This window comes from Vipera berus, assembly GCF_964194415.1.
Source record: "Vipera berus genome assembly, chromosome: Z".
Taxonomy (NCBI): Eukaryota; Metazoa; Chordata; class Lepidosauria; order Squamata; family Viperidae; genus Vipera; species Vipera berus.
In genome coordinates this window covers 66,849,638-66,921,726 of record NC_138205.1, presented here as the reverse complement: position 1 = coordinate 66,921,726, position 72,089 = coordinate 66,849,638, and positions in this window count along the sequence as shown.

Here is a 72,089-nt window from a genome sequence, read left to right as displayed (position 1 = left end):
ACCTGAACCCCGCAGCTGCTCCACTACCTTGGACTTCAGCCAGAAAGACACTGAGGGGGAATTGGTTGCTGAGGCAGCAGTCACTGATTTGAAAGCTCCCATCCCCCACCAGCCCACAACTGCCATTCAGGATGGGAAACAACACCATTGGTGGTGAAGGTACTGGTCCATCCAAAGAATCCCACTACTAGATGGAAAATTCAGGAGGGAGTCACAGCACTTGGGGTTCTTCCTAACCCAAGTCCTGAGCTACATGGAAGAGTATGGACGAGATATCCCCAGTGACCAAGCCCTGATCCTTATTGTGCAATCCGCTCTGGATGGGGCGGCCGCAGACTGGATGGTGAATCTACATGACTCCAATACCCCAGAGCTTCACAACTTCAACCACTTCATGTCCTCTCTAAGAAGGTGATTTAAGGACCCCCTGGCTGACCAGAAAGCCTGCGAGAGAATCAAAACAGTGAGGCAGGGCAGATGCCCAGTGGCCGAATACACAAAAGAATTCCAGGCCATGGCCAACAAGTTGAACTGGCTGGAAGACAACCTCCTTAGCCATTTCAAAGACGGGCTAAACTATGATCTCTATGATGCTTGCCTGCCTCGAGAGGAACCAAGCCAACTCAATGAATGGTACATCCTAGCAGAGGAAGCAGAGATCGATCTACTGAAGAGGCATCACTGAGGAAAACCATGGGGCCGCTTGCCTCCTGAGCTGATGCACAAGCCAGCGAAACCACTGGCAATAGCCAAGAAGTCAACGGGCTGTTTCAAATGTGGAAGAGAGGGGCATCATGCCTTAGAGTGCTGCTTGAAAGTCCCTCCACACAACCCAGACCGATCACCAGCCAGGAAGTTAGGGAAGTCCCCAGCCAAGCCACGAGGGCCCACCATGAGGACAACATGCATGGGCAGCAAACTCCAGCCTACACCACAGGGGTGATGCATACCTTGGATGACAACTCAGAAGGTGAACCCCTGGTAAGTGGACCCATTACTCCTGTCCTCAAGACAGTGACTATATTAGCCCCCTCCATGCCCAAAGCTGTCAAAATAAAAGCCTTAATAATCTCCACTGCCTTATTAGCCTGATGCTAGTGGGAAACCTGGGCATCCCAGAGAGGAGGCTGAGACAACCAATCTCATTCGGTCAGTTAGATGGGACCACAGTAGGGGGGGTAACCATCTATCCTCGCTACTTTATCAATCCATCTATCTCTGGGGGACCACGAAGAAGACATAATATTTGTAGTGACCCCAGGCATGGAATGCCCAATGATCCTGGGGTAGCAGTGGCTAAAGAAATGTAACCTCTGGTTAAATTGGAGGATGGCAGAGCTCAATTTCCCAGAGGGGGATTGTGCAAACTTAACACCCCAAAGGTCCCCCCAACCCAAGGAGATGAGAAAGCATCAGTGGGACAAGAGAAGGAGTCATCAGAAATACCAGAAGAATACCGGGACCTTGCTGAAGTCTTCAGCGAGGAACAGGAGGATAAGCTCCCTCCTCACCAACCCAGGAACTGTGCTATAGAAATCAAACCTGGGGCAAAACTCCCAAAGCCCAGACTGTACTCCATGAGCCCTAAAAAGATGGAGGAGATGGAAAGATTCATAAATAAAAACCTAGAAAGGCAATTTATCAAAACTGCCAAACCCAAAGTGGCTGCCCCGGTCCTCTTTAGAGAGAGGAAGGATGGCACTTTGTGTTTGTGCGTGATTACCGCACCCTGAATGCAATCAGTGAAAGTAACCTTTACCCTGTACCCCTCATGAAGGGCATGTTATCCCACCTCACAAAAGGAAGATTTTTACCAAACTAGACCTAAGAGAAGCATACTACCACGTTAGGATCAAGGAAGGGGACAAATGGAAAACCATATTTAATTGTCCAATGGGATGCTACCAATTCAAAGTTTTGCCATTTGGACTACAAGGGCCCCCCGCAGTATTTATGCAATTAATCAATGAAGTGCTAAGAGAGCACCTATTTAAGGGGGTCCTGATTTATTTAGATGACATCCTTATCTTCACTGAGTCCAAAGAGGAGCATGTTGACCTAATCAGAGCGGTTTTTAAAAACTGTGAGTTGCCCACATATATGCCAAGTTATCGAAATGTGCATTCCACCAGGAAAGAATAGACTACCTGGGTTATCGCATATCCCCACAGGGCATCGAAATGGACCCTGAGAAGTTCAGGGAAGTACTAGAATGGGCACCACCCTGTACAATAAAGCAATTACAAAGTTTCCTGGGTTTTGCAAATTTCTACCACCAGTTCATCCTTTCATTCAGCCAAATAGCCCTGCCCCTCACGAACCTCTTAAAAATGAAGAGGGGGGCTCAGTGAAACCCACCAAGCCACTGAATTGGACAATGGAATTCCAAGTGGCATTTGTGAGGTTAAAGAGATTTTTTCTGCCCAACCCATACTGAGGCACCCAGACCTTTTGTAATACAGGTGGACACAAGCAATGTGACAGTGGGGGATGTATTATTACAGGAAAACAACAATGGGGCACTGGAACCATGTGTGTATACATTCAGGAAACTCACTGAGACAGAACAACTCTGGGCTGTGTGGGAGAAGGAAGCATATGCTGTCAGGTGGTCATTAGTTACATGGCGTCATTTCCTTGAAGGGAATAAAATACCCTTCCAGGTCTGGACAGACCACAAAAACTTGGGATCACTAAAAACAGTCAGAAAACCCACTCCTAAGCAAGCCTGCTGGTCCCAGCACTTTCACAAATTCAATTTCATGCTCAAACCCTTGTTGGGGGGGAAAAGAACTTCCTGGCAGATGCACTGTCTTGCATGCCCCAATATAACAGCATGCGAGTCACTGATTCTAAACCACTCATGCCTGAACCACAACTGGCTGTGCCAGTAACCACTGGGGCCCAAGACAAAATAAAACTGCAGCTGAATAGCCAAACTGGAATTGAATTCCAGAACACTTTAGAAACAGATGAATGGTTCCAGAAAAATAGTGTCCTGTTCCAGCCTACGACCAGCCCTGTTTGTGTGTCAGGGACAACCCCTTTTTCCTTTTTACAGTCAATAGGCTGGAAAAACCCAACCCAAATTGACTTCTGGGTGGCAAGGCTCCGTTGACAGCAGCCATATCGGCTGTCAGCCCCATTGTTTCTGTAGAGCCGCCAAAACCAGCGACGATCAGCTGTTTGGTGGCTCAGAAGCCCGCTCCTCAGGAGAAGAGGAGGGGGTGAGCGCTCAGGCAGGGGTAGAGCTCTCCCAGACAGCCAGAGTTGAAACTCTGGTGGTTGAAGGATTGAGACCCCCCGCAGCCTGAGTTTGCTCCAGACTTCGGGACGAAGAAGGAAAGAAGGAAAGAGCTTGCTTTTTTGGCAGAAGAATTAAGAAGACGGGATATCCAGTTCAGATGGGAGATCCCAGTAGGTATGGTGGTGATGCATGTAGGCACGAGATATCGTCTTCTCACAGTGTTACAGGCACGTGATTTTTATGCCAACATTTTGAAGGCAGTCCCCATACCACTTCTGGAATCCAAAAGGAAGAATGGTGAAGGAGAGCGTCAACCACAAAGTGAGAATACACAAGGTGCTGAAGGAGTTACGCAGCTGAAAGATGGAGAATTCCAGAAAGTTACAGGAGTGGATCAGATTTCAGTACCAATGGAGGAGGTCAAAGACCAAAGAATGACATGTGCTGCAGCTAGACGAATGAGACAAGAGCAAGAACAGCAGAGAGTTGTGATGGCATCTCAAAAACCTACTTACAGTGAAGCAGTGGGAGGAGCGAGGCCAAAGAGAGTGCAGGTGATTTTGGAAGAGGCGCTCCAAAAGCTTCAGGTCGCAAAAGATGGTGACAAAGCTTCTAACCTGGAATGTTAATGGTCTAAATTCACCACATAAGAGAAAGAAAGTATTTCAATATCTAAAGCAATTTAAAAACGATATTATTTGCTTACAGGAAACACATACTCGAGCGGCTGATCAAAAGTACTTGGTAAACTTTAGGTTGGGCACACAGTTTGTTGCTTCTGCGCCTGATAAGAAAAATGGAGTTGTTATTTATGTTAAGAATACTTTAACAGCGAGTTTAATTGAAGCAGACAAACAAGGAAGATATGTTATAATTGAATTATTAATAGAAGGCAAGAAAACGCTTTTGGTTGGACTATACGCTCCTAATCAACAGCAAGGAGATTTTTACAATTTACTACACAGCAAGATTATTCAATGGGATTATAAATCTTGTATTTTTATGGGAGATTGGAATGGCGTTTTGGATGTACAAATGGACAAGGGAGGCCTTTTTAAAAGCACTCCAAGTCATGCTGAACTGCCTAAATCTTTTTTTGAGATGAAGGATGACTTGGAATTGAGAGATGTTTGGAGAGAAAGGAACTTGCAAAGGAACTCCAGGATCAATTTTGTATTAATTACTAATGATTTTTTTCCTAGGATTAAGAAGATCAAGATTTGTCCAAGAAGTATATCTGATCATAGTCCAGTATGGTTGGAGATAGAAAAAGATAATGGAGATAGACGGTCTTGGCATTTAAATGAAAATTTGTTTAGATACCAGGAAAATGTGGAAGAGTGTAAAAAAACAGATGAAAGAATTTTTTAAAATTAATATGCATAAAGGTACTTCTATTGAGATGGTTTGGGATGCAAGTAAAGCTTATATGAGAAGTGTATTAATATATTTGAATAATAAACATAGACGAAAACTGGAATTTAAGAGGAAAGAATTAGAGGATGAAATTAAGGAAAAAGAAAAGGCTTTAATTCTGAATCCATTTGATGGGAAGATCAAAGAGGTAATTACTTTATTAAGGGGTCAGTTTGATACGTTAATGGCAGATCAAGTGGCAACTAACTTACGGTATGCTAGACATAACACTTTTTGTAATGCTAATAAACCAGGTAGATGGTTAGCCTACTTGTTAAGGAAGAAGCAAAGAGCTTGTAATATAGATAGAATAGAATATAAGGGTAAAGTAGTGTATCAGCAGAATCTTATTAAAAAGACTTTTGTTGATTTTTATTCTAAGTTGTATGCTAGAGATAAGATTAGAGATGTAGATATAGATGAATATTTGATTAAAGCCAATATTCCTGTTCTTACGCAAGAACAAAAGGAAGGGATGAACCAATTGATAACTGATGAAGAAATTTTTCTAGCAATTAAACAATTAAAAGTGGGAAAAGCGCCGGGAACTGACAGTTTGACCGCCGTTTACTATAAAAATTTACAGTTAGAAATGGTGGAACCTTTAAGGGAACTGTTTAAGACAATTCAATTGGGAGGAGGGGTACCTCCATCGTGGAAAACTGCTTTTATTTCCTTGATCCCAAAGGAAGATCAGGATGCCACCCAAGCCAAAAACTATAGACCAATATAGCTTTTAAATACTGATTATAAGATATTTGCAAAAATCTTAGCTAACAGATTAATGAAGGTAATTCAACAAGTGATTCATAGTGATCAAACTGGATTTATAAGTGGTAGACAAATGAACAATAATGTGAGACACATTGTAGATCTATTGGAATTTTTGGAAAGAAATAATCAGATCCCCGCAGCGCTGATCTTTTTGGATGCTGAAAAAGCCTTTGATCAATTGGATTGGCAATTTTTGATGAAAGTATTAGAGAAAATGGAATTTGGGGAAAAAATTTTTACAACCCATTAGGGCAATATATCAAAAGCAAACAGCCCATATAATAGTAAATAACAGTTTGACAGAACCATGTAATATTGAAAAGGGTACAAGGCAGGGGTGTCTGCTGTCACCTTTATTATTTGTTTTAACATTGGAAATATTACTGATTAAATTACGAGATTCGAATAAAATCAGGGAAATCCAAATAAGAGATCAGGATTATAGATTGAGGGCGTTTGCGGACGACCTGGTTATTACAGTAACTCAGCCGGATTATTCAGTTGTAGAATTGATGGAGATAATAATGTTATATGGGAAAGTTTCTGGATTTAAGATAAACATACAAAAAACTAAAATATTGTCTAAGAATATGACTGTATCACAAAAGGCTGTTTTAGAAGAGCTAAAGGGATTTGAAATAGTTAAAAAGATTAAATATTTGGGGATATATCTGTCAGCTTCAAATGTGAAGTTATATAAAAATAATTATGAAATGTTATGGGGAAAAATACAAAAAGAATTAGATAGTTGGAAAAAACTACAATTATCTTTATTGGGAAGAATAGCAGCAGTGAAAATGAATGTTTTGCCAAAATTTTTATTTTTATTTCAAATGATACCTATACTTAAAAAGGATTTAAATTTGGAGGAATGGCAAAAAGGAATTAGTAAATTTGTTTGGGCAGGGAAAAAGCCACGAGTTAAATTTAAGATAATGAAAGATACGCGTGAAAGAGGCAGTCTTAAAATGCCTAATTTTAAATTATATTATGAGGCTGCTGCTTTGTCATCGATAAGTGACTGGTTTAATTTAACACAAGGGAGATTATTAAATCTTGAGGGTCATGATTGCAACTACAAGCAAGATGGAAAGAGGACCAGAAAGTTGGTTTCTCGATGGTTGATGAAAATTTGGTAAAACAAATTAGAGATCAAGGTCAAGCACATATAAAAAGGATATATAATGCATTGATAGAAATTGATTCAGAAATGGAACTTGTTAAAGATTGTATGATAAAGTGGGCCCAGAATTTTCAAGAAGTTATAACAATGGACACTTGGGAAAAGATTTGGGTTAGAAATGTAAAATTTACACAGGCCCAAAATTTAAGAGAGAATTTTTATAAAATGTTTTATAGGTGGCACTTAGACCCTAAAAAATTAGCAAGTATGTATCCGAACTGCCAGCCCAAACGTTGGAGGTGTGGTTGTGAGGATGCAACATATTTTCATATATGGTGTACTTGTGAAAAGGTTAAAGCTTTTTGGATTAAAATTTGGTGGAATGTGCAAAAGATATTTAAGAAAAGGATAAGGTTTTCTCTGCAATTGTTTTTATTGGGTATTATTACAGATACTACTGTCATAGATACAAAGTTGATGTTGAATTTAATTACGGCAGCGAGACTTTTAGTAGCACAATATTGGAAGAAGGAAGAACTGCCGACTATAGAAGAGTGGACTTTGAAAGTTTCTAACTTGGTGGAAATGGCAAAGATTTCAGCATATTTGAAAGATCAATCGCAACATAGATACATTGTGGAATGGAGAAGATGGATTGAATATATTCAGAATAAATATGGGACTAAAAAGTATCATTTAGCATTTGAATAAGTAGCGGATTTTTATGATGTATAATTAGTTAGTAATTATTTTATTAATATTTTGACTATGCAGAGTTAAAGTGTGATAGAATTTAATGTTTTATTATTGTTGTTAGCATATTTTAGATTATGCTTGTTTGTATTATTATACCCTGTATTCAGCTCTGGGAAGCCGGGGAGGGGGGAGGGGAGTATAGGGGGGGTTGGGGATAGGGGAGGGGGAGAAGGGGTTTTTTTTGTATTCAAAAATGTATTGTAAAACTTTTCAATAAAAAAAAGAAAGAAAAACCCAACCCAAATTTATTTTAAAAAAGCAAAAAAGCAACAGAATATTTATAATAATAATAATAAGTTGGAAGGGACCTTGGAGGTCATCTAGTTCAACACCCTGCTCAGGCAGGAAACCCTGTACCATTTCAGGCAAATGTCTGTCCAGTCTCTTCTTAAAAACTTCCCATGTTGGAGCATTCACCATTTCTGGAGGCAGGTTGTTCCATTTGTTAATTGTTCTAACTGTCAGGAAGTTTCTCCTTAGTTCTAGGTTGCTTTTCTCCTTGACTAGTTTCCATCCATTGCTTCTTGTCCTGCTTTCAGGTGCTTTGGAGAATAGCTTGACTCCCTCTTCTTTGTGGCAGCCCCTGAGATATTGGAACACTGCTATCATGTCACCCCTCACCCTTCTCTTCGTTAAACTAGACATACCCAATTCCAGCAACCGTTTCCTATATGTTTTAGCCTCCAGGCCCCCAATCATTTTTGTTGCTCTTCTCTGTACCCTTTCTAGAGTCTCAACATTTTTTTTACATCGTGGTGACCAAAACTGGGTGCAGTATTCCAGGTGTGGCCTTACCAAAGCATTGTAGTGGTATTAGTACTTCACTTGATCTTGATTTTATCCCTCTGTTAATGCAGCCTAGCACTGTGTTGGCTTTTTTGGCAGCTGCAGCACACTGCTGGCTCATATTGAAGTGTAGAAAGAGAAAAGAAAAGAAGAGAGAGATGAAAAAGAGGAGGAAAAGAAGAAGAGAAAAAAAGACAAAAGCAATGAAATACAAAAAATAACATACTATTTAAAATATGTATCTCTCCTAACTTAATATATATTTATTCCCTGGACTTCCAGGTGGCTCTTCAGTGGTGTGGACAGTCAGGATCGACTGCCAGCCCCCCGATCTCATTAAAGCCACAGGGCAGTGATGATCAGCTGTTCTGCGGCTTGAAAACCTTTCCCCTCAGGCAAAGAGGGGAAGGGGAGCGTTCTGGGTAGGGGTAGAGCTTCCCTAGAGCCCTAGAATATTTATTCTGGGGCTTGAAGGGTGAGAGCTCCACCGAAGCCCAGAAATACTCCAGAGACATGGAGATTGCCCTGAGGATAAGAGGTTTGAAAGAGGATTCAAAGGAAAATTTGAAGGGGATTTTAGCAGAAGCTCTGGAACTGATTTTGGGGTGTCAAGCTGAAGATATTATGGTGGATATACATAAAATATTTCATGTCAACTCCTGGATTGCCAGGCAAAGAAAATTACCAAGAGATGTGGTAGTTTATTTCACAAAGAGATCAATTAGAAATGTGATTGTTCAAGCTTTTTACAATAACAGATTTAAAGTGGCTGGTCAAGAGGTTTTGATTCTGAAAGAAATTCCTCCAAGAATTTTAAGGAAAAGGAAAGAGTTTGCTTTTTTGGCAGATGAATTAAAGAAGAGGCAGCTCCAGTTTAGATGGGAGATACCAAATGGATTGGTGGTGAACTACATAGGTACAAGATATCATCTTAATACAGTTTTGAAGACGTGAGATTTTTATTGCAATGTACTGAAAGCAGGTTCTCCGCCATCTCCGGAATTTAAAAGAAGGAAGGAAGAAGGAGCGAGACAGGCACAAATGAAAAATATACAGGGAGATGCAGAAATTATTTCATTGATTGCAAAAGAAGCTCAGCAAACTTTGGAAACTGCGCAGCCCCAGGGATTGTTAGAAGAATCTAAGACTCAAAGAGTGACATGGGCTGCAGCTAGACGAAAGCAACAAGAAAATATTTCAGTATTTGAAACAATTTTAAAATGATGTTACATGTTTGCAAGAGATGCATATTCATGTATCTGATCAAAAATATTTGATAAATTCTAGATTGGGTACTCAGTTTATTGCATCTGCTTCAGAAAAGAAGAATGGAGTAGTTATTTATGTGAAGAAGGATTTATCAGCTAATTTAATTGAAGCAGATAACCAAGGAAGATATATTATAATTGAACTTTTAATAGAAGGGCAGAAAATACTTTTAATTGGACTATATGCACCTAAACAACAGCAAGGAGAATTTCATAAATTTTTACATAATAAAATAATTCAATGGGATTATAAATCATGTATTTTGATGGGAGACTGGAATGGAGTGCTGGATACACAGAAAGATAAAAAAGGACCTTTCAAAAGCACACCCAATCATGCTAGATTGCCTAAATCTTTTTTTGATATGAAAGATGATTTGGAATTGAGAGATGTCTGGAGAGAACGAAACGTGGATGAAAAGGATTTTACTTTTTTTTCTGATAGACATCAATCCTTTTCCAGGATTGATTTTATATTGACTACTAATGATTTTTTTCCAGGGTTAAGAAGATAAAGATATGTCCAAGAACTTTATCAGACCATAGCCCAGTATGGATGGAGATGGACAAGGAAAAGGGAGATAGGAGGTCTTGTAGGTTAAATGAAAATTTGTTTACATATGAAGAAAATGTGGAAGAATGTAAAAAATATCTGAAATAATTTTTTATAACAAATATGCATAAAAGTACTTCTATTGAAATGCTTTGGGATGCAAGTAAAGCTTATATGAGAGGAGTGTTAATATATTTGAATAATAAATATAGATGTAAATTGGAATATAAGTGCAAAGAGCTAGAGGAGGAAATAAAGATGAAAGAGAAGGCTTTTATTCTGAACCCATCTAATAAGAGGGTGAAAGAAGCAATTAATCTGTTAAGAGGGCAGTTTAATATGTTGATGGCAGACCAAGTGGCAACTAATTTATGGTATGCTAAACATAATACTTTTTGCAATGCGAATAAGCCAAGTAGGTGGTTAGCTTATCTGTTAAGGAAAAAACAAAAGTTACATAATATAGATAAGATCTATATCTAGTCCTTGAGTTACATCCCTAACGTATAATTGAGAATAAAATTCAACAAAAGCCTTTTTAATAAAATTTTGCTGAAACACCTCTTTACCCTTATATTCTAAGGGTAAAGAGGTGTTTCAGCAAAATTTTATTAAAAAGGCTTTTGTTGAATTTTATTCTCAATTATATGTTAGGGATGTAACTCAAGGACTAGATATAGATAGATATTTACAAGGTGTGAATATCCGTGTACTTACACAAGAGCAAAGGGAAGGAATGAATCAATTGATAACTGTTGAAGAAATTATTTTAGCAATTAAACAATTAAAAGTGGGTAAGGCACTTGGAACAGATGGTCTGACAGCCATTTATTATAAAAACGTACAAATAGAAATGGTAGAACCTCTAAAAGAATTATTTAGAACAATTCAGTCTGGAGGAAAAGTTCCTCCTTCATGGAAAACAGCTTTTATAACGTTAATTCCAAAGGAAGATCAAGATCTTACTCAAACTAAAAATTACAGACCAATATAGCTTTTAAATACTGATTATAAGATATTTGCTAAAATCTTAGCAAATAGATTAATGAAGGTTATGCAGCAAAAGATTCATAGTGATCAAACTGGATTTATAAGTGGTAGACAAATGAAAAATAATGTGAGAGATATTGTAAATTTATTAGAATTTTTGGAAAAAAATAATCAAGTCCCCGCAGCGCTGATTTTTTTGGATGCTGAAAAGGCTTTTTATCAATTGAATTGGCAATTTTTATTTAAAGCATTGGAAAAGATGGAGTTTGGGGATAGGTTTTTACAATCTATTAGGACAATATATCAGAAACAAACAGCTCAAATAATAATTAATGGTAGATTAACAGAGGCTTGTAAAATTGAAAAGGGTACAAGACAGAGATGTCCGTTGTCACCTTTGTTGTTTGTTTTAACATTGGAAATATTATTGATCAAGATATGTGATTCAAATAAGATAAAGGGAATTAAAATAAAAGATAAAGATTATAGATTAAGGGCGTTTGCGGATGACTTGGTTATTACATTAACTCAACCGACTTTGTCGGTTGTAGACTTGATGGAGATAATTTTGCAATATGGAAAAGTTTCTGGATTTAAGATAAATAGGGAAAAAACTAAAAATATCACTACAGAACAAAAGGTTGTTCTAGAAAAGTTAACGGGATTTGAAATTGTTAAAAAGATTAAATATTTAGGGGTATATATTTCAGTTTCAAATGTGAAATTATATAAAATAATTATGAATTGTTATGGTTAAAAGTACAAAAAGAGTTAGATAGTTGGAGAAAATTACAATTGTCTTTATTGGGAAGAATTGCAGCAGTGAAAATGAATATCTTACCAAAATTTTTATTTTTGTTTCAAATGATACCTATACTTAAAAAAGATTCAAATTTGGAAGAATGGCAGAAATTTTTTTTCTCTGGCCAGTGTCTTTCTTTCAATGTATTTTGCTGCCTCATTCATTTCTCTGTAAAGTATTTTTTCTCATGTTTTTTCTTATCTTCAAAGTTGCTTGGGTGCATTAAAATATACATTATTTGTTCTCCCACTTGATTTTTTATTTTATATGATTCCATGTTTAAGTGTCTATCCTCAGAGTTATGTTCGGTCATCTCTGCTGTATTTTTTTTAATCCCATTTATATCCCGCCCTTCTCTGAAGACTCAGGGTGGCTTACAATCTAAAGCACAAATCAATGTGCTTAGCAATAGCCTTCATTCTATGTATATGTCTGCTTATTAGGGCTTTCGTCCCCCCCCCCAAGCGGCATTATTACAAAGTCAGCTTATTGCCCCCAACAATCTGGGTCCTTATTTTACCTACCTCAGAACGATGGAAGACTGAGGCAACCTTGAGCCTGGTGGGACTCAAACCTGCACTAATTGCAGGTAGCTGGTGTTACTTAAGGAGGCATTAGCCCACTGCTCCACCAAGGCTTTTCCTGAAAAATTTCTTGGAGTGAAATTAAATTGGAGATAAGTTGATTCATACTTTCAAAGTTGTTCTGTACTTCTTAGTAGTTTAAAATCATTGTCCTTTGACATAATTGCCGCTTATCATATATTTCCTCTTGTGAAGTATTCATTGTCTTAGGTTTGTTAGTCTCACTGTGTTTATTGAGAACTTTGAAGGTCAGAGACAAAAATTTGTCCTCTAATAATCCTCACCCACCAGTAGATGTCAGTGTTTGTTCATTTTTCAGACCTTTCTAGTCTTTTTTCTCTCTAAAGGGTAAGTTTCGCCGCTTCCAATAGCCAAAAGGTGGGGGTGGAAACCCCCTCCTCCTTTTTAAGGAGATCTCTTATTTTTGGAACTTTCTTCTTCAGGAAAATAGTTAGGATGGAGAAAATCAATATTCTTACCCAGATTCAAACGTACTGTTTAAAATCAGCTTAAGGTAGAGCTTGTGACTTCCGTTGTTTGCAGTTATGGCTAGACAGAGGAATTAGCTAGCCTCTTCTATTGTTGGTTTCTGGAAGACTTCTCCTGGACCTTTCAGGGAGACCGCCATCTCTCCTAAGTCCCTGGGCTTTTCTTCCTTCATTCCACCTCTCTGAGGTGGATTCTGGCCCCTTTAGGGTCCCCAATCAGAAAGAAATTCAGCTGAAAGTTTTGGCATTCCGAATCTTCCGACTGCTTCACTGTAAACAGGAACAGGAAGTCTTTATTTCATTTCATTTCTATTTCATTCCACCTCCTCTGGGTTTTGCCTTGTTTCCAAGGGGTAGGGGAGGTGGGTCTGTATCCTGTTTCCTGCTGATCTCTCTCTCTGAACTCTATCTTTTAAACTGTCAGTTAAGATCAAAGGAGAATAAGGAATATAATTTCAGTGCCTGGTTTATGTCCACGCTCCCAGAGAAAGGTGTGAAGAAGCCACTCACCCTCGCTGTGCAAACTGGAGATGGGGCAATGTTATCTCCCCAGTTCCCACAACGGACTTAACACTTGGGGATTGGTTATCCCACATCAGGCGGTTGATCCATGGGGTGGGGTCCTGGTTGGGGAAACTATAATCTACTGCATTGTGTGGGAAATCTCAGATCCTGTCTATTATGCCTGCTATCTCCTGTTCTTAATAAAAGTTCCTGCTTGGAAGAAATTGTTTCCAAGAGTTCTGCTTTCTTAAGATGTGGCCTGAAGTAGGTCCTGACAATACCCCCACACCATAGAATGCTTCTGATATATTCTCACACCCCTTACAAAACTTCAAAATAATGAATTATGCATATACACTATAATTTTGAAACTTCTGAAACCAAGTTTTTGCACCCACTGGAATAACATCTCGCAACCCTGGTTGGGGACCCCTGATATATAATCTATAATGGGAAAGGGATCATCAGAGAATTCTCTATCTGAACTGTAAGGGTTGATGCCAGGACTCTCCTGCTGCTGTTTTTTCACTCTTTTTCCTTGGAAATTACTAAAGGTAGGACAAGAAAGAGTGCAGCTGGTCTCATGAATCATCCTCCCACTTTTAATGCCTTGCTCTGAGAAAAGTAGAGAATGATATTGAGGAGGCCCTTACAGCTCTTACAATTGTTGTTCTCACTAATGATTCAATGATTCAATCTGAAAATCCTCAGACTAAAGCATTGTGAAGGCAACAGTTCCCAAGCCATGGAAGATCCTCAATGTCTCACTCTAAGAACTCCTCAAAATGAAGAATTGAAACTGACAACTTGTATACATAACAGTGGAGAAAAGCAACATGAAAAGCCAACACCATTCCTCTGGGCCTTCTGAAATGTCCACTCTGACTCTTAAAGAGATTATTTGTGGCAGTGGATATTAAAGAGAAAGAATTGCAAGAGAATACTTTCTACAATCTTTTACTTAGTTTATAATCTAGATCAGAGTTTCTCAACCTTGGAAATTTTAGAGATATGTGAATGAACTCCCAGAATTTTTTCCAACCAGCATGCTGCCTGGGGAATTCTAGGAATTAAAGTCCACACACTTTAAAGTAGCTAAGATTGAGACATACTGATTTAAATTTTTAATCAAATTAGTGATCACCCCAAACACAATGTCTTGGATGGGTGGTCCTCAACCTTTCTGACTCTGTGGACTGGCAGCAGCAATGGTGATGGGAGAGGGATGCTTTAGTGCATGCCCCCACTGCTTGCACAAATGGAGCTTTGCACGCTTGAGTGTTCAGCTACTGCTTGCATGGCCTGGGTCGCAATGGACTGCAGCCCAGTACTGAGCTGTGGACTGGGGCTTAGTGACCCCCGGGTAATGGGATGATGATAGGATGGAGAAAAACAGTTTTCTCTGGCAGCCAAAGAAACTATATTTCTCTATTTTCATTGATTGAGGAAAGGGGGGGGAAGGGGAAATTGGGCAAGTCTCACAGAGATTGTAGATATTTGTTTAGATTATGAGACAATGTTGGCATAGTAAACTCTGGCGGGATGCTACCAAAATGATATGTAAAGCTGAGTGTCTTAAGTTCTCAGAGCAGAGAAATACAGATGTTGCATTACATTGTGTGTCCCTGTATGGGATTTACATATGAAAAATGAAGAATGAAAGTCATTTAAACCCTTGTAGGTAGGCACATTACATAATATAATATCTGAATCTCTCTGCTCTGAGAACTTTAGGGAAGGTAGTATCTAAAGATTCCTCCCTGCAGTCATGAGCACCAGGAATTAGGTAGTTCTTAAAGCTAATGGATTGTATGCAGTTATTTAAAATGTGAAGGTGAGTTCAATTCCTGGTAGGGGGCTTGAATTATGTAAAATAACACTTGGTTACCCAAATCTGAGGAGTCCCAGTAAGGATGAAGCTAGTCATGTGGTACCTCTTGCTGGAACTGCCCTGCCTGAATGAAGCATATTGCTTTGTTTTCCCACCCTAGACATATAGCATTGTGAGGCTTTTACTCTTTCCCTTTATCTTTTAAAACAACTTTAAGTTGCAATGTAGAAATACTGCTGTGTTGTTTTTTTCCAGGAAGCCGAATGACCAATTCTTCCTTGCTGCAAAGCTTCCATGTACTTAGTGAGGAATGTAAGAATGAAAGAACAACCTGTTCCCTACTGCTTTGATTGTTAGAAAACTGAGTTATGATGGAATTATAAAAGAGAGTGGGAGTAGGATCTGCAAAAAAAATTAAAAGAGAGGGGAAAATCAAAATATTCATCCATGCAAATACTTAAAAAAGTAAAAGGAAGCACAGGGATTAGCAAGGAAGAAATCACCTTTTTAAAGGAAAACCATGACACTGATCACACATGAACCAGCTATTGTGGCTTGCGTTCCTTGTATGGATGGAATGGGCAAGAACTGGAAGAAAGTTTAATAAGATTTTGCAGTGGCCCCTGTTCAAATGGAGTACAAGGCTGACTGTTTTATTAACTCATTGCTTTCTGGATTGGAATGTCTGAAATTAGGGTAAGAAACAGATGGAAGCAGCATGTGAGAAGCATGTGAGAAGTGGCTTAGGATGTTGAAAACAGACTTTCGGTGAAAAGATGGCCAACTGACAACACATCCAGGAAAGGATCCCTGATGAGTTTTTCCCTGGATTGTAGGTTTTTCAACTACCAACAGAAGGAATGAGGATTACTTTAGTTAAGGCATGTCAATCTCGCGACATCATGTGACGTCACAAGATGTATCGGGACTATTTTTCCATTGCTGGCAATGGGGTGAGCGAGGCTTCCAGTTGATGTGTCCAGCCCACGGGCCAGCAGTTTGACATCCCTGCTTTAGTTTATATGACTCTTCTGGGTTAGGGGAAGACCTAGACTACCCTAAAAGATCCTCTGATAAAACAACAGGTCTGCAAGTAGCTTCAGGAGCTGTGCTTTGAAGCAGCCTGCATGTCAGCAGCTTGGGGGGTGGGGGCAGGGCTGCAATCAGTTCATTGTTGAAGAAGCAACCATTTTGGAATTTATTTTTCAAATAGACAGTAAGTTCTGCTTTTCATATTGCTAAGCACATTGGTTTGTGCTTAAATTGTAAGCCGCCCTGAGTCTTCGGAGAAGGGCGGGATATAAATGGGATTAAAATAAAAATAAAAAATACATTTCTTAATCAACTATTAATCATTATTAAACTAAAAGAGGCTCCTTTTTGAAGATCTGCGACATTTGGGGTATTTCTTCATCGATAAACAACAAGGAAGAAGGCTGCTGAAGGCAAGCTAAAAATAAGGATGTGTGAAGTATCTTTTTTAAAAAAAAGTTAATGGAGAAATATAAGAGCAGAAAGTTGTGGTTATAGTTTATTATTTTTAGTAATGTGTAGCTTGGTCTGTTTTACTGTGGATGACTAATACTTTCCAATTTTAACAATTCCTGATTGGCCAGCAATTCTTAAGTGACTTACAAAAAAGCTACTTTTTGACTAAAGAAATATGTGTAGAGTTACCAAATCATCAAGGCAATTTTACAAATAGCTGACAATGCAGCGTCTGACACCAATTTTTATTATGTTGGTTTAAATATAAACCTCTCAACACAGTTGAAAGCAGAGCTCCAAAAAACTCTGCAGCTTTTAAAAGTTTGGGACTTTTTCCTCATGGACATTACAAGACTGAGAAATCCTTGAGGAAAAAGAAAAGCTTTTAACTATATGGCAAACATTCACAAAAAGAAAGATTTTATTCCATGAAGACAAGCTTGACTTAATGAGTCAATTGGAATTTGGATGGATTTTTATTGGTCTGATATTTCCTTTATATTTAATGCTTAAATAATTCCTAAACTTTGTAAAATATTATTGAAAGTGTATTTGAAAGTATCTAAGCTAAGAGAAAGTTAAAGAAAAAGATGTATTAATTTAAAGAAAAAAATAGAGTTTTAAAATGTATGCATACAAGAAGAAAAAATATGAGGGTAATTTGGAGGGAGTGATCTAAATTTAATGAGTTAATTGGAGTTAGTTGGAATTTTATTGGTCTGAAAGTGAACTTTAAAGTATGTACAGTATGTTAAGAGGAAGTTTTAAAAGATGTATTAAAATGTTTTGATTTTAGAAATGCTTTTAAAGAAAAGTGTAGTGTTTTAAAATGGATACAAAATATTTTTTTCCTTTTAAGCTTAAAGAATCTGAAAGAATACAGTGAATTTTGTTAATATAACTGATAATAGTTTATAAAGATTATTAAGTGCAAATAGAAATACACACTATTTCCACACAAGGAAGATAAAAGCAGAAAAGGTTAAATTGAATGTTTTATACAAAGAGGAAAATATATTTATGTTTTTAATTTAGATATCACTTCTGGATTTTGTGCTTGTGATGAAAAAATGAAACTTTGACTTTGGTTTTGCTGATTAGATAGATTAGTTAGTATATAACTAGCCATTTCTATAACAATGTTTAAAAGTAAAAAGTTGAGGCTGTAATGTTATTTTTTACTCTGCTAAAAAGAGTCAGAAATCAATGCTTTTTTCTTCTTCTCTTATACCTCACATTTTCTTTCTCCCTTTCTTTTTCCTTCCCTTAATTTCCTTTTTTTCTTTTATTTATCAATCTATAAAATACAAAGTCATATAAAAAGGATGTTGAAAAACAGAGTTGAATTCCTAGTATAAGATTATACTGTTTTAAAAAAACTACATTAGAAAAATATATTTAAGGCTTTTGCTGACCAGATTATAGAAACTGAAAGTTGAAAGAGTGAATGTTACAGAAAGTCATGTTAGATTTATATGCCAAACAGAGCTCTGATGAGCAAAAATTTTAATGAGAAGATAAAACATATTGGCTGAATACTGAGGTCAGTGGTAGCAAACCCAGCATATCACTTAATACATGCAATCACAGGCAAGATCCTCCATATATGGAAGTGAAATTGAAATTACATTACCTGATTCAACTCAAGAAGCAGCAGAAAATCTATTAAATTTGATGCCCTTTAAAAGGCTTTTTTATTCTATTTGCTGCTTCAGAGCAGATCCCTGCTTTGATTCATGCATTTACTTTAATAGGGTGATTTGATCCAAGCATTCTTGAATCAAAAGACTCTTTTGAAGCTTTGTACAGGCTTAACAATAAGTCTTGTTTATACAAAAGGAAAAGGGTTGGATTACATGGTTGTTGTTGTGTAGTGGGTCCGACGCAAGGAAGAGACGCCAGCCGGAGTACGAGTTCAGCTCTTTATTGTGTGTGGGGGGGTTCGTACTGAAGAACAAGGGCTACCTGGCCTCCTTATATACCTGGCCAGGTAGGCAGCTAGCCAATGGGGTTGGCCCTAGGTTTCCCGCCGAAACTGGGTTTCCCACCAACACCATCCAGACCAACGCCCCCTGGTGGCTGCTGCTATGCAGAGGCTGTACCTGGATACATAACAGTTGTGATGATTTGCAACTGAATATAATTTTAAATGAATAACTTCTATTTTAATTGTGATATGTCAGGCGTGAGGAAACCCAACCTAAAGCAGACACTCCCAAATAACAGACATTTATGCTAACATGGGAACCAAATTTTGCCATCATCCCAGATGCTACACTAACATTATTATAGACTCCAACAAGTACATACAAAAATTAGAGACCATATGATGTTTCTCTAATATGATATCTGTCATCAGCTGTCAGAAAAACAAGGCAAACCTTGTGCAAATATACTAGTGGACAAAAATTGGGCATAAGATATGAAAAGGGCAGCATGCTAATCTCCCAGCACATTTTGTAGTAGATCTCAAAACAACTCTTCCATGAGTAAGTGGCTGCTGACCACTCATAAATCAAATTGTTGCAGGCAAACAAAATGTTTTTTTTAAAAGCATCACAATTGTTAATTGATAATATACTGCTAATCTGTCTGCTGTATAACCTGCACCTGCATGATAAAATGTCTTTCTGTTCTCCTCTTCCAAATTTAAATCCCATTTCAGTCTAGCCACTCTATGCATCTAATGAGCTGCCACTCATATAAACTTATGCCCTTAATAAAATGTGTTTGCCAGAAAAGGTGTTACCAGATACCTGATGAGAAAAGCAGTTTTACTGCAGCCTCTTAGCAATCCTCTTTTATTGGTTATGGAACCATGTGCAAAACTGGAATCAAAATAAAGGAAAGTTTTTCAAGTTACCCAGAATTCTAATTTTGTGGTTTAGAAACTGAGTTTGATTATGATTATTCCTATTTAATCCTTACTCATAACAAAGTAACTTTATAATGGATGCAGAATCTGAATTGTTTGAATGTTTGTTTGTTTTCTGATATATGGAAAGATGAATTAGCTTCCAGCTTCAATATTAGTTGCTTTAATTGTTCTCATTATGTGGTCAGTTAAATTAATGAAGTCCCCCCAATGAAAATCAACAGTCCAACTGAAGCAGAACCCCTCTCCTCCCCCGCAATATATTAGGCACAAACATGTGTGACTCAGTCAGTGGGAGAAGCAATCAAATAGTTTGGAATATTCTATTTTGAAGACTATTGAGTAATAAATGCTTTATATACTCTTGTTTGCTCTTCAGCTTCTTATGTGCTTTCATATTTGTTCAGAATCACATTCTTCAAATGTTTCAATTTTTTAAATGTTAAGAAGAAAAATACCCAGTAAATGCACAAATACATGGTATGGAAAAATTAATTCAGGACTTGCCATATAGTTTAATGCTGGTTACCTATGACAAATATTCTTTCTAGATAATTTGGATTTACTCACTTAATTTTTTTTTGCTATGCAAGCATCCTTTTTGCTTTAGTCCAAAGAGAGGATCACTTCTAAACAAAGGCATGGAAAATATCAGACTGAATAATTATCCCCCTAGACCCCATATTTAAAATCCTATAAATATTATAAATATTATGCTTTTGGGAACTTAAATTTCATGATAAAAGAAAAAAAAATCATTTCAAGTCAAGCTTATTTTCTGGTGAATTCATGGCTATATCATTTTTGCCAATGCTTCCTTTTGGAATGTTGTTTTGATTTTCCACTCTAATTTCCAGTTCTGGGATTTCTTCATAGTTTTCTAGTATAAACAAATTAACTGTATAAAAATGTTCTAAACAGGAAGAACAACTAAGGCAATTGTACGTACAATAAAGTCCAACTATAGAAAAAGAGAGCTGATTGCTAATGTAGCAGTTCCTGGGGCAAAGGACATTTAAAGATTTTGAAAAACAGAATCAATTTTTAGCCTGATGCTTTAACCACTGTTTTATTTGTGTGCGTGTGTGTGTGTGTGTGTGTGTGTGTGTGTTTGTGTGTGTGTGTGTGTAATAAGTATATTTGGACTTCCTTCCTTCCTTATATTTTATTTTAAGAAGTTGATTCATACACAAAAAAATAAGATTAGTTTGTTAAGTTTGGAGTAATAGTTAAAAATTAATCATTTCCATTCAAGAGATTCATTCAGTATCCTAAAACAGTCTTTGCATTCTTTAATATAATTCCAAATATTGCTACCTGAATGAAACTTGGAAAATTGCCAGTGTCTCCTGTCAAACTGTAAAATGGATGAGGTCCTTCAAATTGATAAGAGTAAGCTAAATGAATAACTACAACTTTATATCTTTAAAGGAGAAGAAATTAAATATCCTTACTGAAGGTTGCTAGATATTATATAAAAATTGAATGATAGTAAAAATATTGATTACATGGGGATACTCCTCAGGGAACTAGGTTGCTTTATGACTGGTTCTCGCATGAAAGAACCATTTTTATTATTCTAGGCTGCCTCCTTATAATACGTGAAATAGCCCTTAGACAAATGTTCATCTTTTAAAATACAGTAATAATTTCACAGTTACTGTTCAGTCCACTGATCTATCTTTTTTTCTTAATTTGAAAGGTTACAGGTGTAAAGAAACTTAGATTTTTCCAAAGGACTTGAGTCAAGTCCACACAAAGTAATTAAGAGCTCTTTTTTCTTCTAACATGGATTTGGATTTAGTTCTTAGTTCGCAAAAAAAAAAAATTCAAATCCTAAAATGGTATACTTTCTCCAGGCTTTAAAAACATGATTAGTAACTCAAATTATTATTTTTTTTCTTTTCTTCCTCTTCATCTATATACTATTAAAACTTTCTTACTGTAATATTTAATTGGGAGAAAAGGTAAATCATAAGGCAAAACATTTTCAACCAAACTATTTCAAATGGGTTAACTTAAAGTTCGCATCCAAAATCTGAGACTCATTACTCATTATATCATAAAACATTTCCTTTAATCGACTCCTGATGGTTGATTGTGCTATACAGTTCAATTTGGGCTACTTTCAAGGCTTGCACCTTTCTAATTAACTCCTCAAATTTTAACAAATGTTCAGGTACATTAGAAGGTCTGCTGAAGGTGCTAATAAGTCTGATGAAGAAACATCTCTGAAACAATTATCAAGGGATCATAAATTTTCTAGCCATTTCTTAAATACATCATAATAAAATACTTCCCAACTATTGAACACTTTGAAACACAAAAACATTCATTTTTGTTTCAATTTCTTTGCATATTTATATTAAGGCTTAGCAAACCTTGTAATATAATTCATTTGGATCATTGGATCCAGAACTAAGAAATAGTCTGACCTAATCACTTTTTACTTGTTTTTTCCCCAGGCTGCAATCTAATTTGATAAACAGGATCACAGGAAAGACTTTCTGCATAACATTAAAAACAACTCTCCAAAGTATGTCTTTATTTTCTGACTTTCAATTGAAAATGCTTCCATCCTTTTAGTCTGGCTTTCTGTATCTACCGTATTTTCCGGCGTATAAGATGACTTTTTAACCCACGAAAATCACCTCAAAAGTTGGGGGGTCGTCTTATACGCCCAGTCGTCTTATATGCCGGAAAATCAGCGTCTGGCATCTGGCGGGAGCCGGCAGGGCAGTCCTGCGCACGCGCGCACTCCCCGGCTGCTCCTTAGCAGCTGGGGAGTGCGCACGTGTGCAGGACTGCCCTGCCTGCTCCCGCCCGACGCTCTTCCCTCTTGAGGCTGCATCGCTCCCCGGCTCCTAAGGAGTCCTCGGGGATGCTGCCTCTAGAGGGAAGAGCGTCGGGTCCTGCCGGCTTCCCTCTTGAGGTTTTTGAAGAAAGGCGTCACTGCCTGCAGTTTCGAGCCTGAGCTCCACCGTCCAAATGAATCTCATGCAACGTCCCAACAGGCCCTCCGCTTTCATTTCCACTTTGGATAAACAAATTATTATTATTATTATTATTATTATTATTATTATTATTATTATTATTATTATTATTATTATTATTATTATTATTATTATTATTATTATTTATTAAATTTATATACCGCCCTTCTCCCGGAGGGAGATTGTTCGTACGACTCTTGGTTTCAGGACAGCGACAGAAGTAGAGGCAGTGATCAATTTCCTGTGTCCGATGGACAAATCAGGACCCAGTGACGCCCAAAGAGGTGGTGCCTTCCTTCTCTTCTGTTGCGAGCTGCTCCAGGGATTCCACAGGTGGCTGCGCGTTCTGGTTAGGGAGGGCGGCTCCTCCTCGGCTTTGGAGACGAGGTGGATCGGGTGGGGGGGGAAAGGGGAAGGGACGCTTTCGTCTTATTTTCTATCTCTCGCTCACCTCTTAGCCATGATTCATGATATTTACAGCTGCCCGGGACATTATGTAGTTGTAGGGTAAGCCTGGGGAAAGGGAATTATTGGGAGGAGCTGCAGGAAGGCGTTAGGGAGACAGTGGAGGAAGAAAGTAGCGATGATCTCTTCCCACCCTCCCCTCCCCGGTGCTAAAAGGGAATTTGGGTGTACCCGGAAAATAACATTGTCGGCGGGATCTAGGTGGATCTTTGGAAGGAGTCTAGCTGTTGCTGGAGTCTTGTCTTCTAACCCGCTCCGTAGTGATCTTGCTGGAACGGAAGGTTTGCTTCTCCAGGAAAGCTAATCAGTATTAGAAAGTTAGCACAGGAAGCGGTAGCTTCTGTTCCTTTCACAGCCAAGAGCCGGAAAACGTTTCTTCCAAGATTTGGAATCGCAGTAGAAAAATAACTAAATTTGGAACTTTTCGGCATATGGTAAACGCCAAGAGAAATACAAACAGGTTGAATGGATTTTCGGTCTGGCCAGCAAGATCCAATGTTATGTATGCTAACTAAATCATAATCAAAGCATTAATATATATCCAATATGTGTGCACAAGACAGATAGAGATCTTAGCAGGGCCGTTATTTTACTCTTGGGTTCTGCTGGCTCCCGCCCGACGCTCTTCCCTCTTGAGGCAGCATCCCCGAGGACTCCTTAGGAGCCGGGGAGCGATGCTGCCTCAAGAGGGAAGAGCGTCGGGCGGGAGCTAGCAGGGCAGTCCTGCACACGCACGCACTCCCCAGCTGCTAAGGAGCAGCCGGGGAGTGCGCACGTGCGCAGGACTGCCCTGCCAGCTCCCGCCAGACGCCAGCCTGCCCTGCTTCCTCCACAGTGAGAGGGGAGGGCGTGCCTTCCCGGGCTCGCTGATTTTCCGGCGTATAAGACGAAAAATCTTGAAAATCATCTCAAAAGTTGGGGGGTAGTCTTATACGCCCAGTCGTCTTATACGCCAGAAAATACGGTATCTAAGGGAGAGAAGATCCCATTTTGCTCAAATGCATCTGTTTAAAAAGATTAGTTCAGTACTGAAAGCTGAGATTCAGCATTAGTCTAATCATAGTTACTGTTTTATGTGGTCCTTTCTTCCAACTCATAAATACAGAAACAATGAATCCATATACTAGCCATAATTATAGCAAGTGGCAGACAATTTTACCACTTGATTTATAAAGGATCATTGCTTAAACTACTGTAGCTTTAACTGTTGCACTGGGCTGAACAATTGCCTCACAGCATCAGTGAACAACTTGGAATTTCTCAGATTCTCAACTGAAATAATAAAAGACAATAAAAGACAAAAACAATAAAGCAAATAATGGAGCTTCATAATTTATAATTTGTAATTGGTTAATTTCTAAACTTCTCTCATAAAACTTAAGAACTCCCTATAGCTTTTTCCATAGTGCATAATCAATAAAGAAAAAATGAATTGTTTACTGAAGGAAAACACAGTCTAAGCTCAAACAATATTTAATTGAATTAGTGGGAGAGAAAATATTGAAATATTAAGTATAAACACAACCAGAAAATATGATCACATTTTGAGCCTCTGACTTTTCAGTATTCAGTGGCTTATACTTTAATGTGGTAAAGTATATACATAATATGCAGAAAATAAATTATAATATGAAGATACTTTAAATAATGTTCCATATAGAGGGGAAAAAATTCTATGATATAAATGCATTTTTAATAATAGTTTAGATTAGCAATAGGCTTGAATTAAATATGCAAAATACATATGTTGAACATAATGATACAAAATGGATCATAAATAATATGTATTATTTTTACCTTATTCTCTATTACTATTGGTTATTTTCACAGATAAGATTGTCTGTGAATTTTTAACTAAAATACCCTGAAAAATGCATCACTCATGGATAAGATGACATAAAAATTTTGTATGTTTTAATTTTCACAACTGGCTTATCCATGAGTGACATATTTTTTGTGGTATTTGCTTGAAAATCTAAGTGTCAGCTTATGTATGGACAGGCTTATCCACAAGTATTTATAGACTCTTTAAAAAAGCATTACTGTATGAATTACTGCAGATAATCTGAACCTAAGTTTGGCGGTATATTCTTGAGCCTAAAATTATTTACTTATCCATAAATATATATAGTAAGGGGCAATGGCGGAATTATGTAAGATTACTTGTGTCAAGCTCCTGCAGGCTTGCCACTAATGGGAGGGGGAAGGGTTAAGGGTGCAACTGGAGTGATGGTGGCAGCTGGAGGCAGCGGCCGGAGGCAGTGGCAGTGACAGCCCTCCCCCCTGTATCTGTGTGATGACCGGGGGCCATTTGGAGTGCAGCTGGGAGGCAATTGTGGACAGAAGGCTGGGAGCTGGCTGCTGCCAGGCCGTCATACCAGAGGATGGCTGCCGGTCGAACTTCTGGGTTTGCCAGCTCAGCTGTTAGGCACTTGTTTGCATTTACTTTATGCTTGCAAACCAGAGTGTACCCAAATAAACCAGGTTTCCTTTGAACCGAACATCCTATTTTCTGTTGGCTCCAGGTCTGTGGTTGGGACCTCTGATAGAAAGTCAATACTGCCTTCATTTCTGTTCCTACCTGTATCCCCTGGTGTTTCCTGACTGTGTTCTGTACAGATACAGGGGGATGGCTGAGGGCACAGAGGTGATGGTGGATGTAGGAGGGGGGGAGCCAATTATGGCTGGTATGGCAGCACCTGAGACTGTGGACAGCGACATGCAGCCAGTGGTATGGGCCCAAGGTGCATCAGGACAGATCAGAAGAGCTGGCAATTGACACACGGTTGGGCCCCGAGATGGTGCAGGAGGCAGGAGCCTCAGGAGAGTGGTGGCATCACTTGGCTGTGACTGGTCTTGTGGCCTGCCAACCAGATACACACCAGGTGTTCTGGGTCCCCTGTTGACGGAGTGGTGAGAGATGTGATTAACTGACGAGGACAAAGAGGAGTGGAACTATTCCACAGTGCCAGGATGGCACACAGTGGATGTGTTGGTGGCGCAGTGGGCTAATGCCTCCTTAAGTAACACCAGCTGCCTGCAATTAGTGCAGGTTCGCATCCCACCAGGCTCAAGGTTGACTCAGCCTTCCATCCTTCCAAGGTAGGTAAAATGAGGACCCAGATTGTTGAGGGCAATAAGCTGACTTTGTAATAATGCCGCTTGGGGGGGGGCAAAAGCCCTAATAAGCAGGCATATACATAGAATGAAGGCTATTGCTAAGCACATTGGTTTGTGCTTAAATTGTAAGCCGCCCTGAGTCTTCGGAGAATGGCGGGATATAAATGGGATTAAAATAAAAAAATAAATAAATGTGTTGTGGGAGAAGTTTGGAGAGGCTGGGTTATAGGATCCCCCTGTGTGGCCATGTTGGGAGGTTGGAGCTGAGATGGAGGCCTGGCAATGAACAGGGCCCCAGCCAACCCAGACATCACAGACCTGGTTAGCTAGCCCCAAACCTAAATTGGATGCCAGTCCCAGTCATATATGCGACACTCCACAGGTGAGAGCCCCCAAACAGAGAACATCCCTGGCTATCTCAGCAGGACAACCACAGGCTGTGTGGGAAGGAAGTTCATGCTGGGTCCAGGTGGAGGCTCTGCCAGGGGCCCAGTTCTGGTAGCCTGGTTGTCAGCTTGGCAGTGTACCAGTGTCAGGGATCAGCACCCTCAGCAGGCTAGTGCTGCCCTGCAGGATCCTGGATGGCCCATGGGGTTTTGGCCCCAGGGGTGTGTCCTGGGGTCCTTTGCCCTTACAGGTGATGTTTAATGGGAATCCAGACCATCTGGCACTATTTCTAAGCCAGGTTATCAGTCATCTGGACCAATATGCCCACTTTTACCCATCCCAGTGTTATGGTGGTGGCAGTGATTACAGTGCTGCAGGGTGAAGCTGTGGAATGGGTGGCGAACCTGCACAGTAACCAGGTTAGGGAGTTGGTGGATGCCTGACTCTTTGTGGAGGCCCCATGTGCTCATTTTGAAGATGTGTCCAGTGTTCAATGAGTGGAAGGAGAGTTGATGGCACTGAAGCAATGGGGCCAGTCCGTGGTCAAATATGTATGGAAGTTCTGACAAGTGGCCAGCTGGTTGCCGACCTGGCCAGAACGCCTGCTGATCCACCAGTTCCAGGTGGGTTTGGACTGTGACCTGCACCAAGCTTGCATATACCATGGCATCCCAAGCAGGCTACACAACTAGTTCCAGGTGGTAGTTGACTTGGATGCAGGGCTGCGTGAGTTCCGTCCCAAAGGGGATAGGGCCTCAGGCCCTTGTAGGCTCATTGGGAAGCTGAGTGGTGAAGGCAGGTAACCCTGGTCCCAGTTGTGGCTCTTACCACGGGTACTCCTCTCCCTTTGCTCTGATGCTTTAAATGCAATCAGCCGGGACATCAGGTAGCCAAGTGTCCAATTCCTATTTCTCAAGGGAAACCAGACACTCCTGGAAGAGTTGGAAACACACCCAAGAAAACCCCAGAGAAATTGAGAGCCATGTACCAGGCAGAGACTCCTACCATCCAGGATGGCCTTAAGGAGGATGAGGTGATGACAGCGATGAGATACCAGTTGGTTGCCTATGACAGTAAGGACAATGCAGCAGAGGATCCAATGGTGAACCTGTAGATCCCTTTGTCATCCCTATTGCTCTAACAGGGCCACAAATAGGTCACCACGGGGAGTATAGGGCCCTGATTGATTCCGGCTGTACCTGGTGTCTCCTCAGTAGGACCGAAGTTGCTGAGTTGGGGATATGGGTGAGAGAACTATCCAGTCCCATGAAATTCAAGCAGCTGAATGGTTCCCTGTTGGTTGGGGCCCCTGCTACCCATGTAATGGGGCCGGGATGGCTGGAGATGGGACCCCATTGGGAGGTACTCCAGTTCATAGTGATACCATCTATGACCAAGGCTGTTAATTCTGGGATTAGCATGGTTGGATAAGTGGGGCCCTAAAATCTGGTGGGAGGGTGGCTACCGGAAGATGTGGATAGGAATTGGTCCTTGGCCACCCCCCATAAGCACACTCAGAAAAGTATGGAGAGTAAGGGGGAGGGGGAGTCTGGAGAGGGGAGAGCAGTGTCCAGACCCCCTTTTCCCTCAATGTATTCTGACCTTGCTGAGGTCTTCAGCAAATGGGAGTGGGATGTTTTAATTCCTCCCCCCATTACACGACCAATTGTGCAATTGAAATCCTACTGGGTGCTAAACTCCCAAAGCCTAAGATGTATGTGATGATGCCCAAGGAGATGGAGGAATTGTGCAGCTCATTGATAAGAACCTGGCTTGGGGGTTTATACAATCTGCACAGGAGCTGTTTGGAGTGCAGCTGGGAGGTGATTGTGGTTGGATGGCTAGGAGCTGGTTGCTGCCAGGCCATCATGCCGGAGGATGGCTGCCAGTCAAACTTCCAGGTTTGCCAGCTTAGCTGCTCAGTGCTCTGCTGAACAGCTGGTCGGCACAGAAAAATGGTGCGGAATTTGAAACTGGCCCTCGCTTGCCCTGCTGCCTTGCTGTCATGGACCAGAGCCCAAATCAGGCTGATTGCTGAGGGTAGAGGACTGCTGCTGTGAGCTGGGTGCTCACAATCATTGTTCTGGATGCTGGTTAGGTGGGGGGGGGGAGGCCCTGGCAGGATCCATCTATTTAGCACACTGGGAGGCAGTTGCTCCCAGCACTGACTTTGTTTGCATTTGCTTTGAGATCGCAAGCCAGAGTGTACTCAAATAAATCAGGTTTCCTTTGAACCCAATGTCCTGTTTAGCCTCAGTTATTTATTTCATAGCACATCATAGCATTGTTTGTTATGTTTAATTATATTATATTTACTCATTTCATTTACCAGATCAAGTACCCAGTTTTCATCTGATAATAACATTATTTCTGTTTGTTTCACTGTTTTTATTTATTTATTTATTGTGTTGTACCTAATTGAAAATATATTAAGTTATGCAGGCAGAGACTGTTTTGAAAAGTCAGTGGTAGGGGGTGGACAGGCAGCAACGGCTGTAAAGAGCTCCTCCAAAAGTAAAAGATTTCTTTTCTTTTCTTTTCTTTTTATTTTAACTTTTTATAACCCTTTTTAACACTGCATTTTAACCTACTTGTAAACAATTTTAACCCATTTTAACCTATTTTTAAATCAGTTTTAACCCTGTTTGATTTTTTATAATAGTCAAAGACTTTTTATAAAGGATATATACTGGGGAGGCTACCATTGCTTTACCTACATTTTAACAACTCTACAAGCCAGGATTACGAAGAATGGGCAAAAGGAGAAAGAGACAGTGTGTTCTTTCAGCAGCACAGAGTTCTTCTAAGCCACTGAAACAGCAGAAAATGGAAGACTTCACTGCAAATAGACAGTTTGCTCCAATAAGTAACTCATCTGTATGATACTCGTTGGAATGGGATTTACAAATTGAACTTGAAAGCAAATAGCATATAGAACTTTCTGTTTCTGTCACAGATAATAACTCCCCTCCCTGGAATTCAACACCTGCTTTTCCTGCATAGGATGGGATAGTAACAATCTTAGTAAGGGAGAATGAAACAGATCTCCTTTCCAGACAATGTTTGCTCACAGCTCAAACCATAAATTTGATCTATGAACTTTTATCAATTGTCACAAATAAGGTTGTCTGCCTGAAAGAGTCTTTTGCAAAGTTTATTAGCAGTCAAACAAACATTGCAGAAGGACCCAGGAGGACACATAATGATAGACATTGGATGGCTAATGCAGAAATGGACACTAGAATAGACCCCTCTCTCCCTTCTATAAATGAGAGAGGAAAGAATATCCACAAAGAAAACAATCAGATAGTTCTAGTGGTGGCCATTATAACCTCAGTTTACAGACCAACCAGGTTACCTTGCAAATCTATGATAACAGAAGGAATAGAGGACGTTGGAGTGATAGAAAAGCTATTAGGCTTTTCCCAATATGTGTCTTCCACTCAGAAGAAATGTTGATAGACTTTAATGATGTATTGCCAGAACCTGAGCAAGCTAATAATACACAGAGACTGGATGCTTTAAAAGAAACATTGACAACAACTACTCAATCAAATGCATCAAATAACAATTATTATAACTATCCTGAAACAAGCGCCCCTATGGAGAACTTGAACTGACTATATGAAGGCCAGTGCAAGAAAAACACTTTAAACATCATGTCATGGAATGTAGCTGCGTGGTATCGATTTAGAGGCCTTAATCACTCTGATCCTCTGAAAGGTAAGGATATTATATTACTGCAAGAGACTTCGACTGTCGATGATCTCCTGCTAAATGGCTATTATTCATATAAGCCAGAAGCAAGGCCAGGCAGAGGCCCAGTGAGACTGAAAGGAGGGTTGGGTATATTTTATTTCTACCAACTTGAGAGCACACTTATTACCTCTTTAAATCATTCATCTATGGCCCTTCTCCTCAAGTTGGACTTGGTCCTGCTTTTGATAATTAATTTTTATCTCCCTCCTTCACTAAGAAAAGATGAAACCACTGCTCTATGGCTGGAGTTGGAACACTACGTTAATAAACAACTCATGGAACACCCAAATGCCAGGGTCCTACTAGGAGGAAACTTGATGATTATACATTATTTATGAAACATCATCAATACCCACCATCGGAGGTCCCTTTACAAACCAACACCCCCTCATATGACTCTCTAAAGATATGAGAGCTAACTATGCTGGCCTTTGTCTTGCCAAGTTGGCAAATATATTCAACTTCTTCATATCTAATAGCTCATCACCTGGTGACTATCCTGGTGAGTTTACATTTATGGCAGGGTCTGAAACTAGCACCATTGACTACATCTTAACTTCTATGGACTTAGTGCATTATATAGAATTTTTTGAAGTCCTGCCTTAGCTAGAAAGTGACCATCTACCTCTGTGTGTATACATGAAGCCCTTTATCAAGCAGATACCCTACAAGGACCACTTTATCCCTGCAATCTCTACAACAGGCCTAACAAGATGTCGGGTCAAATGGACCCAACAACTTGATCAGAAAGTAAGGAGAGCCTTAACAGAGGATAATTTTGAAAAAAAAATGTGCAGCCTTTATATCGGCCAACCTGACTCAAGACTTATTAGAACTATATAAAAGTTTAATTTATGAGCTACAACCATTATTAGCACATGACTGAAATTTCTCAGTTAAGAGGTCCTGTACCACCTCCAAACCATGGTTTGATAAGGATTGCATAGAAGCCAGGAAAGCCCTTAACTTGGCATACAAGGAGTACAAAAGCGAGACTGGATATGGCAATAAAGCAATTCTTAAACAGTTACTTACACTCAAAAACAATTCAAGCAATTAATTGCATTCAAGAAGAGGTCTTCCTGGATGTAGCTCTTTGTGGCAGCAAAGCAAAAGAACTCCTCCTTATTTTGGCATCTAATAGCTTGCCACTCTGAAAGAATCTATACTCCATTAGACTGTCATATATCTCCTATAAGCTGGGAACTTCATTTTCGGAAAATGTATGAAGACCCCTCCAGTGAGAGTACAAGATCTATAATGAAGGATTTACCTGAGTGCCCTCTAATTTCAGAGTCTGAAATTAAATCCCTTATTGGCCAACTCAGGATCAGGAAGGCTCCAGGAGCTGACTTCATTTTGGCCGAATTACTAAAGAATAATATGGAGTGGTGGATACCCATCCTGGCAGCACTATTCACCTATACTGACACCACCGGCCATGTCCCAGAGGATTGGGGCTTGGGTCCCAATTTATAAAAAGGGAGAGACGACCCTGCCAATTACAGACCAATAGGTCTGCTAAATATAATCAGCAAACTCTATGCCAAACACTTTCAAGATAAATTATTTATTTTGTATTTGTATTTTATTAAATTTGTATACCGCCCTTCTCCCGAAGGACTCAGGGCAGTGAACAGGGCATATATAAATAGAAAATACAAAAATTAAAAGAGAATTAAACAATTGCCCAGATAAAAAAAACCAATAACAATATAAAAACCCATTAAAAACCCTAACGTCCCCCATCAGGCCAGGCCAGCTTGTTCAAATAAATGGGTCTTCAGACCGCGCCGGAAGGAGCGAAGGTCCGGTGCCGTCCGGAGCTCAACCGGCAGTTGGTTCCATAGAGCCAGAGCTCTATGGAACCATTAAAGGAGTGGCTGGATCTTGCAAACCTGATTGCTGAAGAACAAGCTGAAGAACAAGCCGGGTTTAGAGAGGGGAGAGGCACCATAGATCAGGGCTTAGTTCTTCATCATTTGATTGAAAAATATGCATCATATAGACCTTTATCATTACATGCTGCCTTTATAGAACTTAAGACAGCTTTTGACACAGTTACAAGGACTAAGCTATCAGAGAAGCTGGAAGATGCCTCAATTGATCACAGACTCCTCCATCTGTTACGTGCCTTACATACCAGAACATCCCTCAAGGTGAGGTGTAATATGCAAGGGTCTCTCTTGAGGTCAGTTGAAACTCAAAAGGGAGTTAAACATGGGTGCATTTTGGCCCCATTGCTCTTCAATTTTTACATAAATGATATGGTAAAATGGTTAAATAATCCAAATTACCACCCCCCAAAAATAGGTGACTGAAGTATTGCTCTACTGCTCTATGCAGATGATGCTGTGATTCTATCCAGGACTCCAGTTGGCCTTAAAAGAGCCTTGCGAACCCTTGTCCAGTATTGTAAATATAATAAACTGGACATAAATTATGAGAAAACAAAGGTTATGGCTTTTGATAAAAGGCCAAAATGGTACTCATGGTATTTAAATAGAGCAGATAACTACCTTTAAGTACCTAGGGGTGGTCATCCATGCCACTGGCTCACAAAAAGTTCATGGAGAATATGCAGCTGCCTCTGGCCAACGATCAGCGAATGCCATTCTTAATTTTTTCTGCACAAAGGGAGGATACTATGTTCCAGCTGCAATTAAGCTCTTTCTGGCCAAGTCGCTAGCATAGCTTCTCTACAGGACCTTGCTCAGACCCTCATCTTTGTGTTTTACACCACTGGAAAGAGTTCAATCCAAATTTATCAGAACAATTCTCCAGATGCTGCGCTGTGTCCCAAATGCACTTTTATCCCTGGAGACAGGATTAATAAAAGTTGAAGCAAGAATCTGTATAGCTTCCTTAAATATCTGACTAAGGCTTAATTGCTTTCTACAAGGCCTTGCTCCATTAATTCTTCAAGATAAATTCTCCTCTTCATGGATCAAGGCAGTCGAGTCCAACCTTGCCAAACTAGGCTTCTCATCAGCCTCAATTCTCAAATTGAACTATGACCAAGCAAAACAAACCTTGCGTCAAAGGGTAGAGGACATCGAGAGGCAAGCGGACTTAGGTATAGCTCCGCTGTTTCTGACTCCAGACTCTATTAGATACGTGGTTACACCTGCCAGGTATGTTAGTCAGTTGGAGTCAGTAAACCACTGGAAAGCATTCTCGCTTGCACGGTGCCATGTGTTTCCATCAGCTGTCTTGTAGAGCAAGTTTGAAAAGACATCATGGGCTGAAAGACTCTGCTCCTGTGGCTCAGAAGAGGTGGAGACCTTTGGACATATACTCCTTCAATGTTCCTTCTATAGAGCTATTCAGAAAAGCCATATCCTCCCCATAATTGATAGGTATACTGGTCGTTTGGAAAGTGTTTATCTCCAGCGGTGCAGGTGTCTAGATTCTGCACAGCAGCATTGGTGATTCGCCAGAAACACAAATAAACATTTTAGATCTTTTAAATAATCTTTTATAATTAATTTTGTTATGTATTTTTGTCCAGCATTGGACTATATTCAATGTATTTTTATTGTCAGGTCAGTGTGATCCAGTTTTTCTGAGGCTAGCTAGTTTTTTGTTGTATTGTTTGTAGAACTAGGCAGAACTTGGTCACCCATCGATTGCATCCTTGGTTGTAATATATTGCTATGTCTTCTTGTGTTGGTTCTGTTTTGTTTTGTTTTGTTTTGTTTGAATGTTTAATTTATCTGTTGGCCTTTGGCTGTAATAATAAGTTGATTGAGTGGTAGGGGTTTTTGTGGGGATAGGTAAAGGCTATGAGGCTGGTATCTTAGCTATTCCTATCCAGCTATTCTGGATGTTTTAAAATATATTTTATAGATTATAGAATATTTTATCTAATATACAACCTTTGGGCATCCATTTTGTGTCCTAGAACTATTGGCCAAAAAAATGCCAGAGGCCAGAAAATTGTGCTATTCAGCTGCACTTTATTCACATCTGATTAAAGCCCTGCATTTTATGATTTTGTGTGTGTGTGTGTGTGTGTGTGTGTGTGTGTGTGTGAGAGAGAGAGAGAGAGAGAGAGAGAGAGAGAGAGAGAGAGAGAGAGAGAGAGAGAGAGATGAATAAATTGAAGGGAACCTAGAAAATGGAATAACAACAGGGTTAGGGTTAGGGTTACAATTTCACTGTATAAACTACTTTCTAATGTGCATCATTTCCCAATATTTCAATCTGGCTTTCCTCTCATGGTATTAGATCCACATCAACCAAGTTCCTGAATGTATCCCTCTACCCAACAAGCTTGAGCCTGGCAAAGGCCCACCAGCTTTGGGCTTTGTCCCCATTTCATTCAGAGCTGAAAGGAAAATTACTAGATGACTTGGCCAATGTAGTTGATTTATCTGGATTGTATTTTAGAAGCCAACATAGGGGAAACCACCCATCATCATATCCAAAGACTAAGAAGAGATCACAGGGAAATATATCTCTGTATTTGAGGGTAGAAAAGGAAAGAAAAATGCAGTTATGTCTGATAGGAATTTATATTTTATTACTAACTCTGCCTAATTCTAATCTTGGAGTTATTACCTTAGTTGCAGGATGGAATCTGGAAAAGTTAGAGGATCCTATTTTTCTTGAAGCAAAGAATTAAGTAAGGAAGTTAATCTTCAGTTTGGCTGTTAAATCTAAATGAGGGCCTTCTTCCTTGCTTAGTGTTACTGCAAAGAAAGAAAGTGGAGACTGAGGACTTCCAGTTTGCTGATGCGGCTGCTATGGATGCTTGGAGAATGACTCCTGTCTTCCCCGTCCAGTTTTGCATAACTGGGGGGCCCTAAAAGGGTTGAAAAGTCACCCTGGAGAGGTGACCAGAAAGGAGGGGCTTTCTCAAGAACACAGGAGAGCGGCAACTCTCCTGTCAGTGCCTGCATTCTCTTCGAAACAGTGGACAAAAGACTGGTCATAGCAATATGGCCGGTCACTGGGCTGTGGACAGCCAAAGTTACATTTACTATCAGGCAATATTAAAGCAGCATGGAAGAGACTGGGTGAATCTACCTCGCTTAAATTCCAACTTTTTTTCCACCTAAGTAAACTGTTAAAGTACTATTTCCACCTGTGGAGAGGGAAGGGGGATTTTAGCCCTCCCTCCAGAAACAGCGGTGGTTGAATATATAGGGGAGATTTTAAAAACATTGAAAAAATAATTGGATCCCAACTAGAACTTTATTTTCTAAACCTGTGGATTAAAAGCTTTTGATTATCTACTTTTTACTTCCTATTTTTATTTGAAAGTTTAGGTTTTTCCTCCTAAAATAGAAGAAATAACTGAAAGGAATTTCCTAAACAGTTGGGGGACAAGTGTGGCCAAACTTGAAACTGCAATGTGTTATTCTTAAAGAAAAGAGACTTGGCTGATAGTTTAGGAAATAAGATAAGATTTGTGTAACCTTAAACACCAGCTATGAGAGTCTTAGCTGTTTCTTATTTACTGAGGGGGGAAAAATGGTAAAAGCTTTCAATTCAGCTCACCACTATGGAAGACCAGGAACAGACTTTTATTGGGTGGGAGTGTGTTTTGAATGGTGGGTGTGTTCTGATTTGGTGAGGGTGTGTTTTGAGTGGATGGGCTGGTCTCAGCTGCCAGCCTTAGACCTGAGCTGGTGAGTTGTGCTGCTTTTGTTCGGCTTCGTGTTTGTGGTGGTGCCATGTTTTTATAGTGGGTGTCAGTTTGCTTATTGTGTGGTTTGGAGGGGTTTAAAGTGGCTGATGTTGCAGCTGTAGTTAGGTTTCTGTTTTGTGGTTGTGCGTCGTTATCATTGTGGGTTCGGATTTGCTTTTTGAATGGTTGTGTGGTGGTGATGTCATGTGATGTTATCATGAGTTTGGGTCTGGTATCATTCTTGGTGGTTGGGACTCGTCTGTCAATCAAGGTTTTGCCCGCGTAGAATTGAAGGTGTAGGAGCAACGTTTCGACGGAATCCCATCCGTCATCCTCAGGCTGGTGGCTTCAGCTTCCTTCTTCTGGGAGAAGCATGTGGTAGTGGCTGTTTGTTCCTCTTTTTTAAACTGCCAGAGGGGGTGTGTTCTGTGGGTGGAGGAGTGCTCTGATTGGGTGGGGGATTAGGTGCGTTCTGATTGGGTGGGAGTGTGTTTTGAATGGTGGGTGTTTGGAAACCCGCCTTGATTGACAGACGAGTCAATGGAAGTGAGATAGATAAGATATGTATCTGGAACACTAGATGTTGGGGGAAATGTGACAAAGGGAGTTGGAGTCATTCAAAAATTTGGAAATGATAAACATTACATGTTTAATTTAAATATTAATGCAAAATTGAAGATGGTAGAGGACAGGAAAGCCTGGAGGAACATTGTCCATAGGGTCGCGATGGGTCGGACACGACTTCGCAACTAACAACAACAATGCAAAATTAAAGCCGGGAAAATTTATAAGGTTATTGATGGTCCAAAAAATGAAATGTTAAAATAAATAAGATATATAAAATTATTGATAATTGTAAGAAAGCTACTAAGTAGCTGATGGATATAATAAGAAGTATATTAATTTAGACAAGAGACAGTATATGTTAAAGGAAAAAAGAGAGGAAATATTGGCTGTAATAGTTGGAGATTTGTATTAATACACATTTGTATGTAATGGAATTATTGTAACCCAGACACCACATTGTTTTTCAAAGATAAAATTGTAATATTGGAAAATTAATAAAAAGGTTTCTTTATATTTACCTATTGTTTTAGCTTGGGCATTTCGTTTAATTCTTTTTTAACTTTTGTATCTTTGTACTTTTATATGTTTGCCCTGTTCACCACCCTGAGTCCTTCGGGAGAAGGGCGGTATACAAATAAAATTATTATTATTATTATTATTATTATTATTATTATTATTATTATTATTATTATTATTATTATTATTATTTTAAAAAAGAAAGAAGGTAGAGACATAAGCATTAGCTTATATATCCCTCTTTCTGATGACTCTCCCTCTTCTACTGGTACATAGGATACCAGCCCTATGATACTCAATTATCATAACTCTCATTCCATCAGATGCTAATTATAAGCATAAACAATTTGGTGCTTTCTAGCTGTTTTGGATTCTCATTAGCTCTATCCAACATGGCCAGTTGGCTTTCTTTTGTGAACTGTAGCTGAACATTTGATTCCCTACCTTCACTTCTGAACTTATATGTGGTTCCATATATTAAGTTAGTGTTCTGTTTATTGCTCAATGCATAGAAATTCAAACTCCAAATATCATGGGGTATACCCTCAAGCCCCTTACTGCATATTGCTACATATTTACACATAGAAGGACACATTTAACAAGCAAACAAATAATTTTGGTCATAAAACAAAAGGTGATATAAAATTATAACATTTACAGTAGGTAACTACATCACATTAAACTGGAAATTATTTATTTTACATAAATTAAATTAATACTAGCATTAATAAATACTAATTCTCAGACTTCATAAAAATTAAGATTTATATTTCTGTTGTAAATATTAGTGGATATATAAAACAATAAGTAAAAAAACAGCCACTGAATATAAATGGTTTTAAGTGAAATATATAAGAAATAGCTAAAACCTAGCATTTCTAATGTAAAATTATGAACAAACAAAAAATATGAATCAAACTACAATATCACCAGAACTGAAAATTAGTAATAATTAAAATTAAAACTAGATATTTTAGACAATGGCACATAAATATATAAAAAGTTATAGCTGCACTGCCAAGCCACCCTATTACCATAAATAGGGGGGAAAGCCTACTCTTTCTGGAAGGCTGGTACAATTAGTTTACAAGTATAAAAGTCCATTACAAAAACAGTAAAAAAAAGCATTAACTCCCCCTCCTCAAGCAACAACAATGAAATGAGGTATTTGATGGACTCCTACTCTAAGATCCCCAGGTCCATTGATAAAACCAAATCTTGCAAAACCAACCTTGCAAAAGATTGTCAAAGTGAGGGCAAATCTAACCTTCATGGGAATTATGTTCCAAAGGGAGGGGAAAATCATGGAGATGGCCTGCCAGATGGACCTCCTTAAGAGAATGGCCCCATAACATTTCTTGCCTTCCCACTCTACTGGGCCAATAGAAGTGACTAGGGAAATATGGTTTTTCAAGTAACCTGGTCTCAGGTTATATAAGGTTTGAGCGTTATAACCAGCACCTTGTATTGGACCCAAAAGCAAATTAGCAGCCAATGCAGCTATCACAGGAGAGATAACACATGTGCACAACTAGGCTCTACAAAATCATGTAGGCTGCCATATTTGGAATCAATTGAAGGTTCCAGATACTTTTCAAGGACAGCCACATATAGCCTGCATTGTAATAGACAAGACAGGAAATGACTACGTTGTGGGTGTGAACAGGAATAGTGGCTCAAGAAAAAGAGTAACTGTCACACAATCCACAGCTGCACTAAGTCACAAGTGCCACATGCTCCTTAAGGAGGAGTCATGAATCCAGGCAACCCCCCTGATTGTGTACCAGGCTTGTCTAGAGCAATGCCACCCTATTCAAGACCAAAGGTGGCAATTCTTCATGGACCAAAGGACCACAAACCCAGAGCCATTCTGTTTTGCTAGGGTTCAGTTTCAGTCCATTGCTCCCCAGCCAGCCCTTAACAGCTTCCAAGCATTCTGAAATGGAGGTCACAGCATTGTTTAAGTCACCATGGGCCAAGACATTATGTAAGGACCTGCCTCAACTAGATCTCCCAAGAAACCAGAACTCTTGAGCATTGTCTCAAAAAGAACTTTTATTGAGAGTTAGTGATGGCAAGAAAGCAAAGCGGGGCCTGAGATTTGGTGCATAAGGGATTATGTCAAAAAGGATTTCAAAACTCCTTTCCCCAGTGTACAACCATCTGGTTGAATTCCATCCAATCCACAGGTGCTACCATATTATGAGAAGCTTCTCAAGATCTCTCTTGGTTTTGTTTCCCAGGCTCCATTGTCTGGAGATAAGGCAGATGTTTTCAGGTCTCATTCCTCTTACCCAAAGGGAGGCCTCTTGCACAGAGCAGAGAAAAGCAGATAATAGTTCTCCAAGCAGAATGGCAGGCCCTGAAAATGGGTACCTAAGCAAAGCAGAGAAGGATAGGGAAATGGATGAGATAGATGTGTAAATAGAATGCAAAAGCAAGCAAATATAATTGAGGGGTCCTGACACATATACCTCTTTGTGTCACCAGTATATTGATGATATGCTCAGTCTATAATGGAAGATTATTTCACACAGTGGTTTCATGTAGATATTAAACAGAAGCAGAGAAAACAATGAGTCCTGTGCAATGCTTCAAATCAGTGGACAACGGATGGACCTCTCACTTCCTATCAACATTGACTGACAGCAGTCACAGAGAAAGGAAGTGAAACAGAACAATACAAAGGCCCTCACTCCCAACCTCTGAAACTGTTCCTGAAGGATATCATGGTTGATGGTATTGAAGACCATGAGAGATCAAGTAGAGTGAGGAAGAACACACTATTCCCTTCTTGCTCCCACCAAAGATCATCAAAAAGTGCGGTCAATTCTTATAGGAAAAGATGTAGATAATCCATTTTATCTAACAACCTCCAGAGCTGCTGCTCAAACACCTTCTCAATACTTTCCCTTCCTCAGAAAGGGAAGATCTGAAACAGGATGAAAATTATCCAATAAGATGGAGTCTAGTGATAGTTATTAAGAAGAAGACAGACCACAGCCTCTTTAAAATGCTCGGGCACCATCTCTTCTCCACAGGGAAGCATAAATCACCACCAGAACATACTTGCATGTTACTTTTTAGGAAGCTTTCACAAGCCAGGAAGGTCATGGGTGCAAACCACAGATGCTTGTGCTATATTTCCTAGGATTCTATCCACTTCCTCAGAACAACAGGGTCAAACTGTTCCCAAATAACTGGATATGAACCTACCCCAGATGCCTCCAGGTAGATCTCTATATCCTGCTTCATTTCACCTCTTATAATCCTACAGTCACACTCAAAATGGTTTCAACATGTGTTTTTGCTTCATTTATGAGGTATACATTTTCATGTTAGATCATATAGAGATCTACCTGGAGGTTAGATCTACCTGAAGAACTGCCTATTTTCCTGGAAGACAAATTTTTTATATTCATTCCCAGTTAGATGCTTGAATGGTTGCTGGTCTGGTGAAAACATCTGGGGTAGGTTTGTATCCAGTTATCTGGGAATGGTTTGACCCTGTTGTTCCTGAGGAAGTGTATAGAATTATAATTACTACTTGAGATAGAAGTAGGCATATAACCATGCCATCTGGTCATTCAAGTCCACCATAGGGCAATGATGGAGCAGAGGGCTAACGCCTCCTTAAGTAACACCAGCTGCCTGCAATTAGTGCAGGTTCGCATCCCACCAGGCTCAAGGTTGACTCAGCCTTCCATCCTTCCGAGGTAGGTAAAATGAGGACCCAGATTGTTGGGGGCAATAAGCTGACTTTGTAATAATGCCGCTTTGGGGGGGGGGCGAAAGCCCTAATAAGCAGGCATATACATAGAATGAAGGCTATTGCTAAGCACATTGGTTTGTGCTTAAAATTGTAAGTCGCCCTGAGTCTTCGGAGAAGGGCGGGATATAAATGGGATTAAAATAAAAATAAATAAATATTGTAGTTGGTATTAATATTCTTCCTTTCCCTTTCTCTAAAGAATCCAGCTTTCCATGATGCATACTTGTGGAAGATGCTATGCTGTTTAGAAAAGTAATATAATATTCTGAACAACACTAACAGCAAGAGCATTCATCTCTTTCAACTCTTAAGTTTAAACTTTTCCCTTACATATGAAATTTATTTTGTATCTGTCAGCTACCACAAAACCTGTTACAAATCTTAGAAATGTCAAAGTTTCTGTCATGTATGGGAACATGTAAAATATTTGGGTAGCCATTAACAATCATTCTGTGGATTCATTTTGAAATATAAATTGGAAGATACTGAGATAATTCTAGGTCAATGGTAAGAAGCTTTTGACTTACACCAATTGAGAAAATATATCCTCTTGCTAGCATTGCTCCACCTAATATCAGGAAGGGAGTAGAGCAGATGCCAAGAGAACTAAGCAAGAGAATGATCCTTGACAATTTCTAAATGGACATAGGCTCCACAACATTTTGCCAAACATGGGCAAAATTAAAGGAAGTCTCCTCAAAAGCTGTACAGTTTAAAACAGGTGAACTAATATGAAGACAGTGAGGTTTTTTACTTGAAGATGTACAATTAACTATTTTTGCACATGTTATATTCTCAGGGACTGCTACTACCGGGGTGTGCAAAGCAATTGCGTCAGGGGGTGGATCATAGGCAGTCAACCCCCAACTAGATATAGTTAAAGTTTTCATGTAATAGAAATCTGCTCAAGTCAGTGAAGTTTTGAATTACTGCAGATGGGGTACAAACAGGGACCAAGCATGTAGAAAGCAAATTTTCCATGTCATACAATTCAGATAAGCAAATATATATTTATTAAACCCATCACATTGTTACAGACATAATGTATATAGTATATGGATAATGTTTTATGGGCTGGCTGCTTTCTGCTGCAGTACTTATTTTTTTTAAAAAAAAATATGTTTACACAAGACTTTAATGATCCTATGATGAACTAAATGCTTAGTCTGTTGATTAAAAGACCCTTAGGGTAGATACAATTAACAAGTTGGATAAAGGTTTTGTTGTAGTTTTGGAAGCAGAAGGCAGAAAAATGATTGAACAAAGTATCTGAGGACCTTAATTCAATTGTAATGCTAGTCACAGTCGCTCAGAGGAAAAGCTGCCTATATATGTTTTTTCTACATTGCAAGTACATAACCATCCTTATGGCATTAAAATAATTTCCCCCTTAAGGAACCCGTAAAGGTTAAAAGCCTATAGATGTGACTGGGAAGAAAGATCAGATATATTTTAAATGTTAATTTTCTTATGGTCCCGATAAAATCAATTCTTCAATGGATTTATATTCCCAAATCTGTTTTAAATTAAGTTGTACTTCTTAATTTTATTAAAGTATCTATTTTTTGTAGACTTTCTTAAAGGCACAATGTAAGAAACAGGATTGAGACTGCATACACCAAGACTCATTTGTGTACATAGAATCAGCAAACTCAAAGATTTACATTCAACTAGAGAACTAGTTTACACTCAGCTACAAAACTTTGCAAATAAAGTAGTTGTGTTATCTTCTTTATAAAGAATAATCTTTCATTAGACATGTCTTATATTCAAAGGTTGACAAAGGCAAAAGAAAAGAGATCCTGAAAAACATACAAGGAGAACCTTGTTTCAGTCTTCTCCACTATCATGAGATGTTCTTACTTAAATAATTGTATTTATTCTAGAATTGCATATAAATTAATACACAGTTTGTGAACAATGTGTAAGTGGAAGCAATATGTTCATTCTTTACTTATTGAAAAAAATAACCTTTACATGATCTGTGGTGATCTAGTTTGAAAAGGAAATGGGTTCTTTTTCATAGATGTAGTGGATCATATCCAGGGGAAAATGTTCATGTAATTGACTAATGGTATATAAATGGTTTAAAATTGCTTAGACGGGCCCCTTATTAAAAAAAAACTCACCATGGAAAACAATATGGCTAAATTTCATATAGTCAGCTTCTGTATGACTTGTTTCTCAAAAAATGAATAGCTGTTTTTATCAAGTTACTGTGGCATATACACCTTAAATGTATTAAAGTAGGAATGTAGCTGGCACGGAATTTGGCACCATAGATGAAGTAGTGTAGACCTGGAAACTAGTATGTATTATTTGAGAAAGTATCAGAAGTGTACAACAGCTTGGAATGTGACCTTGGTATTGCTTCTTATATTTGAAAGGATGGAACTGTGCTTTGGAGTCACATGACTGGACAAAATAGATAAGTCTTTTGTTCCAGCAAATTATAAAACACAATGGAAAATGTGATGAAAGTTAGTGCAGAGGATGGTAGGGTACCAAAAGCGAGATATTCTCAGCATTTAGAGAATGAATAGCAGAAATGACTAGAAAAACTCTGCTGCCTGCCTCACTCCCATTAATGCATGGATTTCTACTTCTCTGTTCTTTGTTCTTTATTTTCTGTTATACTCTTGCTGCCTTCTTCCTTTACTTCCACATTTTCTGATAAACTAGTTAGCAGCAGTAGTTATGCATCTTGCCACTAACCACTAGCCCTGAGAACAGCAGCAGTGATATACCATACCCAAGTACAGCATGGATAGGGCCAACACTGGTTTCTCCTCAGAAGTAAGGGAGGACAGCAAAGAAGAGAGGAACAGAAAAAGTGAAGGAGCTGTATTCAATGGCAGGGGAGAAAGGCAGGCAGATAGAAAGGAATGAGGCAGGAAAGATAAAGAACTTTATTAGCAGATTACTTATAGAATGTTGTGGTGGAATGCCCATAATCCTAGACCTAGAAAGAAAAAATAAATAGTTGACTGCTAGGAAAGTGTTATTTTGAGGGTAGCTGAAGAAAAATGGTCATATAATCCTATAACTCAGGAGTGTCAAACTGCCAGCCCATGGGCCAGATGCATCATAGTGAAACTGTGCCCACCCTATTGCCAGCAATGGCAAAAAAAAGTCGTGTTACATCACGACATGTCATGTGATATTGCGAGTTTGACTTCCCTGCTATAACTGGATGGTAGAAGGCAGTTCCAAAACAGGCCAGCAAACTCTCTAAGGCTGCTTTGTGTAAAAGAGAATGTTTGCAAATAGGAGGGCATGTTCCCTGTTCTGAAAGCACTAGATTCCTCCTGGATCACATTGATTTATCTTTGCCTTCTTTCAATTACAGGGTAACACTTATTGTGAGTACATGTCCTGGACATAAGTTACATGTTTAAGTGTGCACCTTAGATGAGTACCTTAAGTCCTAAGAAATTTATTTTGTGTTATATTTTGTGGAGTAAAATCCAACAACCCATGATATCCAAAATTGTGGAGATTCACCCACATTCAGAGTTGGTTCTGTCTTCTCTTTGGAACTTTCTCATGAATAACCTCAAAAAAAATTGCAAGTGTAGCTGGACTTCTTACCTTTTGATGCATAGAACTCTCAGGATGGAGAGTAACAGTCATAGAGGGATTGGCTGAGGAAGTCAATCAAAATAGAGCTGGAGGTGACTTTGGAGGTCTTAAAGTCCAACATCCTACTCAAGCAGGAGACCCTATACCATTTCAGATAGATGGCTATCCAGTCTTTTCTTAAAAACCTCCAGTGATAAAGCACCTATAACTTCTGAGGGCAAGCTGTTCGACTGGTTGTCCTCATTGTTAGGAAATTTCTCCTTAACTCCATGTTGCTTCTCTCCTTGATTAGTTTCCATCAGTTCTTTCTTGTCCTGCTTAGAGGTGCTTTGGTAAATAAGTTGACCCCCTCTTCATTGTGGCAACCCCTCAAATACTGGAATACTGCTATCATGTCCCCTCTAGTCCTTCTTTTCTCTAGACTAGTCATACCAATTCCTGCAACTGTTTTTCATATGTTTTTCTCTCCAGGCCCTTAATTACCTTAGTCGCTGCTCTGGTCACTTCACTCCTCTGCCACTTAGCTCTGTGCCATTGCTGATCAAGGTCTGCCATCCTGTTCACAGCTGCTGCTTTGCTGCCACCTAGCTCTCCTCCAATTAACAGTTGTAAATTACATTCCCCAATTATTTTGAAATGCAGGCTTCCCCTCCACTTCTCCAGCCTGCCAATTCTTATCATCTCTTATTTCAGTAACCTTGGTTCACACACTAGGTTCAGTATTGTTATATTTAGCTGAACTCTTATGCCCATTCCTTCCCCCAGCATCATCTAACTCTAATTCTAAGAGTAAAACGTCTATTGTCAAAGCAAAAACATCCGATGTTAGCAGCGTTGACACTAGAATTATTTGTGGATTTCTCATATTAGCTAATGGAAGGCATGAAGTTCTGCATTTCTGAAGCTTGCTTTAGTTTTACTCTGGGAAGAAACAGGTATAGTCTGAATTAGGTTAACTAATTGAGCTAACATCTTTTAAAAAGCTTCATCTTTTCAATAAAAGATTGAAAAGATTAAAAGATCGACCGCGTTGTCCCTTTGCGGCCTCTGACCCGGCGCAAGTCCCGACTCGCTCCTTGGTTCTCCAAGGACCTGCGGGAGATGAAACACCAGAGAAGGGGCCTAGAGAGCATTTGGAGAACCAGTCGGTCCGAGTCTGACTGAACACAGTTAAGATCCTTTTCTAGATCTTATCTTGTGGCAATGAGGGTGGCAAAGCACGCTTACTTCACCACCCTCATTGCGTCCGCAGATAACCGCCTGGCCGCCCTATTTAGAGTGGTTCGCTCCCTTTTAAATCAAGGGATGGGAGAGGATCCCCTACATGGATGGGCTGAGCAATTTAGTAAATATCTGGTGGACAAAATTGCTCAGATTCGGGCTGGTCTGGACTCTGACTGGGCAGTATCTGACGAGAGGAAAACGATGAATTTGGCCGAGAACATTTGGGAAGAGTTTGATCCTGTGACTCCGGATGAAGTGGACAAGATCATGGGGAAACTAAGTGCCGCCACATGTTTGTTGGACCCGTGTCCCTCCTGGCTAGTCTATGCATCTCGGGAGGTTACACGAGGCTGGCTCCTAGCAGTTATCAATGCCTCACTGAGTGAAGGGTACTTCCCTGCCGCCTTGAAAGAGGCGGTGGTAAGGCCCCTCCTTAAGAAACCTGCATTGGATCCAGCTATTTTAAACAACTTCCGTCCTGTCTCCAACCTTCGCTTTCTTGCGAAGGTCGTTGAGAGCGTGGTGGCACGACAGCTCCCTTTGATCCTGGAGGAAGATGAGTATCTGGATCCATACCAATCGGGTTTCAGACCCGGGTATAGCACGGAGACAGCATTGGTCGCACTGGTGAATGATCTCTGGCGGGCCCGAGATAGAGGTTATTCCTCTGTCCTGGTCCTATTAGATCTCTCAGCAGCTTTTGATACCATCGACCACGGTATCTTACTGCGTCGTCTTGAGGGGTTGGGAGTGGGAGGCACTGTTCTGCGGTGGTTCTCCTCCTACCTCTCGGACCGTTCACAGATGGTGTTAGCAGGGGGGCAGAGGTCAAGCCCTAGGCCCCTTAGTTGTGGAGTGCCTCAGGGATCGGTGCTCTTGCCCCTCCTGTTCAACATCTATATGAAGCCGCTGGGAGAGATCATCCGTGGCTTCGGGGTGAAATATCATCAATATGCTGATGATACCCAGCTATTCATCTCCACCCCGAACCAACCCAGTGATGCCCTCGATGTGATGTCCCGTTGCCTGGAAGCGGTACAGATTTGGATGGGAAAGAACAGGCTTTGACTCAACCCGGCCAAGACTGAGTGGCTCTACATACCGTCATCTCGTTTAGTCCAAGAGGTTCCATCTTTGACTATAGGAGAAGAGATGTTACCTCCCATTGATAGAGCACGCAATCTGGGCATCCTCCTAGATTCACGACTCAGTTTTGAAGATCATATTGGAGTCGTGGCTAGGGGGGCATTTGCCCAGATTTGCCTAATATACCAATTGCGCCCCTTTCTGGACTGAGATGCCCTACGTACAGTCACCCACGCACTCATTACCTCCCGTATAGACTACTGTAATGCTCTCTACATGGGGCTGCCCTTGAAGACCACCCGGAGGCTTCAGCTGGTGCAGAGTGCAGCTGCATGGGTAGTGATGGGAGCACCCTGATACTCCCATATTACACCCCTCCTGCGTGAGCTGCATTGGCTACCGGTTGCCCTCCGGGTGAGATTTAAGGTGCTGGTACTTACCTTTAAAGCCCTACATGGCTTAGGCCCGGGATACTTGCAGGACCATCTGCTGCCGGGAATGAATTCCCATCGCCCAGTACGCTCACACAGAGAAGGCCTCCTCAGGGTACCGTCAGCTAGGCAATGTTGGCTGGCGACCCCCAGGGGGAGGGCCTTCTCTGTGGGAGCGCCAGTCCTATGGAATCAGCTCCCCCCTGAGCTTCGGATGGCCCAAAATCTCCAATCCTTTCGCCGCGGCCTCAAAGCACTCCTATTCCACCAGGCTGACCTGGACTGACAGGCATTTTAATTATATTTACAATTTTTAATTTATTTTTAATTTTTAATTTTAATTTGCACAGATGATTTTAATTTTATTTTTATCTTAATTTCTGTACTTATTATATGTTTTGTTGTTAGCCGCCCTGAGTCCTTCGGGAGATAGGGCGGGATATAAATCCCATTAATAAATAAATAAAAACAAAAAGTAAAACAATATCAGGAAACCAGATGTTCTCAAAACTGTATTACTATAAGCACCTAAAGTTTCAGTTACGGTTGATCTTTACTGTCACTTTGATGTTGCAATATCAAGAATCTGCTGTAAATAATATAAATTAAGTAACTTAAATTGATTCCCTTGAGAAATGCAATAGTTTGAGAATACAAAAATTTAAAAAACCTCCTTATAAAAGAATCCATTGAACTAGATGATACTTCTTGACAATGCAAGCATACAACTTTACATTGCTCAGCAAACCAAAAACATAAGTAGACATGGCTTGATATACCTCTGCAAATAGATAGTGAAAGCATAAACATTTACAGGAAAGCTTATTTCTCTACAAATATTCATGTTTACTTAATTCTCCCTCTCCACCCCTTTAAAAATGTGATATGGTACATAGACAATTTTTAAAAAATTAAAAGCATTGGCCATGTGTTTGCTTCAAACTGGGTTGAGTTCCATGTAGATAGGCTGAGACAAAAGTGAAGTGCAGTATCTGAAGTGAAAGAAATGCAGAATATAGTGTCTTGACTATTATTTTAAATTTAAATGTATCTGCTACAAACAGGCTTGTCTTCAGGACTGCTTTAGGATAGTCACTGTGTTACCTGTAACCATGAATGTAATATTATGGTCTGTTCATTGTCTATTTAATTTCTCTCTAACCTTCCTTTAATACTTTCATAATACATTGCATGTATTAATAACTAGGCACATACTATTGATTATCTTGTTGTTGTACACAGGTGCTTTCAATATCCTTTTATTTAGCTTTACTCAGATAATTATGGCTATATATTTTAGAGCCTTTGTTACATCTTAATATTATTACAGTACTTACAACCATATTTGCCTTAAAATAACCATTAAATTAGCAGTATATATTTTAATTGTTTAAAAAGTCTTCAAATCTAGTCTTATTTCTTTTTTTGAAAATGGATCCTTTAATAGTAATGTATTTAAATATCTTCTTCATGAAAATAAAATGACTTTGTCTTGAAATGGTCAACAATATTAAACTCCAACATTAAGAATCTTTTGACTACATCTATAAGATAGTATTTGTTCACCCAGACTCTTTTTATAGATTAATAGGACCCAGATGAAGCTGTGATTAGGAAAGATGTACAAAAATTCTGAAAATATAGAATATTATATTAAAACACCTGACTCTCTTTCCTACAATTATTTGTGTAGGAAAGGAAAGGAAGGTGAGAGAGAAATTAAATAGACAATGAACAGACCATAATGTGAGACATGAGCCGCAAAGACTTTTCACCATGGCAAAGGTCGGAAAGCTCAAAGAATTTGATGTGACGCACCCAGAGAGATGGCCGTCCTACATTTCCTGCGTGGAGAACTACCTGCATGCAAATCAAGTCAGTGAAGATGGACTGAAGGCTGTGACCCTCCTCTGCATGTGTGGCCCAGCTACTTTCGATATTGCAGAGAACTTGGTCACTCCGGTGCCGTTGGAAACCACCACATACGTATGCAAAGAAGCAGCTGCATGACTATTTCGAACCAAAGCTTTCAGTGATAGCATGGAGGCATGCCTTCAAATGGCATGAAGAAGAACCCAGAGAGTCGGTGAAAGAATTCATTGCAGCACTTCATCAAATTTCACAAATCTGCAATTTCTCTGACCTAGAGGAACAACTAAGAAACCGCTTAGTTTGTGGACTCAGAAACAGAGAGCTCCAACAAAGACTCTGCAAAGGAGATTCTCTCACTTCAGGAAGCCTTAAAGGAAGTTATGGTGGATGAAGCCACCAGAGGGGCCATGAAGGCATTGTGACCCTCCAAAAGTGCACCATCTACAGAAATCGTCCACCACGAAGACGCCGAACGAGTGGAAGACACCGACTCTGACCACAAAGTCAACAAAATTCAGCAGCACCACGAAAGAGGAACGAGACCAGATGACAAGAAAGTTCTGTTCCCGAGGTATTTGGGCTGCGGAGGCCACCATCAATGCACGGATTGGCATTTAAGGACAGCCACGTGCTACATGTGTGAAAGGGCACTCCAATAGCTTTTAAACTTAATCCCCAGGTCGTGCCAATTCAGGTTAAGCCCCACCATGTGCCATTTGCATTAAAGTACAAAATCGATGCAGAGCTGGACAAGCTTATTAGTCAGGTGGTTTTAGAGCCTGTAGACAGTGGGGAGTGGGAGACCCCCATTGTAACAGCACTCAAGGCCAACAGCAAGGTACGAATATGTGCTGACTACAAGTGTATCATTAACCGGGCACTACAGCAGCATGCGTATCCCGACCCAGTCATCAGCCATATTCTGGCGTTGTTGCAAGGCAGCCACATGTTTGCTAAATTAAATTTAGCACAGGGCTACCAACATCTGCTGGTGGATGAGACCACGTCAGCCACACAAATGATTGTTATGCACAGGGGGGCCTTCAAGGTAAAGCACGTTCAATTCAGGGTAAGTGTAGCCCCAGGAATTTTTCAGGGGATCATGGAGTGCACACTCAAGGGATCCCAGGGGTCTGCCCCTACTTCAACAATGTACTCATCTCGGACTTCCGGTGGCTCCGCGGCGACGGAGACAGCCTTCCCGGGCTGCCCGCGGCTCAGCTGTTGTTTTTTCGCCCGAAACAGCGCCGATCAGCTGTTTGGGCGAATTTGAAGCCCCCTCCTCGGGAGAAGAGGAGGGGGCGAGCTCCCAGGTAGGGGTAGAGTTCTCCAGGGCCGCCTGAGCTTATGGCTTGGGCGGCTGAAGGATTGAACTCCCCCGTAGCCTGGGCTGCTCCCAGCTGGCCGGCGCCTCTGCTCCTGATTCTTGGAGCAGAGCCAGGCGTCTGCGACCACCCCTGCCTGAAGGAATGACTATGGATTAAAGGAGCAGGCAGAGCGATACAAGAGGAAAAGGTGATATTTTACTCTCCAGCTTGATGGACTTTTTTGGATTATAAATCTGAAGTGAAAGTGCGTCGCATTTGGTAAAAGATGGCGGCTAAACCACCCCCTAAAACTCTTCGGAGTGCTGGAACTTCTCCTGTGCAACAATCATTACTGCAGGCGCTGCATCCTCCTGATGTATTGACATCAAAGGACTTACAAGATGCTCTTGAAAAACACGCCCAGGTAATTTTGGAATCAATTAATGCTAGATTTGTACAGATGGAGGAGAAATTGGAGAAATTGGAGGAGAGAATGGAGGAGAGGATGGAACAGAAGTTCAGAGTGATGAAGGCAGACATCTTGTCTTCAGTGTGTAAAGTGGCTCGCTGTGTGGAAGAATTGGAGGAAAAGCTAGAAGATCTGACTCAAAAGAATGCTATATTAGAAGCAAAAGTATTGGAGAATGAAGATAAAGTGGAAAAGGAACTGAGTCTTGCTCAATATTACCAGATGCAGTTTGCCATTAGAGTTAGAGGCTTAAAGGAGAATACCAAGGAAGATCTAAAGCAGCTGGTTTCTGAGGCTTTTGAAGAAGTGTTGAAACAGCCAGCATCTGAAATAAAAGGAGGCATGGATAAAGTGTTTCGTGTGAATTCATGGATTGCTAGACAGAGAAAGTTGCCTAGAGATGTGGTGGTATATTTTGCAAAAAGGGAAACTAGAGATGAAGTTATACGAGCTGCTTATGATACTAAAGTTGTGATTGCTAATCAAGAAGTTTTGGTCTTAAAAGAAATTCCTCCAAAGATTTTAAGGAGAAGGAAGGATTTTACATTCCTTGTGTAAGAGCTCAAGCAACGAGATATAAGGTTTAGATGGGAGATCCCAGCTGGGTTGATGGTGACGCACGAAGGTAAAAGGTACCGTCTGGTTACTGTGATGCAAGCGCGTGATTTCTATAATAATGTTTTAAATGCAACGCCATTAACATCTCTGGAAGCTGAAAAGGGATCTGGAGAAGGAGTGCATCAAGAGGTCGAAGGTGGTCAGATAGAAGACAACGGTGTTGGAAGAGATCAAGATACAACTTCGTCGGATGATTCAATAGAACAGAGGGTGACGCGTGCTGCTGCAAAACGATCTAAGAAGAGAAAATAGCAGGATTTGCAGAAGTCTATGGAATTTCTACGATGTATTCATAGTCAAGTATGGGAGGTGGGAAAAGATTTGGGTGTAGACGCAATATATTTTTTACATGTGGTGGTTTTGTGGAAAGGGTGAGGTTTTTTTGGATTAAAGTTTGGTGGAATATATAGAAGATTTCCAAATGGAGGTTAAAGTTTTGTTCGCAATTTTTTTATTGTTTGGAATAATTATAGATGTGCTGGAAGAGGAACGGCCGATTACAGAAGAGTGGACTTTAAAGTTTTCTGATTTGGTTGAGGTGGCGAAGATCTTGGTTAATTTGAAAGATTATTTGTAAGAACGTTATATCATGTAATGGACAAAAAGGGATGGAGTCTATTTAGGACAAGTATAGGTTGAGAAGTATTATATAGTATTTGAATAATTTTTTTTTCCTTTTTTTATGTTTTTTTTTCTCTTTCTATTTTGGGGTTCTTTTTCCTGTTTTTAATGTATATTTAATATTATTAAGGTTTGTCTTATTCTATATAAGCTAGAAAGTGTTTTTTTTATTTTAGTTTTTTATATATATTTAATATTGCCAAGGTTTGGTTTATCCTATATAAGCTAGAGAGTGATGGATTTTAGAATTTATAGTTGTTAGTACATGGTTGCTTATGTTTGCCTTTCTTTTTTTTTTCTTTCTCTTTTTATATATATACCTTGTATTCAGCTCTGGGAAGTCGGGGGGGGAGGGGGGGAGGGGGGGAGGCAGGGGGGGGGAGGAGGGAGGGAGGGGGGGAGGGAGGGGGGGAGGAGGGAGGGGGAAGGGGGGTTTTTTAAAGGAAAATTGTATTTTAAAACTTTTCAATAAAAAAAAAACAATGTACTCATCTCTGGGGAGTCCACAGAAGTTCTGGCTGAGCAGCTTAGAGCCGTCCTTCAGTGGTTCCACACCATGGGACTTGGATTAAGGAGAGATAAATGTAAGATTGGGGTTACATCCACAGAATTCTTTGGGTTTAGAATTGATGCTGAGGGCATGCATCCTGCAGAGTCAAAGCTGAAAGCTCGGGTTAGAGTTAAGGGTGAAGCCACTTTATTGGTGAAATTTAAAGGGTTTTTCGGGCACCTGGATGTCATAGTAGTAGAGGGCCAAAGAACAAGTCTTATAGGACTTGATTGGTTTGAGGCTTTGGGAATTCAAATAAAAGGCATTGACCAGACACAGACAGCAGATCTCAAGGCTGTTTGTGAGGAATTTGTGGATGTATTCAAGTCAAAACTAGGAACTTATACTGGGCCACCCATCTCTTTTAAGTTAGATCCTAATGTTGTTCCAATAAGAGTCAAACCTCGCAGAGTTCCTTTCACCTTAAAACATAAAATCGATACTGAAATCAATAAGTTAGTAGAGCAAGGTGTATTGCAGCCTGTTGATGGGGGGGGAGTGGGAAACTCCTATTGTCACCCCACTAAAGCCCAACGGAGAGATTCGCATTTCTGCAGACTACAAATGCACGATAAATAAAGCCTTAAAACAACATGCATACATGGTCCCGATAGCCATATTTTAGCCTCTTTGCAAGGGGGAACCATTTTGGTTAAACTTGATTTAGTGCAGGCGTATCAGCAGCTGCTGGTAGATGAGGCCACAACCGCGGCTCATAGAGGAGTGACTATAATGACTCATAGAGGAGCATTCAAAGTCAAATGCTTGCAGTTTGGAGTTAGTGTTGCACCGGGCATTTTCCATGGAATTATGGAGTGCACACTTAAAGGAATTCAGGGTGTCTGTCCTTATTTTGATGATGTTCTCATTGCCAGGGAATCCCCAAATGTATTGGCCAATAGGCTCAGGGCTGTGTTACAAAGTCTACGCGATGTGGGCCTCAAGTTAAAGAAAAACAAATGTAGTATTGGGGTTTCTTCAATGGAATTCTTAGGTTTCCGTATTGATGCTAGTGGGATTCACCCTGCTGAGTCAAAAGTTAAGGCCATCAAAATGGCTCCTAGGCCACAATCAAAGGCAGAACTTCAAGCATTTTTGGGCCTCCTGAATTTTTATCACACATTTCTACCTCATAAGGCTGCAATAGCTGAGCCCCTCCACAGGTTACTTGATAAAAAAAACCCCTTGGAAGTGGACTGACTTAAATGAAAAAAGTTTCCAGGATCTAAGGGCCCTCCTTTCAGAGAAGTCCACTGTAACTCATTACATTGAGTCCAAACCTCTATGTCTTGCATGTGATGCATTTCCCCACATTGAGAAGAATGGGGAACAATTTCCTACAGTATTGCATTCTATTCTAGAACCTTATCTGCTGCTGAGTGTAATTATGCACAGATCAATAAAGAAGCCTTAGCCATAGTGGATGGAGTCAAAAAATTTCATGATTATTTATATGGCAGGGATTTCACTGTCTTCACTGATCACAAACCCCTTTTGGGCTTATTCACCACTGATAAGCAAACTCCCCACATACTGTCTCCAAGAATGCTGAGATGGTCTATATTTTTGGCTGCTTATAGATTCAAGTTATTTTACAAACCTGGGAAGGAAATGGGCCATGCAGATGTCCTCAGTAGATTACCACTCCCACTAATGGATCCTGACCCAACACCTGCTGCTAAAATATTGTCTATTCAGGATTTACCTGAGTTTCCCCTCCACAGTGGGGATATTGCTGCTGAGACTGCTACAGATAAACTTCTGAGAAGAGTATTGTCATGGGTACACACGGGCTGGTTGGAAAAAAGTCCAGGCCCTGAGTTCCAAAGTTATTTTGTCAGGAGACATGAATTGTCTGCACATAAGGGTTGCATATTATGGGGCAACAGAGTTATTATTCCCACAACTTTGAGGGACAGAGTCTTACATTCCTTACATGAAGGCCATCCAGGCATTGTATGGATGAAAGCTTTGGCTAGAAGCTACCTGTGGTGGCTTGGCCTGGATAAGGCTGTGGAGGATCAAGTCCATGGTTGCTATACCTGCCAGAGTTCTATGCCTGAAATGCCTTAGGCCCCAGTTCATAGGTGGGAGGAAACACATACCCCCTGGTCCAGGATTCATATAGACTATGCTGGGCCTTTTCAAGGACAGCTTTTTATGGTAGTAGTGGATAGCCACTCAAAATGGCTGGAAGTAGTTCCAGTCCCTAATATGACTACTGCTAGGACCATCCAGGTGCTGAGAAAACTCTTTGCAAGACATGGGTTGTCTGATGTTTTGGTTTATGATAATTCACTGCTGCTGAGTTTCAGGCTTTTCTCAGAGCTAACCTCATCAGAAATGCTATGTCTGCACCATTTCACCCATCTACGAATGGACAAGCTGAACGCATGGTGAGAACAACAAAGGAGGTGCTCAAGTGCATCATCACAGGTGACTGGCATCAGAGACTGGCAGATTTCTTGCTCTGTCAACACACTACACCATGCACAGCTACAGGAAAAAGTCCTGCTGAGCTTCGTTGGGGATGGCGATTGATTACTAAACTGGACAGGTTGCATCCAGACAGAGTGGCATTCGAAGCCTCAAAACCAAAACCCCGAGTGAGCTGCAAACAGGTGATTGGGTTTGGGCCAGAAATTATGGGCCTGGAAACTTGTGGGTTCCTGGTCAGGTGGTCAAAGAATCTGGACCCCTATCTCACAAAGTGGGGTTGGAGGGAGGGCAACTGGTCAGAAGACATATTGACCAACTTAGAAAAAGAGTCCCAGAGCAGTCACTAAGTGAGGACTATGGTACAAGACCCTCCCGAGGTCCTCAAGCTGGCATCCAGGCCAGCTAACACCAGTACCACCAGGGTTTTCCTTGCTCAGTGGAACTTGATCCAGAAGAGGAACATGGCAGCTCAGAAGTGCAACATGGGGGCGGAGCCAGCTGTCAGAGCGCGCGGCTGTGTGAACGGATTTCTCTGTCACACACAACCTCTCACCCAGTGTTCGTGGGGGCTCTTCGGAGCCCTACGAGGTCCTGTAGGGACAGCCGAAGTTGCAGGCGTCCCGGAGAACCTACATGTGCGGCGGCTCGTGTCGGAGATCCGGAGAAAGCCTGATGCGAGTGAACTGGGGAGAAGGAGGCCAGTAATGGCCGACATGAAGACCTGACAGAGGGATGGAGCTAGCACTGACTTAGCGGTACAACGGTAGAACGGAGCTGACGGAAAGTATATCCAAATATTTATATCTGAAAATATTAGGAAGCACTTGGGAAAGAGACACTGGCTTGAAGTGGGTGCCTCACGGAGAGGGAACAAGCGGCGATAGAAGCGCTAAGAGAAGGCGTTAGGCAAGAGTGACAAGAAGAGGAAGCCAGGAAGTTATTAGACTGTAAACTAGCTGTGGAAACTGCTGAAAACTGTAAACTAGCTGTGAAATCAGACGAAATGACAGAAAAGCAACAGGGCAAAGATTACCTTTGGAGCCTCGGAGACTGAGCCTTTGAAAAATCGGGCGTGGAAAGTGAATTGTTTGGACTGTCTTGGTAAATTTTGAACTTTTGAAACTTTGCTCTACTTGCCACAGGTGGTTAATGGACCTAAGATGGAGTAAGTGACATAGCAACTTAGTAACTGAAGTCTGGATAGTGAGACACCTACTGGTCTTTGGTGGCAGAGAAAGACATAAAAGGTGCCAATTTCAGAGCCGGAAATGAAATAGGAACGTGATTTTGAACATATCTAGATAAATATATTATATAATTTTATTATATAATCTGTTTAGTTGGTAATAAGTATCTGGCTGTAATTGTTATACATAACCCTTTGTTATATAGTTAAAGGTTTATATAAGGTTAAAGGAACTAAATATTTGTAAAGCGCATTTGTGATTAAGCAATTTGGTTAAATATGACAAGTATTCTGAGTCTAACTAAGACTAGCGCAGGTAAGAAGGCGACAACACAGGGGCAAGGGATGTCCTCAAGCCCTTCTAGTCAGAAGTCCATAGAGGACATATTGCAAAGGGAAAGATCAAATTCAAATTCTTTTAAAGATTTACATGCCCTCTTACAAAATATGCATGAGGCAATGACCAAAAATCATGAGTAGATGAAGAAAGAAATAGGTCAAATAAGAAACGATACTGGTGAACATAAGGGGAAAATTCAAGCGATAGATGATAAATTTGAAGGGATTCAACAACAATTAATTAAAAATGAACAAAGGTTACAAGATATGGAAGCTAGAATGGAAAAAGAGGAGAAGAGAGTTGAGGATCTAAATGAAACACTACTTCAGGCAAATAAGGAGTTAGAGACAACAGTTATTTTCCTGGAAGCAGAAAAGGCTGCTCATTACTTACGTTTCCAAAATGTTCAAGAAAAAAGAGGGGAAGATTTGCTGGATATGATGGCAGAATTAATGGCAAAGGCACTTGGTTTAGGGAAGGAGGAAATGTTGGCGGAAATTGATGAAACATACAGGGTTCAAACTAATTATGCAAGGAAACACAACCTCCCTAAAGAAGTACATGTAAGACTGGTTAAAAAATCAATCCGGGATGAACTGCAAAGATCAAGAGAGGAGCCATTAGAATTTCGAGTACAACAAATAACTATTCTTAAGCAGATACCTAGAAGGATGAGGGATTTGAGACGCGGCTATCAATTTTTAACATCGAAACTGATTAGTGACAATGTGAACTTTAGATGGCTAACTCCAGAAGGTATTTTAGTTACATGGCAGGATAGAAGGTACAGATTGGATTTGATAGAGAAGGCAGAAGATTTTTATAAACTCCGCTTTAATAACCAGGATGAAGTAGAAGTAGAAGATCAAGACGGAAGGGAGGTAAGAGAAAGAAACACAAGACGGATAGTTATGGAAGGGAAAGCTTTAGGAGTAGAGGATAGAAGGAATAAACCTGGAGAGTCCACAGAGTCACATGGAGCCAGAGATAAGGATGCGAGAGTGCCCCGGATTACGAGATCTACAAAAACTAGAAATAAGTAAAACAAAGGGAGATGAGTGTAGAATTTTGTCTTTAAACATCAACGGATTAAACTCGCCAGTGAAAAGGCGGAATTTTTTTAATAAGCTCATTAGCCAACAACTAGATATTGTTGCAATCCAGGAAGTCCATATAAAGGAACAACAAAAAAATTTGCTAGCCCAACCAAAATTAGGGAACTTATTCGTTTCATTAGACCAACAAAAGAAAAAGAGAGGGGTGGCACTATATGTAAATCAGAAATTGGCAGCCAAACAAATTTATAATGACAAAGAGGGTAGAATATTAATAGTTGAGGTTGAAATAAATTATAGGAAGGTGATGATGGTAGAGATATATGCCCCAAATCGCAATCAAGAACAGTTCCTCAAAACACTACATAATAAGATATGTAGCATAGATCATGATGAGATCTGCTTGCTAGGAGACTTTAATGCTATTTTAGATATGAATCTGGACTATATGGGCAAGATGATTAGGAAAAAGAAAAGAAGAACATTACCAAGATCTTTTTTTAATTTGGCTAGAGACTTAAACATTCAGGATGTTTGGAGGGAGAGAAACCACAAGGCAAGACAATATACATATTACTCTAATCGGCATAATTCATGGTCTAGAATTGATATGGTATGGATGACAAAAGAAATCAACTTCGAAGTTGAAGAGGTGTGTATTGAGACAGGTACTTGGGCAGACCATAACCCCATGAAATTTAGCTGGAAAGGTTCCAAAAAAATATCTAGATGGACCTTACAAAGATCAATCTTAAAAGAAGATGATTTCAAATCAAAGATGGAGAGAGAATTAGATCTCTTCTTCAAGGAAAATAAAGTTGAAGACACCTCTGTACAAAATAACTGGGACACAGCCAAGGCAATAATGAGAGGGGTAGCAATGGCATATATGATAAATAAGAACAAGGGGAAAAAACAACAATGGAAAAGGTTAGAAGGGGAATATAAAAGTTTAGAAACAATACTCCAACAAGATCCACAAAAAAGAATATCAGACAATCAATGGATTTGATTAAACATAAGCTTAATATTCTAGATAAAGAGAAACTAGCACAACAAATGAGAGGCATAAAACAAAACTTTTTTGAAAATGCAAACAAACCGGGCCAATGGCTCGCATATAAATTGAAAAAACAAAAGGAGAAAAGTTGGATTAGTAAACTATGTGATAACAAAGGGAGAATACACTATCAGGAAGAGGAGAAAAAAACTATAGCCCAGGAATTTTATGAGCAATTATACAAAGAAGATAGTCAGGTAAACGTGGAGAAAGTGGAGGAATGTTTCCAAAAAGCTAAATTACCTAAGGTTACAGAAGAAATCAGAAATATGCTGAACGAAGAAATTAGGCTGTCTGAGGTGATAAAGGCCATTAATGAACAAAAAAACAATAAAGCATTGGGTCCTGACGGTCTCCCGATAGAAATTTATAAGGAACAACAAAATATTTTAGCACAACCCTTACTGGAGGTGTTTAATGCGGTATTAGAAGATGCAAGAATGCCTAAATCTTGGTCTGAGGCAAATATAGTTCTCATCCCGAAAGACAATACTGATCATACATCAATTCAAAATTATAGACCTATATCGCTACTCAATTCGGATTATAAGATATTCACAACAATCATAGCTGAATGACTTAAAAGATTCCTGAATGACTTTATACATGTAGACCAGAATGGCTTCCTTGCTAAAAGGCAAACTAATCATAATATTAGAGTAATACTGGATACGTTAGAGTATTACGAACTACACAGCGGACAACAGATGGCGTTACTATTTCTAGATGCCCAGAAGGCTTTTGCTAATGTAAAATGGTCATTTTTATATCAACAACTTAATTTTATGGATATGGGTGAAAAATTTATAAACATAATTAGGGCAATCTATACTAACCAGGAAACAAAAGTAATTATTAATGGGGAAACATCTAGGAAATTTCAAATACAAAAGGGAACACGGCAAGGTTGCCCTTTATCTCCACTGCTGTTCATACTGACACTAGAAGTCCTAACGAGAACAATTAGAAATGATCCACAGATAAAAGGATTAGCTATTAAAAAGGAAACTTTTAAACTCCAAGCATTTGCGGATGATCTGGTCTTTATCATGAAGGACCCATACCACACGGGACCAAAATTACTGGAAGAATTAATTAAATATGGTGAAGTTGCTGGATTGAGAATAAATAGACATAAGACTAAGATGATTGTTAAAAATATGACTAATAAGCAAAAAGAAAAATTGGCTGGAATTATGGATATAGAAATAGTCAAAAAAATAAAATACCTAGGAATCAATATCACGGCTAGATGCACCTCACTTAAAGAAGATAACTATGATAAAATAGTGAAACAAATAAAAGGTGATTTGGAAAGATGGGGAAACCTGAACCTTTCATTATTGGGGAGAATTGCGGTTATCAAGATGAATGTCCTGCCCAAAATCTTGTTCTTGTTCCAAAATATTCCAATACAACTTGACTCCAAATTCTTCCGAAATCTGAACAAACTATCACTAAATTTTGTTTGGCAAGGGAAAAAACAAGAATCAAAATGAAATACTTGCAGGATACAAAGGAAAACGGGGGTTTTGGATTGCCAGACTGGGAGTTATATTACCATGCCGCGGCGTTAAATTGGATTAGAGAATGGATAATTTTGAAAAATAGAAGATTACTGACTTTAGAAGGTCATGATTTACAATTTGGTTGGCACGCTTTTTTATAGACTGAGAAACAAGGATTATTTTCACACTTTAAAAAACATCAGATTAGGCAAGCATTATTTAACATTTGGAACAAAATTAGAACTCACAATTATACTAAAGTACCAGTCTGGCTATCCACTCTCGAAGTGATTGTTTATCCAAATCTATTTGATTTGGGCAACATAATTTCATATAAGGATATCATGAATGATGAGGGGAAATTGAAGTCTAGAAATGAATTAGATTTACAAGGAATAAAACTAGATTGGTGGGCCTATTTACAGATTCAATCAAGATTCGGGAAGGATAAAAAAAGAATGGGGGATAAATACCCAGGAAATGGCCTCGGACAAAATATTATTGGGCCCAGATAATAAACAGATAAAGAAATTATATAATCTGCTTCTGGGATACAAGTTGTTCGACGAACAAGTGAAGGACCCTATGTTGACTTGGGCTAAAAATCTGGGACATGGCATTGACCTTGATACATGGCAAACGCTCTGGGACAGAAATAAAAGAATAACATTGGCTTCATCTTACAAAGAAAACCTATTCAAAATGTTCTACCGATGGCATCTTCCTCCAGCACGTTTAGCCAAAATGTATAAGACAGTATCTCCCAAATGTTGGAAATGCTCCGAAGAATTAGGTACATACTTTCATACGTGGTGGTCCTGTAGCAAGTCACAAAGATTTTGGCAAATGATTTGGGCATGGCTAAAAGAAATATTAAGACAAGAAGTTGAGTTCAGTCCAGAATTTTTCCTATTGGGCATAACAAAAGAGAAATACCTTAAAGACGAGTTGTATCTGATGATTCACATTATTACAGCAGCAAGAATGTCATTTGCCCAGAATTGGAAAAGGAGTGAAATCCCAGTAGAAAACGAGGTAATAAGGAAAATTTGGGAATGCGCAGAAATGGATAAATTAACTTTGGAAATTAAAAATAAAGACCAATCAGGTTACTACAAAATTTGGAATAAATTTTATCTTTGGCGGGAACAAAAGGAAGGTCTCTATTAGAACTTATAGATTGGTTGATTGTTCTAAGTATTGTATTATATTTAATTGATTTGTATCTTAAGTGTATTTTATGTGTACATATATATATATGAATATTGTAGACAAGAAGGTATGTCAGTCCGTTTGTACCGTGTCCAATGTTTTAAATAATAAATTTAATAAAGTAAAAATTTTCTCAAAAAAAAAAGAAGTGCAACATGGAACCCCTGACCAGGCAAACCAGCCAAATGTTTGCGACCATTGTGCCTACTCTGCAAAACAGTCAGACTCTGGGTTGGGCCCACCAGAAGAGGCCAGCCAGAGTAACTGAACTCCCCTGGACACAGGAGCTCAGGGGGACAATGGTCTACCCAGTCCAAGGGGTGAGTTGGTAGACCACAAGGTGACTGGAACCCCTAGGCATTCATCCAGACCACATAAAACCCCAGCATATCTTAAAGACTATGTTGTAAAATAAAGTGATGTGTAATTGTATAACAATTTGCCACTATCTACAGAAATTGGGGGTGCATTGTTACTGCTGTAAGACATACTCATTGCAATGTTGTTTTATCTCTTGTAGTATATTGCATAGACATATCGTTCTTTAATTTCCTTGTAGTGCACTCTACTGGGCACATCTGAGAAGGTCACGTAACGATTCCTAACTGCCTTAGCTTTACAAAACATCACATTTATTATTGTTTAATATTATTTAAGTTGGCCCTTGACAATTGTCAAGGGTATTATAGTCTGATCTTATGAGGGAGGGGTGTTATGTACTGGGCATTTGGAATATCACCATGTGTTTGCTGGAGAACTAACGGTTCTCCAGCAACTCAGACAGGATGTCTCCAGTCCTGCTACTGGTCAACTTTGAGTGGTAAGTATAGCTTCAATCTGATTGGTTAATACCATAGGGCCTGGCTATATATTGAGGCAGGGTGACTCCAATCTCTCAGTACAGTTTCTGCTTAAATAAAGTATGTGTTTGTCTGTACTCCTCTGCGTGTTCTCGTTCCTGCTCATCAGAGCCCATGACATAATAACACGTATATTGTAACAGTTGCTAGCTTCTTTGGGCAGGAAACCTATGCTTCAAACCTATTGGTCGCCGCCTGTAGACCAACCATATAAAGAGCTGTGTTGCAGCTTCCTTGTTGCTTCTGTTATGTTCTGACCTTCAATAAAGCCTGTTGCTGTTTTGAACCTTCCGTCTCAATGCCTGCAAAGAACCGGCTACACAACAGTAAGGCTGGGAGGGAAAAGTCAAGAATGGCAGCTTTGATTATTATTTAGAAAACAGCCTATGCAACTCGTGAAAGTTTTTCTCTTCATTAAAAAAAATGTGTCAGAGGACATCAGAGAAGAGATATGTGCATGTGATTGAGAAAAATCTCAATGCATAAAATAAATACCAAAATGCAAAGGAGAGATTGTAGATGATATTGAGCAAGTTGACTGTTGCTTACCTTTTGTCAGCAAGAAATCAAGAATGCAAAAAATCTCCCTTCCAAAAGCAGTGCTGATTGTTTGACATTGTGCCTAAATTTATTTGCTGTCTTCAAAGAAAGACATCTCACATATATTATTTAGTTAATAAAAATAGGGAAAGCCAGGCATTTTAAATATGTGTACTTTCATCCAGCATGAACAGCTTGGAACTGAGTTGAAAAGAACTTGGGTGTTTCTCTTTTTAAATATAAATGGTGTAACTGGCATAAGTGGTGATACTCGATTATAACCATTTTTTTGTTGTGAATATAAGCCACTATTAGCTCTTTGTCAACATTTGTGGAGACTTTAAAGAGCATTGAGTGATGTATAAAAATAATCATTTTGGTATTTATTTTTCTAAGATTTATATCCCACTTACCCTTCAGGATGAAAGATCCTTGCTTCCATGATTCAGAGAAGATTAAAATCTGAGTTTCCCTGGTGCCAGTCACACATTAATCACTATGCTGAACTCTCTGGGGTTTCTCTGAACAATTCAGATTTGAATTGTTCTTTCTTATTATTTCTAACATAAAAAAATCCTTTTAAAATAATTGTATTCTATATTTCTCACCTAAATGAGAGCTCTGAACTACTATCATAAACATCTATTGTCACCTATCCACAGCAATATTGTTCAACAAACTTAGCTATCTAGTATTATAATATAATCCTGTTTCCTACAATTTTAATAGATTCATTTACATAATAGGAAGAGGCAGAAGAAAAAGACAAGAAAAGAGTGAAATAGTAGTGCCGAACTGTCCCGGAATATTTTATTTTATTATTTATTTTATTTTGATATTTTAGGGGGGAAAATACCAAATGTTGAATAATAAAATAGCTGATTTTTGGATAGAAATAAATCAGATTGAGTTACAAAATCAGTTTTGTATTAAAATAGAATTTCTTATGTGTTGGAACAAGTTGCCAACTGTCTACAAATAAAATCTGAGGAAAAACACCTATTTTATGACAAAATATTATGCAACTCAAAGCTATTATTCATCAGTATCTGTCAGAATCCATTTCTAACTATCTCTTTCATTTCTATCATTCATTTCTAACTATCTCTTCTGATCTAAAACCAAATCCCACCTTTCCCTGGATTCTGCCATACTCCCAAGGGGGAGAGGGGATATGCATGTGGGTTTTATTGCTTTCACTTCCTCTATTAACCACAATGTAACCTTTTGTTTATTCGCCTGTCTGCTATCCATTACAATGTAACAAATTGCCTCCATCGTGAAAAACAGCCTTTATATCGCTGATTCCGAAGGAAGATCAAGATATTACTCAAGCTAAAAATTATAGACCAATATCGCTTTTAAACACTGATTATAAGATATTTGCAAAAATTTTAGCAAATAGATTAATGAAGGTAATGCAGCAAATGACTCATAGTGACCAGACAGGATTTATAAGTGGCAGACAAATGCAGAATAATGTGAGACATATTGTCGATTTACTGGAATTTTTGGAAAGAAATAACCAGGTCTCTGCAGCGCTGATCTTTTTGGATGCTGAAAAAGCTTTTGATCAATTGGACTGGCAATTTTTATTTAAGGCATTGGAGAAAATGAAGTTTGGGGATAATTTTTTACAACCTATTAGGGCAATATATCAGAAGCAAACAGCTCAAATAATAGTTAATGGTAGTTTGACAGAAACATGTAATATTGAAAAGGGTACAAGACAAGGGTGTCCGTTGTCACCTTTGTTGTTTGTTTTAACATTGGAAATATTATTGATTAAGATACGAGATTCAAATAAAATTAAGGGAATTAAAATAAGAGATCAAGATTATAGATTGAGAGCGTTTGCGGATGACTTGGTTATTACATTAAGTCAGCCGACTTACTCAGTTGTAGAATTGATGGAGATAATAACATTATATGGAAAAGTTTCTGGATTTAACACGCAAAAAACTAAAATATTGTCTAAAAATATGACCATAGAACAAAAGGTTGTTTTAGAAGAGTTAACGGGATTTGAAATAGTTAAAAAGATTAAATATTTGGGGGTATATCTTTCGGCTTCAAATGTAAAATTATACAAAAATAATTATGAATTGTTATGGTTAAAAATACAAAAAGAGTTAGATAGTTGGAATAAATTACAATTATCCTTATTGGGAAGAATTGCAGCAGTAAAAATGAATGCTTTGCCAAAAAATTTATTTTTGTTTCAAATGATACCTATACTTAAAAAAGATTCAAACTTGGAGGAATGGCAGAAAGGTATTAATAAATTTGTTTGGGCAGGGAAAAGACCAAGAGTTAAATTTAAGATAATGCAAGACGTGCGTGAAAGAGGTGGTCTTAAAATGCCCAATTTTAAATTATATTATGAGGCTGCTGCTTTATCATCAATTAGTGATTGGTTTAATCTAACACAAGAGAGATTATTGAATATTGAGGGTTATGATTTGTTATTTGGTTGGCATGCATATTTATTGTATGATAAGAAGGTGGATAATGTTTTTAAGATACATATATTAAGGTATGCTCTGTTGCGAGTATGGAAAAAATATTGACATAAGTTAAACTATAAAATACCAATTTGGGCAATACCTAAACATTCAATAGAAAATATAAATGTGGGATTTAAAAATGATGTGATTACATATAAAGAAATTTTAAAGATAGAAAGGAATGTATGGTAATTAAAGCCATATAATATTTTAAAAGACGAAAAGGTAGTACAAACTTGGTTTCAGTATGGGCAGTTACAAGCAAGATGGAAAGAAGATCAGAAAGTTGGTATCTCGATAACTGATGGAAATTTGGTAAAACAAATTAGAGATCAAGGTCAAGCATATATAAGAAGGATATATAATGCACTGATAGAAATTGACTCAGAAACGGAACTTGTTAAAGACTGTATGATAAAGTGGGCCCAGAATTTTCAGGAAGTTATAACAATGGATACTTGGGAAAAGATTTGGGTCAGAAATGTAAAATTTACACAAGCTCAAAATTTAAGAGAGAATTTTTATAAAATATTTTATAGATGGCATTTAGACCCTAAAAAATTAGCAAGTATGTATCCGAACTGCCAGCCCAAATGTTGGAGGTGTGGCTGTGAGGATGCAACGTATTATCATATATGATGCACTTGTAAAAAAGTTAAAGCTTTTTGGATTAAAATTTGGTGGAATATGCAGAAGATATTTAAGAAAAAGATAAGGTTTTCTCCACAGCTATTTCTTTTGGGTATTATTACAGATTTTACTGTCATAGATACTAAATTGATGTTGAATTTAATTATGGCAGCAAGACTCTTAGTAGCACAATATTGGAAGAAGGGGGAACTGCCTACTATAGAAGAGTGGACTTTGAAAGTTTCAAACCTGGCAGAAATGTCAAAGATTTCAGCATATTTGAAAGAACAAACGCAACAGAGATACATTGTGGAATGGAGAAGATGGATCAAATATATTTGGAATAAATATGGAACTAAAAAGTTTCATTTAGCATTTGAATAAGTATTAGTTTTATATGATATATTATTAGTTATTCATTATTTGTCAGTAATTTAGTTATGTTTTAGGGGAGTTAAAGTGTGATAGAATTTAATGTGTTTTTTTAGTTTGTTAGCATATTTTAGTTTAAGTTTGTAAAGTCTATACCCTGTATTCAGCTCTGGGAAGTCAGGGGGGAGGGTAAGGGGGGGGTAAGCGGGAGGGGAGGGGGAGGGAGGGAGTTTATGTATTTAAAAATGTATTGTAAAAACTTTTCAATTAAAATATGCCTCCTATACTATGCATATCTCTGAACTTCTTCTCTCTTACCGGACAGCTAGGAAAAGGGAGGGGAAAGAGATACAAACCTCCAGAATCTGGTTTATTTCTCCATTCTCAAAAGGAGATGTGAAGAGCTGTGGAATGACCATACTACAAATGGAACCAGATTGATGTTATCTTCCCTTTCCCATGATGGACTTATCACCTAGGGATTGGCTGGTCTGAACCGCCTGGATGAACTCTGGGGTGGGGTTTGCTTAGGGACACTTTAAAATATTGATCTGTAAGGGAATCCCTCAGATCCTGTCTATTATGCCTGCTATCTTCTGTTTTTAATAAAAGCTCCTGCTTGGAAGAAACTGTTTCCAAGAGTTCTGCTTTCTTAAGATGTGGGCTTGAAATAGGTCCTGACAGTATCTTTATATTTCTTCACCAGGCATTAGTTGTTATGAACCATTGAGGTTACTCTTGCTGATAGGATGAATGGTCACCAACTTCTCCACTGACATAAACTGACAGTTTGTTTACAACATAGAATATTCAATAAAACATAGAATATTCAATAAAATTCAATATTCAATAAAAGCTGCATTATTATTGATTCTCCCAGGAAACAATACTAGTGTTTTGTTTTGTTCAAGCTAATATGACATTAATTAGACTTTTCTACCTTTCATGAGACATATTTCAGAAAGTCTTCTTTACATATCAGGCCAACTAGATACACTATTTAAAATAATTGATAGGAGCAAAGTTTAGAAATATGTTATCATTAACAGATTTACTAACTGTTGTATTGGAAGGGAATTTAAGAAATTACCATATGCATCCTAGTTTGGCTATATAGTGAGAAAGCCTTGATATCCTTTAGATATCATGCTTTTATTATGCTATTTTACTTCCCTGTTTAATTAGATTTAGGAGCCAGACTTATTTTATTTCCACAATTTATTATCTGATCAGAATGACACAAATGGTGCTATATTTGAAGGGATTGGTTCTTTCATCTTAGTTCTATTGTTTTATTGGGCCTTATTGCTGATTTTTACTTTATTACCATACTTACTTATTTATTCATCATCTTGATACAACCACAACAAAACCTTAAAAATATTATTTAACATTGCATTCAGACCAACTATCTAGTTTAGGGGTCTCCAACCTTTCTGGGTTTGGCGCCCGGTAGGAGAGGGAGGCGCCTTATGCACACATGCACAAACATGAATGTGGCCATTTGCAAACCTGGCTGTGAGCATGCATGTGAGACTCTCAATGACAGCGGCACCTGTTGAGGCTTGTGGCAATTCTACCACTGGTTTGTGCTGCAGCCAGCCTGCTGCTTGCAACACTGCTGCCACCCATACAACACTAACTGTGCTGCCACCACCTGCACAATATTCAGAGCAATGGTGGCACAAAGGGGGTGTGAGCAGATGCACATGTGCACTGCCCAGTTACTAGCATGGCCCATAGGTTGGGGACCTCTGATCTAGTTGTTTAGAAATAGCTCAATAGCCCTGTTTCAGATTTCAAGTTCACAGATACACAGTTACACAGCTTACCCATGGGCACTCCATCACTGGAGATTTTTAAGAAGATACTAGACATTCACCTGTCTGAGATGGTATAGGTTCTCCTGCTTGAGCAGGGGGCTGGACTAGAAGACCTCCAAGATCCCTTCTATTCTATTCTATTCTATTCTATTCTATTCTATTCTATTCTATTCTATTCTATTCTATTCTATTCTATTCTATTCTATTCTATTCTATTCTATTCTATTCTATTCTATTCTATTCTATTCTATTCTATTCTATTCTATTCTCTGAATGATTCTGGCCTGAGACCATCTTGTCTCTGTACATTTCAAAATAAAAATAGCTTTCAATTACTAAATATATCTTTCATTAAATTTAAGTTGTTTATTTATGAAGCTTAGCATAGGATAGACATTCAGTGCCTTGTCCATTTTAATGGAGAAATGCATCAAACATCTCAGCATTATTTATAGCTGCATAAACTGTTCATTCTGTGTATTTGATGTGACCTTTTCTAACCTTTCAGCAGCTTTAATTGCGATACTCATAGCAAATTTCTTGGTTGCCACTTTGTGAGATGAGCAAGAAGCATGTGCCTAAAGCAGTTTCTGACCTATAAGTGCAACATTAACGTCAGTGATTGGAATTGAAAGAGTATACAGTATATGGCTGAAAAGCATTCCAATAATACAATCTGAGCAGTTTTGATACTTCTGCTAAAAGCATGAGATTGTGCAAAATTTTATGTTATGTTTTTTTAAAAAATGAAATCACATTGTAGTTTGCCTTATATTACTTATATTATCATAAGATTGTTGTTGATATGTCAAAGGATCATGCCAGAATAAATCAGTAAATTTGGATTCAGCATGAAAGTATTGGGTATTTGGTTATTATATCACCAACTACTTTGGAAGAATGCATAACTGAAGCAAATATTAGATTAAAGGCTGATGAAACATTCAGCAAGACAAGGAACATTTTTCTTTCAGTTTGTATTTTTTCTAATATTACTAAGTTATGCAGAATGTTTCATTTATGAGTACAAACTGATTTGCAAAGAGTTTTGTCTGTAGTCTGGATAGAATTAATGTTATTGTTCTATACATTCTGTTATTATGAAGTATCACCACGTCACAGGAAAATCTGATGGTAAATTAAATGCTAGAAAAGGAATACTGAAGTAACATGACTCTTTTATATTACAGTTGTGTTCTGCACACTATTTTCACAAAATTTGATAGAATATCACATTAGATGTCACAGTGATATCAAGGAGAAGGAAATGGAGGCTGAAAGTTCTGAATTATTCTGTCTCTTCTAGTGTTCTATTAGTCTTATCAAATTGTTATGACTTCTTCAAAGCTTTGTAAACTACAGTTATATAATGAGGTTACTTATGTGATGTGGCTGATGATTTATTTTATAATGTATATGCTTTTGAATATGTGATTGAACCCATAAGCATATTGACTTTTCCCTCAAACTGAAGGTGTTACATTCTATATTATACTTTGATATAGTTCATTCATTTAGTTCATGAACTACAGAAATTCAAATTCTGAACCTGGCAGAAATGCATTCGGTATCTATTTATTTGTGTCAAACTTGATTTGACTCCATAGTTGCCCATACCTGCTTTCTCTCCCTGTTTGCCAAACAGTGATGGGAGGAGGGTGGTGAATTCCTAAGGCAGGGGAGGCTATGGAATGCAAGAGAGCCTTCTGTTGCTGGAGAGATGTTATCTACTATGAAGAATGTTTGAGTGGTGCAGACAGTTTTTTTCCCAAAACAAAAGAACAGAACTCAATTGGTGAACTGTGAACTCTCTTCCATCACCATCAGCTGGAACAGACCATTGTGGGATGATGTGAACCATTGAAGCACAGTACTGCTCACTCTTAATCACCACAACCAGTCCAGAATGATACTGTAATTAAAAATGTCAATAGCCATTAAGAGACCAAGGAGCACTTGCTTGGATATAATACCCTCGGTCCAGTTCTGCCAAAGGTCATCAGCAACCATGACCATGATTTTAATTTAATTTAATTTAATTTATTAATATTTCTATACCGCCCTTCTCCCGAAGGACTCAGGGCGGTGTACAGGGCAAGAATAAAACACAGAAATTTACAAAAGATAAAAGGTAATTAAATACATGCCCAATTAAAAAATACAGTTAATACATACTAAAAACCCCAATAAAAATAGTAAAAACCCCACCAATCCCCCCTCAGGCCAGGCCGGCTTGCTCGAACAAGTATGTTTTCAGATCGCGGCGAAAGGAGCGAAGATCGGGCGCCGTCCGGAGCTCAACCGGTAACTGGTTCCATAGCTCCGGGGCGCCCACAGAGAAGGATCTCCCCCTGGGGGCCACCAATCGACATTCTCTGACCGGTGGCACCCTGAGGAGGCCCTCTCTGTGGGAACGCACAGAGCGGAGAGAAGTAGACGCCGGCAGCAGGTGTTCCCTAAGGTACTCCGGACCCCTGCCATGTAGGGCTTTAAACACCATTACTAGCACCTTGAATCTCACCCGGAAGACAACTGGTAACCAATGCAGCTCACGGAGCAGAGGTGTGACATGGGAGTATCGGGAGACTCCCAACACAACTCTCGCGGCTGCATTCTGTACCAGTTGGAGCCTCCGGGTGGTCCTCAAGGGAAGCCCCATGTAGAGAGTGTTGCAGTAGTCTAGACGAGAGGTCACGAGCGCGTGAGTGACCGTGCATAAATCATCCCGGCTTAGATAGGGCCGCAACTGATGCACCAGGCGAACCTGGGCGAAAGCCCCCCTAGTCACAGCCACCATGTGATCTTCCAAGGTGAGCCGTGAATCTAGGAGGACTCCCAAGTTGTGAGCCCTATCTATGGGGGGTAATAATTCACCCCCCATAGAGAGAGATGGAATATCCGAATAGACCCGGGATGAAGGTATGCAAAGCCACTCGGTCTTGTCGGGGTTGAGTTGAAGTCTGTTCCTCCCCATCCAGACCCGAACCGCCTCCAGGCAACGGGACATCACGTTGAGGGCATCACTGGGGTGGTTTGGGGTCGAAAGGAAAAGCTGGGTATCATCAGCATACTGATGATACCCAACTCCAAAACCATGAATGATCTCACCCAGCGGTTTCATTTAGATGTTGAACAGGAGAGGCGAGAGGACCGACCCCTGAGGAACTCCACAAACGAGAGACCTCGCGGTCGACCTCTGCCCTCCCGTCAACACCGACTGCGAGCGTCCCTGGAAATAGGAGGAGAACCACTGTAAGACCGTGCCTCCCACTCCCAATCCCGTGAGACGCCGCAGCAGGATACCATGGTCGATGGTATCGAAAGCCGCTGAGAGGTCTAATAGGACTAGAACAGAGGAATGACCCCTGTCCCAAGCCCTCCAGAGATCATTCACCAGCGCGACCAATGCCGTATCCGTGCTGTGCCCGGGCCTGAAACCCGATTGGTACGGGTCTAGATAATCCGCTTCATCCAGGACCAAAGGGAGCTGATGCGCCACCACACTCTCAACAACCTTCGCAAGAAAGCGAAGGTTGGAGACTGGACAAAAGTTGTTCAATACAGCTGGGTCCATGGAAGGCTTCTTGAGGAGAGGCCTCACCACCGCCTCTTTCAAGACGGCAGGGAAGCTACCCTCACTCAAAGAAGCTGATATAACTGCTTGGAACCAGCTGCGTGTCCTCTCCCGGGCTGCATAAACCAGCCAGGAAGGGCACGGGTCCAATAAACATGTGGTGGAGCTCAGCCTCCCCATAATCCTGTCCACTTCCTCCGGAGTCACAGAATCAAACTCCTCCCAGGTGATATCGACAAGACCGCCCGTGTCCTGATCGTCAGACTCTGCCCAGTCAGAGTCTAGACCGGTCCGAATCCGAGCGATATCTATATCTCCATAGTGATATAGAAACGGATTGAAACTGGTCTACATACATGCCTGACAGCATGGGTATTCCTCACCACAGTCCTGCAGATGATCCTCTAGCATAGTTCCCCTAATAGGGAGCAGGCCACCCTAAACAGGATTGCTAGATCACTATTGGCACAAGCAATAAGAGCAGAGAAATAGCTCTGTTTTGTTGTCCTTATTTCCATGACATA